The sequence below is a fragment of the Sprattus sprattus genome (assembly GCF_963457725.1).
Source record: "Sprattus sprattus genome assembly, chromosome: 8".
Taxonomy (NCBI): Eukaryota; Metazoa; Chordata; class Actinopteri; order Clupeiformes; family Clupeidae; genus Sprattus; species Sprattus sprattus.
Window position 1 is genome coordinate 9,455,768 of NC_137927.1, and position 71,626 is coordinate 9,527,393.

Genomic DNA, 71,626 nt, shown 5'->3' on the forward strand with positions numbered 1-71,626 from the left:
CCCTCAACATCCTTACATCTGTAACCTGATTATAGATTCCAGGTGAATAAAAAACAGTTGTCTTAAATGTTACATATAAACAATCTATGAGCATGCATGGCTGTAACTATTAACCCATGCCTTGTCATGGGTCTTGACATTAAGTCATCAGAGGTCTGCCTGGTATGACCAGACTGCTCATTCCATATGTGAATTGTACTGAAAGAATATAGTAAGCAATACAGCCAGTAGGGGGCAGAGTGAGTCTAGTGGCTGCCACTACTATGATCGAATAGGAGCTGGCACTTTGTCCTTTAGAATATCTGTAACAAACATGCTTATTACTTGTGATTATTGTGTTACACTGTGTTGTAGCATGTGAATTTGTCTATGACAGAGAAAGTGGACAAACAAATAAGACTCTGTGAACTCACCTGTGTCTCAGTCAAACAAGTACACCTCACTCCAGCTCATGGCCAGGAAGAGACCTCAGGGGAGAGCACAGGAAGGCGGGATGATGGCGAGGAAGCTGATGAAGGAGAAGCGGACAGGATGGAGAGAGGGATATGTCCAGAGAAAAATGAGAGAGGGATCTGCCCAGAGGAAGGGGAGAGAGGGATCTGCCTAGAGGAAGGGGAGAGAGGGATCTGCCCAGAGGAAGGGGAGAGAGGGATCTGCCTAGAGGAAGGGGAGAGAGGGATCTGCCCAGAGGAAGGGGAGAGAGGGATCTGCCTAGAGGAAGGGGAGAGAGGGATCTGCCCAGAGGAAGGGGAGAGAGGGATCTGCCCAGAGGAAGGGGAGAGAGGGATCTGCCTAGAGGAAGGGGAGAGAGGGATCTGCCCAGAGGAAGGGGAGAGAGGGATCTGCCGAGAGGAAGGGGAGAGAGGGATCTGCCCAGAGGAAGGGGAGAGAGGGATCTGCCTAGAGGAAGGGGAGAGAGGGATCTGCCTAGAGGAAGGGGAGAGAGGGATCTGCCCAGAGGAAGGGGAGAGAGGGATCTGCCTAGAGGAAGGGGAGAGAGGGATCTGCCCAGAGGAAGGGGAGAGAGGGATCTGCCCAGAGGAAGGGGAGAGAGGGATCTGCCCAGAGGAAGGGGAGAGAGGGATCTGCCTAGAGGAAGGGGAGAGAGGGATCTGCCCAGAGGAAGGGGAGAGAGGGATCTGCCCAGAGGAAAGGCAGAGGGTTGGGGGGACGACGACATAGAGGAGCCTGGAGAGGGGGGGAATGGAGTTGATAAGGAGGTAGAAAATGGCGCTGAGAAAGCCTGCTCCCTTACTGGAGCTGAGACAGCCGGCTCCCTCACGGGCGCTGAGAAAGTCTGCTCCCTTACTGGCGCTGAGAAAGCCTGGTCCCTTACTGGCATTAAAAAAAGCCTCCTTCCTTACTGTGTCTGAAATACTGCCACTGGGAAAGTATGATGGGCAGTAGCATCATGATTTACAAACCACTTGAGGGTTGGATTCATTGGTAACAGCTTTGTAGTTGTTCAAATTCTTTAGTAAATATTAGTGCTGTCAAACGATTAAAATATTTAATCGCGATTAATCGCAAATTTGTATCTATTCTAAATGTCCCTTCAATTATTTTATTTTAATGCATGGAAAAGTGGATTGGCTTGCTTTATGCAATGTTTTATTTTATTGAAAAACAACATTGCCAAACAGGGCGGTACAAAATAAAATTATAAAGTGCACATTTCAGATAAACAAGGACACAGCTTATAGTGCAGTTAAACCATGGCTTCATATTTTCTTTTTTCAAGTTTGCTGTGAACATAGAAGTTAGGCCTCTTCAAAAACAATGAACCGTAACAGTAAGGTAAGCCTACTACTTTTGTGCTTTCAGCCAGCTGCCTGTTGACATTTTCAGACAACAGTGAAGCTCGCTTCTTTTGCACAAAACAAATTTTATAAGTAAACTTTCTATTCAGAAGCTTTTTATCATCCATTTCGCAGTATCGCGCTCACCATTCACTCAAACCGTAACGTTAGCCTACTACACAGTTTGCGAGGCCAAAAAGAAGTTAATCAAAAAAACAAAAAGGCGCGTTAAAAAAAAATTGACAGCGTTAAAATGGGTTAGCACTAAATATGAATGCTATCTCACTGTGCCTTTGAGATATAATTAATATTATGTGCTTATGCAGCATCCCTGTTAAAGTATTACACATTAAGAACAATGCTGTTTATGTCCATACCTTTTCTTTCTTTTATCTGAACTTGCTTATGAATGTTATTGCTTGCTTATGAATGTTATTGCTTGCTTTATGAATGTTATTGCTTGTTACAGCTATACAGTGGCGTTTGCTATGCCATTGCTTTGCTCAACAAATCATTTAAAGTTCATTTGGACAGTTATTACCATCTAGGTCCTTCTTGTTATGTTTAATTTTGAGTCATCTATCCATTCAGTATCACATAGTTGTATCATATTTACATAACATAAATATATGATATGTATACAAATTCCATAATGATTCATAGCATATGTTTGCATGGAATGAAAATGTGTTGTGAAGGGACATTAAAGCTTTTACCACCAGTTTCTCTCCAGACAGTCCACTGAGTCCACCCATATTAACCTTGTACTGTAAATACTCACTGTTATCGAAATGGAACCCATTTTAGAATTTTGACTAACTGACAAACTGTTTTCGCACACACACACACACAGATCTACATTTAATAACTTAAACAAACATCTTTAAACCCACAGGGATGAAATGCCTTTATTAGCAGCGGCACACTTATCTGGTGCTATAGGGTTAGGGTGATATAGGTGTGCTATAGATGGTCAAAGACAGGGTTTTCATGATATCTCAATGGTCGACAAACATACAGTCATTCTGCATTTCACTATTTATTCCATGTTCCCAATGAATGCTTACCTTGTAGATTTCACGGCTACAGAATTGAGGCTAATCTTTACGTTTTCAATTGCAGATAATCAAAAAAACACAAGAGGCTCTTTCTTTTAAATGCATGGACTAGACAGTTAAACTAGATAGTTGACAGTGGCCTAACTACACATACAGTCAGTACAAATGGGAATAAAAGAGTACTGCTAAAATCCCTTTATGTTGTTTCTCAATTATACTCTGGCTACACACACACAAACACACACACACACACACACACACAGAGAGACACACACACACACACACACACACACACACACACACACACACAGGCCAAACGCTTTGACCAAACAAAGTGCAAACACACTGTGACACGTGCAAATGTCAATTATAACTATATTCTTCCCTTGAAGATGCAGTGTGTGTCTCAAGGCTTGTATTGGTAAGTCCTTTGCTCTGCCGTAGTCCCAGTGTGTGTGCTGTTCTGGACATCCTCTTCATTACGAAGAGAAGACTTATCACACCAGTGGCAGAGGGTATGAGGAGCAGGCTGCAAGACCACACATGTTCCGCCCACGCTCAATAAGGAAGTACCTGTGACATGCACATCCAGGACAGAAGACAGAAGCAGTTAGACTGTGTGAGAATGTGAAACAGGTCCTGTGAAAAGCGCTTTTGGGGTTAGTTGAGGCATTACAACTAGTGCTAACAGATGCAAAGATAAGTGTATCCAGAAAAACAAGTACTCAATTGACTTCTCAATATCACCTAATTCAATTCAATTCAATTCAATTTTATTTGTATAGCGCCATAACAATACAATTGCCTCTCGGCGCTTAACAGAGTCCAGAGCCTGAACCCCCTTAGTGCATGCACAACGGCAACAGGGGCAAGGAAAAACTCCCTGTTAGGCAGGAAGAAACCTTAAGCAGAACCACGGCACATAAGGGGGGACCCATCTGCTTGAGGTCGGCCGGGTGGAGACAGGAAGGTGGGACGGGGGGAAGGGGGGAATGGGAAGGGTAGTGTGGCAGAAGGGGAAAGGAAGCAACAGGGGCAATACACAGCCAGCATTTGGTCACTGGACATATGTGTACATACATCTGGTGGTAAATACATGATACAGACAAGACCAGATTACTGTGGCAATAGGGTTACTGTTACAGGGGTAGGGGATGTAGGGACAGAGAAACATTTCGGTGGAGGCAATAATGTATATTGTACATAAATGCTAGCATAGGGTATTGGGTAGAGTAGGTGTACGGCAATGCAGTGGCAGTGGGTGCGGTTGGCCGAGGGTTTCTCTAGGTAGACCAGGTAGAGAGACTACGTGCAGAGTGGTGGGGGTGGGGAGGGAAAGTTCCACATCCATCAGCGATTGGAACACGCCTGGCTCCGGGGAGGCAGTGGACCTTGCAGGGGCCGCTTGTTGAAGGGGGGTGTGTGGACATCTCGGACCATGGAGCTGCCGATGACCAGAGTGGGGGTCGTCACATCCAGCGGGAGAAGTCGTCAAGGGGATGATGACTGAGTTGAGGGCCCAGGATGGGGAGCAGGGCGGCGTGGGCGATGCTGGTGTTGCTCTGGAGCCGGTCTGCAGGGGCGTTTCGGGGCGGGCTGAGGAGGGGAGTGATCAGGCCCAGGAGGCTCCTCCTGATCCATCTAACAAACAGGAAATGACGAATCAGTCTGCAGGTCTGTCAGTCGGGAATCAGCACAAACAAACACACAGATGAATCATTTCACCAACCAGGGACATGTCACCTGTGTGTCGGTTTGCCTGTTGCATTTTGCAGTACTTAGATATGTTTAGTTTTTCTGGCATTGAACATTTTGTTTTTTTGTTGTGATCTGTTTGCCGGGGCCGTACATGCATCCACTCGGCAAACAGGAAACACATTTGATGTTGCGGTACTAAATTACAAGTAGTAATTTAATTTGTTTTTTGTTGTGATCTGTTTGCCGGGGCCGTACATGCATCCACTCGGCAAACAGGAAACACGTTTGATGTTGCGGTACTAAATTACAAGTAGTAATTTAATTTGTTTTTTGTTGTGATCTGTTTGCCGGGGCCGTACATGCATCCACTCGGCAAACAGGAAACACATTTGATGTTGCGGTACTAAATGCAAGTAATATTTTAATTGCTGAGCTGATAATCAATATCAGCTCAGCAATATCCCCTAATCAATATCACCGTATATGACAATCATGGACAGCTGTGATTCACCTTTTTGTGAAAACATAATTATATCTACTTGAAGATGAGAACGCTTATGCAGTAAGCTTTCAAGTGTTAATCCTCCAGAGATTATTAATCATTATGTAAAATTACTCCTAGCCAAATGGAATATAAATATTTGTGATACAACATAACAAATTCAAATGGATCAGAGCAAAGAAAATGTACTGAAGGCAAAATGGAGTTCAATCCAGCACAGACGTTGTGTATTGTAAGAGGTGAAGTTTGTTCTGCTCCCCATAGCCCACAGCGAGCACCGCGTGGTTCATCTTCACTATGGTGTTCTTACACTTGGTGCTGTGTGATGGAGAACCAGAACCCCACATATTACCCACCTCCAGCGGTTTTAATTCATGACCTACTTGAGTGGTATGTGACATTAACATCTCTATAGACAGCAATGACTTGTCAAATCAAAAAAACTTGAGGATGAGGATGTTCTTTGTGTTTGTGTGCGTCTGTGGGTTTCAGAAAGAGAGCCAGAGAGAGAAAGGAACAGTCTGTGTGGTTTGTGGCTCACACCTGCTGTATATGCCGTCTTTATAGTGCACAAAATCAGCCGTCACTTAAATTGTTAAATCTTTATCCATTAAATCCACAAAGCTTTAACTTAATAGTTTATTTAATTTCAGCAATAACAGAGCAATAAAACATATGAAAATATGAACAAGTATTTGATGTGTAGAACAACTTATTTTATGAAACTAACCATGATGCAAATGGCCTGAAATCAAACAACACCAACGAACCAAAGAACAACAGAGAGCAAGGGGTGGTGTCGGTGGGGGGAATCCCTAGGTGAAGACATGAAGCCTGCCACTGCTATTCCCCCCAAGTAGCGCCGCCCTGCTGGGGTGAAAGGCTGTGATGGAGCACACCGTGGTCATGTGATCTTGACTGTCGAACGCGTGGACCAGCTGGCCGCTCTCGTGGAACACCTTTATCCTGCGCGGCTGCTCCATGCTGCCCACCACGAAGCAGTCCTCCTGCCTGGGGTCCCACACAGCCTGCAGCTTGGACAGCCAGCGGCCCGTCTGCATGTTGTGGCTGTCACCAACACAAACGGGTGGTACATAACAGTATGTTATGTATGTATGTAACATGTATGTGAAGACAGACACATGCAAGAACATTTGTTGCCCAGACATTTTGCTTGCTCACATATACACCATGGTATTATGGTTAAAACTAAGACTAAAACTAACAGTGAAAACATTTCTTTAAGTGAAATAAAAATGACAGTTTTCAAAAACTAAAAAGACACAATTGCACATAAAATCAGCTTTGTTTTTCCCCTCTTGACTGGTTGCTATTCCTTTGTCTTGTTGTTTGACATTTTCGGAGACACTGGCCTCAAAAAGGACCATGAATGAATGAAATAAAATATATTTGATAGTCATGCATTCCTTCATCCTACTTTTTCCAGCTTCTTACATTAATTATTCTCCATTCTAAACCTGAAATACTAAAACAAGACAAGTCCATTCCTCAAAATAAACGTGAATTTGTGAAAATGCACGATCGCTGAATCCTGGAGGGACTTGTCTATAGGCTTAGTAGAGACTGCCTGCTGAGTGTGTCTGCCTGCAAAAGCACTCACTTAATGGAGGTCATCAGCGGAGCAGAGGAGACCATCTGTGACGTGTCAAACACCCTGGGAGACAACAGGAGGAAATCAGTAAGGTACAACCAACAAGAGACTCTCTGAGGGCTGGAAATAATGTAATGCCAAAAATAATAACAAATAATAATATATATACAGTAAATAGCAGCCATCACATGTCTCACTACAGCCTAAGGTTGTTGTCCATGAAAATGGTGAAGGAGAGAAACACACACACACACACACACACATCACCTGAAGTTGTTGCTTCATGTGATAAGAGGCTTATAAACACACACACCTCAGTCTGTCGTCATAGCAGGTGGTGAGTACTCTGTTTCCTGTGTCAGGAGAGAAAAAGGCGTAGGACACGCTGCGCGTGTGACCATTCAGCTCTGACACGGGCTTGGTGGACTGCTTCTTCAGGCTCCGCACGTCATAGATGTGAACTCCACTGTAAACACACAGCAGTAAACTAGAACCCAACCAGTCCAAGAGCACACTGACCAACACACGTTCTAGTCGCTCAACTGGTAGAGCAAGGCACTGACATCACCCAAGTGACACACATGCCTTGATGGAGATTATTTCCAAACACTGTTAATGACTTAAGAATATAATAATCAAGTGCCTTGTATTATTAATGACGTTCTATGAATCATGTGCTTATGAAAGGCTTTTCTGTGTGTGTGTGTGTGTGTGTGTGTAACTAAGATTATTAGCTGCTACTAAGTCTGCATACGGACAAGAGCATGTTTAGACCAAAGGCAATAAGGAGGGTCGAACTGTACTTCTTCCAACCTTGTGCAAAACTGCCATCCTTGCAAGACAGGGAGCCTCGGACGTGAGAAATCCACCACGTGGTTATCCCTGCTGAAAGCTAAACTTCTGACTATATAAACCTTGTGCGATGGGTTTATCATTGCTTCACTTTCAGCCTTGTGCTGGGAGGGGAGCCCGATTGCAATTGTTGTTGTTGTTTGTCTAATAAATGTACTTATATCCAGCTCCCTTTCTTTAGATTACCATTAACCATTACTACTTCAGGCTCCACACGTCATAGATGTAAACTCCACTGTAGTAGACTACACTTCAAGCAAAAAACATTGGTCATTCAGAATGCTAAGAGCTAAAAGCTCTTCTGGGCCCTAATTACAGAATGAACGCAGACTGAGCCACTGCAGAATATGAACAGGTTTTGTGCATATATGACTGAATGTTTTGTCATGGTCATCCAAAAGGCCTTAAAGGCCTCCTTAACAGAGAAAGGGTTTAAGTAAAACAAACACAGAAATAATAACCACAGTTATACATTCAGTTATTCACACCTGTTCAAAGCTACCACAAAATACTGCTTCTGCACAGGGTGGACATGGACACAGCGCAAGGTCTTTGGGTCCAGCGTATGGAGAGATTTGTGTGATGTCCTGTGAAAACACATGTACAAACACACACACACACACACACACACACACACACACACACACACAATTTGTCTTAATTTGCTGATGAGGGTTAGGCAACACATTTGAGGAGTACATTCCGAAGCAACGTACCTTGGAGTCCGTGTGTCAACAATGGCAACATCTCCCTTTGCGTCTCCTATGAGCAGAGTGGTGCAGTCATGTGACAGGAAGTCAAAGCCTTTCAGACCCTTATCGGAGCGGTATACCTAAAAGCAAAGAGGAAATCAGTGATCATGATTATGTTTTGTCGTCTAAACCAGGGGTTTTGAACCGGGGGTCCTCGGCATGAGCCTATGTTGATCAGTTCACCATTTATTTTTTTATTTTTTATAAATTCGCTTTGATATTTCACCACATTTCCAGATGACTCTTGAATATCGTGAAAAATATCTTAAATAAGAAAAATGTGTCTAAGGAGATTCACGCTGACAGAATGTAGGTACACTGCACCTATCTAGTCTATGGTAGTCTGTGCATTGCAAATCTTAATGCATTTGTCCGTAACGTCACGCCGTACGCATTTTATTCGTAACGTAAAGTCTGGCGCGCAAAGTTGAAACGCATCTGCAGTAAAGCATAGCCTACATGTACTTTTGAAGTTGAGTCGAAAAAGTAATACATTTGGTGAACGACTGAAGTTATCTACTGTCCTTAGCAAAAATTTCGTTCTAACTTTGAGTTAGCTGGTCAGAAGCACCAATGGATTGGTTTTTAGTGAGGAGAGTGACAGAGGGACAGACTGCCACGGTAAAGAGACAAGGACAGGCTTCCAACAAAGCTTTACCGTCCCAGGATACAGGGAAACAAAGTCGTAAAGAAAAAGAAAATACAATGAGGAATACATCAAATACCAATTTACAGTGACGACAGACAGAGCAGGAGAGGAGGTACCACTGTGTTTTGTGTGTTCAACATAACTGTCAAATGAAGCCATGAAGCCGTCGAAACTATGGGCTGAAACACACAAAACGCTTCAAACACTTCAAAAACATCTTGGCAAAGTGCGAAGGGGAAAACAGCTGCAGGCAACCTGCCTGGCCGAGTGTGCCATTGATAAGCGGTGCGCTGAAAAGTTGAGAATATTTCAACTTTTAAGCGCACCTTAAAATGCACGAAAGGCGTGCTGCATCATAGGAAACAATGGTTTTGCTACCGTCACGTTTTTAGAAACGCGTTTGGTGTGTTTCAGTCCTATTGCGGCATATGGAGACGCATCACATTTTCTTGAATGCCAAGCCTATTGAGTACATGCAACAGAAATGTGATTTTCATATGTCTTAAGTTCTTTAAAAAGTTGCCAGACAGAATTACCAGAGCTTGCTGCAAAAGCAATTAGGTGTATTTTGCCCTTTCCAACTATATACCTGGGTGAGAGCGTTTTTTCTATACTAGTGTACTTGAAGAATAAGTACAGGGCGAGGCTTGAATCAGATAATGATATTAGACTGTCGCTGTCTACCATTTCACCACGAATAGACCATGCCCAGATTTCACACTGACACGTCTCTCCTCTCTCCACCCACCCACGCACGCACGTGCAAGCATATCAGTGGGCCGCGGATTACTTTCTAGTTAGAATGGTGGTCCCTGGGACAAAACCAGTTTAAACCCCTGGTCTAAACAATAATGTCATTCTATTACCCTTTCACAGTAGTTTCATTTTCATCATACCATAAATACATCCTGATTCAATGATTCATTTTAAACTATTGAAGCAGCTCAAACCTCTTCAAACACGGCTCGTTCTATGTCTCCTGCTCGCGCTGTGCCATCGTAACTGGTGGTGATCAGGGTCGAAGGTCGTGACCTGGAGAAGGCCATGTAGGTGACTGGCCTAGTGTGAGGTTTGAAAACCAGGACTCCATCGTCGCCCCAGTTAGCCTCCTTTAACACAGACAGAAAAAACAAACACAACTCCTGTTAATAAGTCATAATTGGTATCACCAGGGAAGTATGTGAGGTTTGTTCATTGTGTGTGTTAAATCAGGTATATACAGAGGCATGTCTGTCTGTTTGTGTTTGTGTGTGTGTGTGTGTGTGTGTGTGTGTGTGTGTGTATGAGGTACCAAATGCAATTTAGGTGCTAAGGTATGCTGAGTCTGAGGCTCATTTGAGTGTTTGAAGATGAGCTATGACCTAACGTGTGTGTGTGTGTGTCTGTGTGTGTGTTTGTGTGCGTATCTGAGGGTAGCCTGTAAATGTTGGGCATGTTGCACGTGTGTAGTGGCCCTAACCAGGTTGCAGAGGCCAACTTGGCCCCACTTGTCTCCGGCAGCCATGAGTAGACTGCTGGCACAGGGGTGGAAGGCTGCTGAGAAGATCCGCTCCTTAACCACCTTCACCACTCGCTCCTCATTTACGCGCATCTTCTGCAGGCCCTCCTTGTACCTGACACACACAAACACAAACACATGAAATGACTGCCTGATACCATGCAATGATGCAGCACTGTAATTTAATTTTAACACCACGGCTATGTAAATGTTTGTCCACCTACATCTTTAGGTCCACTTTCTCCCCGTTGTACTTCACAGGTTGCTAGGAAAACAGGATTGAATAAGGAATGAAATCTACACTAAAGCAATAACGTACATTTCGTGATGAAACAATAATAAACAGACATATTTGAACAGAAAGCATAAAATAAACACCATATATACGACTAAACAACGGTTAACTGCCACTGTAATGCAGATCATAACACACCTCAGTCCACAGATGGATCAGACTCTCAGGGAGTCGGCCATCCTCCTCCATGTTCAGTGGGCTCATGGGGACCGGCCCCTCCAGACTTTGCATCTTTACCTATAGTTACCATAGCAACACAAAAACACATGAACATACCTACATGTATGTGTTCATTTACATGGGTTTATAATACGCATTAGTGCGTCTGTGTGTGTCCATGTAGATTTATATGTTTGAATGTATATATAGAGAGAGATTTGTGCATATGCACTGCTGTGTTAGTATTATCACTTTCACACAGAGGTACATCAGAAGGAAAAGAACAGCCCCAAAACTTCTCCGGCCATGATACCTGATGCTTCAACATGGTGCCAAATATCTCCTCTCGATATGTTTATAAAATGAATGCCTAGTAACAGTCAGTTGTCAATCAGTCACTCACCTCCTGCTTAAGCACAGCTGGGAGGTTCGGCATGTCCGTGGGTTCTGCATCTTTGTTCTGTAGACGTAGTGACTTCCTTGCAGGAAGGACCTCTTTCACAACCTTCTCCCTACAACAGGTGGACAGAATGATCATGATGATATTCTAGAATTTTCAGTGCTAACTCCATAATAGCTAAGCTATGTCTTCCACTCCATAACAAAAAGTTTTTATGGTATGCTCTAGTACTAAATCTAGTTGGCTTCTCAATCTAGCGCTGAGATTTACAGTCTTGTCTTGTCATGACCAACATACAGATTTCATGCTCTGAAGTCACATGTTTCACCTAGAAAATCTAAATGATCATGGCAATTAGGGTAGGGTTTACAATTATGTAATATTTTCACATCCACTTTTCAGGGTACCCCCAGGATTTTTCATCTCAAATTTAAGACATGTTAAGACCTTTTCAAGACCACTTGAAATTTAAGACCAACATCGCACCTTTCCTGATATGCGTATGAATGGAAAAAAAAATAGTCACTCAATCAATCTAATAACTTTAATGAACAATATGCTCTGAGGTATTCAGCATTTTAATATCTTATCTCAGAACCAACCACCAGAAGACAGAACCATTTAAAACAATAACTGACGGATGTGTGTGTGTGTGTGTGTGTGTTGTTTCTCGATTATCATTTTATCAAAAAAACGGAAGACGACCCATTTTCCGTTTTTTGTTTTGATAATAGAAAACGAAAAAACGTGCTAAAACATGTGATGTGCTAAAACACAACAACAAACCGGGAATTAAAATACTGTATTGAAATCTTCTTTCTCAATTTTGCATAGATTTTTGTGTGAAGATATTGTATGTAGTATGGCTTATGAGTCTCAGGCCATCCAATCAAGTGCTCAGGAGTGATGATGTGCATGATACCCACTTTGGAACGACACAGGGTTTTTCTGAGAGAAATGTGCAGAGGTGGTGTGCTGAGCAGGTGCCTTGTCATGGACTTCTTTGCTGGGAGGCAATGTCTCTATCCATTGAAAAGGGAATGTATTTCACATATGTGTAGAACCTATTTTGAATGTCTGACCTTACATATCAGCAGTGAAAAAGCCCAGAGAGGAGGCAAACAGTACCTCTGCCTCAATGAGGGGGGCGTGTGAGAGCATGGAAACAGGACTTTCAATTAAAAAGTGAAGTGATTAATATTCGGAGACCAATGCCAGAGCTAAACAGTTTGCTTCAAACGATTGGACAGAAGATAACTCACATTGTTTTTAACATTTTTGGAACCTGAAAAATAGATTTGGCTTTTGACCAACAGCGGAGACTAAATATTAGCAATAGCAGTAGTCGCTCCATGTCCGTGAGACTGAGACTTGGTTGGTTTACACGATTAATTAGCTCAGAATATGAATTTTATTAGCATAATAACATCAATCGCGTTCAAATGCATTTCAATGGGTTGTCGCCTGCCAAACCGATAGTTTATGTGACATAGCAACAGTAACCAAGGAAGGCAGGATTACAATAATCCGTTTTATTAGCAGCGAGGTTAGCTAGCTACTATGTGTTCCAATGAATTTTCGGTCTAAGTGTTAGCAGCAACCTAACAATAACGAGAGAGAGAGCTTCAGTTAAGACCTACAAAATACACAGACCATTATGGATGCGACGTTTGGGTGTACTAAGATTCGTTGTAACAACGAACAATAAACAAATGTTGTGGTGCCATATCAAATAAGGAAGAAGGGTAAAAATTAAGACTTGATGAACGGAATTTAAGACCTGTTGACACATTGTAATACCTTTTCAAGGCCTTAAATAATGAATACTAAATTTTAGACTTTTTCAAGTTATTAAAACCTCACGGGTACCCTGTTTTCAGTAGCAACTTCTGTCAAAGTAATACTACACGACAACAAGAATGAACATTACATAGCTCATTTTATGCCCTGAATTTGAACATACAGTTTACCTTAGAGCCACAAAACCCTGAGCATTGGCAGACTTCAGCACGTGTCTAAACTGCTCAGCACTGACTGGACTGAATAACTGGTCACATACACACCTGACACCTGACTCATTTCAAGGAGATATGGGAGAAGCCTACCTCTTAAGGCCTAACTGATGTGGCTTCTTCTTTGTTCTCAGCTCCTCAGCTACCTGTACAGGGGAGAAGTTAATTACAGTGCATGAAATGCCCTGTATTGTTATTCCTAGGCATTTTCTTCTTATTCTTCTTACCTTTTTCTGCGATTAATTCAGCTCGAACCGCTTAACTTACAAACTTCATTCAAACTTTGTCGCGTAGGTCTTGTAAAGGACACTTATGCTATGTATTTTTCACTTTTCTAAACTTTATACTTTTTAAGATATTAAATAAAAACGAATCTAAATATATAATCATAATAGGGTCTTTAAACTGGCTTGCACCTGTGCTTCACTGACACCTGCGCCAAATCCAAGGAACCTCTTCTCTGTCCCTCTCAATTTAACTGTAACTAGGAACATTAAGACACCTTCCATTCTCTACTTTTTTCTCTCTCCATCTTTCTCTCTATCCCTCTCACACTCAATCTCTCTTCTTCACTCCATTTTTATCTCCTTTTTTCAATATTTTCACTCTCTTTTTCTCTTTATCCAGAGCCACTCTTGTTCACTCTTCTTTCCTTCTTCCACTCTTCTTTCCTTTCTTCTTTCCTTCTTTCACGTTTCTTTCCTTTCTTCACTCTCCTTTCTTCTTTCCTTCTTTCACTCTTCTTTCCTTTCTTCTTTCTTTTCTTCTTTCACTCTTCTTTCCTTTCTTCACTCTTCTTTCTTTTCTTCTTTCCTTCTTTCACTCTTCTTTCTTTCTTCCTCTCTTCTCTCCTTTCTTCACTCTTCTTTCCTTTCTTCTTTCCTTCTTCCACTCTTCTTTCCTTTCTTCTTTCCTTCTTTCACTCTTCTTTCTTTTCTTCTTCCTTTCTTAACTTTTGCATTTCATGCACTGGTATTTCCTTCAGGAAATGCATTTTCTAGTTTGCTAATGTCCTCCTGGCCTCTATCACACATAGTTCCTGGTAAATAACTGGAATAACCTTTTAGGCAACGCTAGTGATTATTCACTATTCAGACAAGCAGCTACATTCAGGAACATTTCCCCCTTGAGCCTTTTCACACATGACATGCCAGAATAGACAGGTTTAGGGACAGACCAGCAGAGTGATTTACGTTCTTCCCTGCAATGTTACTGTTTTCGTTCACAACACAGCCATACATGCATTCCCCCTGAAATTGTAATGGTGGTGCAGTTTTTCATGAATATCAATCCCTGCTCCTGTTCACATGAAGGAAATGTTTATGAACATATTGCTGCCACTTATGTTCCAATGAGGTAATTTAGCCAATTTGACATTTGACAGTGTAAGAGTTATGAAAGGCAAATATGTATCTAAGACTAGAGCATTACACTTAAAAAGTGCAATAGTAACTAGAGGGAGTGCAAAATGATAAAGTTGTACCTGGGGTAAATTCAGGGATGAAAGGAAGGCCTGGTTGTGTCGTATGTTCTCAAGCCGTTCTAACTCATACTCAGATAGACCCTGGAAGGAATTCAATCAATACATGGTCAATTAAGCCCGACTCAGCTAGAGACACCACAAGAAATAACTAGCATAGCACAACTGTGTTTGATAATCAATTTGTCATACTGAATATTACACTGCACCACTTACGATTTGTTCGTTTTCTTTAGGATCACGTTTTATCGAATCCTCCACCTTTTTAAGCATATCCTTCTGTAAAACACAATGTGGTGTTATGTTTGCGGATAGCAGTTAAGTGAAAGAAGAAGTATAGTTAACACAGTGAATTATAATTGTGTTTACGATTCTGTCCCACTATTTTACCCATACACCCTTCCTACCGTTCTTTTGGTACCACGCTTTGGGTTTACACTGGTGCAGACGTCATTACTCAGACGTTTTGGAGTTAGTCTGTTTCGAGCTGACTGCCGTACAGGTTTGGAAGTTCCATTAGACTGTGTTAGGTCGGGGTCCTGAGGATGTGTCACTTCCTAAAATGAAAGAAATTTCAGTTTCTTTAAGGCAGTTTTAAAACATCATCAGTACGTTTCGAATGCATACACAAATGGTCAAGAAAATGAGCAGTCTGCTTTCTAGCTAAGTAACTTCATGTATAAACTCTTTGATGGATTTAACCCGAGAACTAACTTATCATACTTGCGTTAACTGCATTTCGACAAGACAGTCAAATTTGACTTTTGTAGAGTGCGTTGAAGTGTTGGTGCTCATCTTTGAGTAGGCTATCCAGGGGTTAAGGGTGGTCAACCTTTCTCCAGTTTGCGGTAGACGAGATACAACAACATTCAGACTGAACTGTTGCATGTCATTTGCCGCCTTGAAGCTTGTTTGGTAACGTGCTCCTCCCACTGAGTTGCGCAACAATTAAGAGACCGCTGATTGGACATTGAATGCTGCTTCCACCGGATTCATGCCCTCCAATGAGACCCGGAAGACCCATGGAAAAGAGCATAGCTGGGAAAACTTCAGACAAAACTTTTCATACAGTTTCTTTCTGGCAGGGCCGGCCCGGAACCATACATTAACAAATACGCTTGAAAATGTTGTTACTTGTCTGTAAACGTAGGCTATGTGAAGAGCAAACTTAATTTGCCTTATTTTTTAAATCTTTGAACACATACAGTATACAATGACTAAATCAAGTCAAGTCAAGTGAAGTTTATTTATATAGCTAATTTCATATGGTATACATAGACACAATGTGCTTGAAGAAATCAAGTGACATGAAATTAGTGGTTAACAGTGTAAATTAAATAATTAAAAAATCAATGGGATATAAGTAATATATAAGGCTATATTCAATTGATTGTATCATATTAATGAATAATATATTGATATTGTTCTTAGATCATTTGGAAACAGTTAGCTTAAGGTAGCCAGAAACTTTAGGGTAGCCTGTGGGTCATCGGTAGCCCTTATCTCAGAGACATGTCTTAGTAGTTCCCATCTCCCTGCGTAATCATTCCCATGTCTGCCTTGCATTTTCTAGGAGGGTACAGGCTACTGTCACTTTGCTCATGCAGCTTTGGAATTCACTCCATCCATGTCTTCTTCAATTTTCATAATTCAATTCAGTTTTATTTATATAGCGCCAAAACAATTACACCTTCTCAGGCACTTTAATAAGCACTCAGGGCCCTACTATTCAACTTAGCCTATGCTAAACCATTAGTACTTGCTGTCCCTCCGCAATAAAACTACCGTTGGTGTAATGAATTTTCCCTATATGTGTAACAAAGCCAGTTCATTGACCTTAAGACAGTCTAGTTCCAAAGAGTGTGCATGTCTGTCTTAGGTTTGTCGGTGGAGATGAAGACACAAACACTGCAGTAAATCTCACAGTGCACATTTGGCATTTGTGCAATTGTTGAGACAGCACAGCCCCTCAATGTTCCTCCTCGATTACCTTCATTAATGTTATCTCAAGGAGTCCACAACACTTTTTAGAATGATCATTATGTGGTTTGCTTTAACTGCAGATTTGTATTACTATACAAGTCCCCAAATAAAAATCTTCAAAGTTTTACACCCTCTATCTGTGATGTGCCCTTCTTTGATCTGTATGTCGGATTCATTAACCAGTGTGTCAATTCCTTCAGGCTAAGGCTGAACAGTGGCCTTTGGAAAATTGATTTGATATCAGTTTTAATATGATGAATTCACAACACTTGATGACTGTCTGTCTTTTCCGGCAAAAACTGAAAAGACCCCAGCCTCAGCACGGCTTGTGGCGAAAAAAGGACAGCCACCCCGGAACTAGCAAGAGCCTCCTCGATGGCAAGATGGTGATCTGCGCTGTGCCAAAGATGATGGTGCTGATAACGGTCTTCAGTCTTTTGTTTTTCGGTAAGAGGTATTGAAAAGATGTAGAATTGGTCTTGTTTGCTAACTGATGTATTAATCAAAAGCCTACAACCTTCAAAATTAAGTAGATGACTATGTTATGTGTTGTAATGAAATGGTGTGGCCTTCCTGACATGATGTACATTTTTCAAGAGCTAAAAAGAAAGAAAACTAGACGTAACGCAAAGCGTTACAAAATATGACCGCCAAACTGTTCAGTAGGTTTTGGCACAGAATGAGTCATGGTTGTCAGTGTGTTTGTGTGTTTTTATGTGTTTTGTGTGTGTACATTGGTTTGTGTTTCATTTTATGTATTAAAGGAATTATTTGTGATAGATTTTGATGATTGGGTTATGTAATGTTTTGTGTACTACTTTTTTGTGGATTGTTTTGGTATATTTTTGTTTTGCAATGTAGTTTGTTAAAACAGGTCACATAAAGTTGTTAAGAAAAGTTGAATTGACCCAAACACATACAGTTAGGTCCATAAATATTTGGACATTGACACAATTTGTATGATTTTGGCTCTGTACACCACCACAATGGATTTGAAATGAAACAATCAAGATGTGCTTTAAGTGCAAACTTTTAGCTTTAATTTGAGGGTATTTACATCCAAATCAGGTGAACTGTGTAGGATTTACAACACGTTTTATATGAAGCCCCCTCTTTTTAAGGGACCCAAATGAATTGGACAAACTAACATAATCATAAATCTAATTGTCATTTTTTAATACTTGGTTGCAAATCCTTTGCAGTCAGTGACAGCCTAAAGTCTGGAACCCATAGACATCACCAGACGCTGGGTTTCGTCCCTGGTGATGCTCTGCCAGGCCTACTGCAACTGTCTTGAGTTCTTGCTTGTTCTTGGGGCATTTTACCTTCCGTATTGTTTTCAGCAAGTGAAATGCATGCTCAATTGGATTTAGGTCAGGTTATTGACTAGGTAGGCCATTGCAGAATATTCCACTTATTTCCCTTAAAAAAACTCCTTTGGTTGCTTTCGCAGTATGCATCAGGTCATTGTCCATCTGCATTGTAAAGCACCGTCCAATGAGTTCTGAAGCATTTGGCTGAATATGAGCAGATACTATTCCCCCAAACACTTCAGAATTCATCCTGCTGCTTTTGTCAGCAGTCACATCATCAATAAATACAAGGGAACCAGTTCCATTGGCAGCCATACATGCCAACGCCATAACACTACCTCCACAATGCTTCACTATTGATGTGGTATGCTTTGGATCATGAGCAGTTCCTTCCCTTCTCCATACTCTTCTCTTCCCATCATTATGGTACGAGTTGATCTTTGTCTCACTCTCATCTGTTCATAAGATGTTGTTCCAGAACTGTACAGGCTCTTTTAGATGTTTTTTGGCCAACTCTAATCTGGTCTTCCTGTTTTTGAGGCTCAACAATGGTTTACATCTTGTGGTGAACCCTCTGTATTTACTCTGGTGAAGTCTCTCTTAATGGTTGACTTTGACACAGATACGCCTACCTCCTGGAGAGGGTTCTTGACTTGGCCAACTGTTGTGAAGGGGTTTTTCTTCACCAGAGAAATAATTCTTCTGTCATCCACAACAGTTGTTTTCCATGGTCCTCCGGGCCTTTTGGTGTTGCTGAGCTCACCAGTGTGTACTTTCTTATTAAGAATGTACAAAACAGTTGATTTGGCCACATAATGTTTTTGCTATCTCTCTGATGGGTTTGTTTCGATTTTTCAGCCTGGTGATGACCTGCTTCACTGATAGTGACAGCGCTTTGGACATCATATTGAGAGTTGACAGCAACAGATTCCAAACACAAATACCACACTTGAAATTAACTCTAGACCTTTTATCTGCTCCTTGTACAGCCCGGTAAATGGAGAATGAGGGAATAACACACACCTGGCCATGGAATAGTGGAGCATCGAATCGTCCAATTACTTTTGGTCCCTCGATGAGAGGGGGCTTCATATAAAATGTGTTGTAATTCCTACACCATTAACCTGATTTGGATGTAAATACCCTCAAATTAAAGCTGAAAGTCTGCACCTAAAGTACATATTGATTGTTTCATTTCAAATCCATTGTGGTGGTGTACAGTTGTCTGGGAATTCCCTGCCCCTTCACTGCATTCCATTTGCTCAGTTAGTCTGGCCAACTACTCATTAGCGATCCACTTCACTCACGTAATTGGACACGCCTTTAACCAATCAGACCAACGATGCTATACAACGATACAACGATCGGTAATAAAGCAAACACATATTTTTTCTGTATGAATTGTTCCAGGGCAAGTTTCTGTTCTGTTTTCAAAGAAAACTTGCCTTATCGAAGTTTTGCGGTGCTTCAGCGGCCACCATGTCCAATGTTTAAAAACTCTCCGTGCAGTAGATTTTGTAACGTAGCCGTGGTAAGTTTAAATCCGCCAATGGCGCGCCAGGTAGCCAAAAGCCAGTTTGTGATTGGCTCCAAGGATTCTGGAAATCTTGAAATGAACGGCTATCCGAAGTTGGCCAGACCCACTGCAGAGGCAAAATCAATTTGGCCGGAAGAAGTGGGGCGGGACTTCCCAGACTAGGTGTACAGAGCCACAATTATGAAAATTGTGTCAATGTCCAAATATTTATGGACCTAACCAGGGTGCGATTTGCCGGGGGGGATGGGGGGGGATTTACCCCCCCTCTGGTTTTTACATCCCCACCTCAGCTGGATGAATTTCATACATGGGGGGGATAACCCTCAAAAAACAGACAGGTTGTGACAGCGTTTTCTTACACTTGCTTACATCGCTGGCACTAACGTTCACCTTACCCGAACTGTCAGCATTCTCAGAATTCGCTGGCTTTGCTCATTTCCGTGTATAGGCTACTGCACAATGAATATGAAAATATTTGTTCACTGAATTAGCGAGTCCTGTCCAAAACAGTTGAGTTTCAGTTTCAATTTCGGTTTCAGTATTTCAACGTGAATGAGAGGGAGCACAAGAACTGAGCGTCTAGCAGCGATTATCATATCATGATCGACATAAGCATGTATATGAAGAGAATTAGGCCTATGTAGCCTATTGCTTGTTTTTTTTCATGATAAAAAAAACATCCCACCCTCTGGTTTTTGGACAAATCGCACCCTGGACCTAACTGTATGTCTACTGTGTATGTGTGTGTATCTGTTGCAGTTTTGACCATGCAATATGGTGAAGTTTTGACCATGCCAGCCAGAGATACCTGCAATTACATCACCTCATGTTTGCTTTTTCATTTTTAACTAGGTGGCGCTATACATAAAATGAGTGGTTATGGGATGGGTTGACATGGCCCCTTAAGACAAACATACAAAAAACATGTGGCCCTCCTAAGCCCTACAGTTCTCGAGATATTCTAAGAAAACTGTGTCAGGCCACCTACAGGCCAGTTGGTGTACAGTCACATAAAAAAAAAAATATTGTATGGCCCCCCATGGACGGAATTGCACGAAACTTGGCATGCATTCAGAGGGTCTCATAATGATCCACCACTTTCAATTTCGTGCACTTTCGATATATCGATATATATGCATAAGTTATAAGTGACTGGAGTTGTGAAGAGTGCATAGTTTGAGGGTCTGCCACACCCACACCCTTCAAACTTTTAATTCCCCATTGCTGAAGAGTAACCTGACCACATTTGAAGGCATTAGCATTAAATCTGTAGGAGGAGTTCAATCACATGCGAGGTGTGGAAACAAAGGGAAGATTCCAACCACCAACAGGTGGCGCTATAGGTGATATCAGTTAAGCATATATACGCGTTCGGGCCGGATCCAGCGTCCACCCTAAGATATTTTCTCAAACAATGTACGCAAGAGTTATAAGAGACTTTGTGTTTTGTGGCAAGCACTGGCAAGTTGGCAAAGTTTGAGGGTCTGCCACGCCCACACCTTCAGACTAATGAGAAAATCTTCTATAACTTTTAGTGGCCCATGGCTGAAGAGTAACCAGACCACATTTCAAGGCGTTCCGATTAAATCTGTCGGAGGATTTCGATCAGCACAAACTGTTTGTCAGCAAACGCTGTCAAAACGCATCTTCTACTCAAAATGGCCGACTGCCTGTGGACCTGCCACCATGGCGTCAAGAGACTTTTTGGTGTGTCCAAGCATGATGAAGATGTATACCAAATTCCGTCAAGCTACGCCAAAATAACCCCAATGCGCAGGGTTTTTTGCAATGTTCTAGGGGGCGCTACAGAGCCATTTTGCTTCATTCATGGACAAAAACTCTACCGAAGATGGACGGTTACAGGCTTGATGTCCCTGTCAAATTTGGTAATTTTTCGAGCACTTTGACATACATGCGATTAAAACACCTCATTTTTGCTTTTTAATTTTTAACTAGGTGGCGTTATACATGTAATGACTGGTTATGGTATGGGTTGACATGGCCCCTTAACACAAACATACAAGAACAATTTGGCCCTCCAAGGCCCTACGGTTCTCGGGATATTCGAAGAAAACTGTGTCGCGCCACCTACAGGCCAGTTGGTGTATAACCATATAAATCAATTTATTGCATGCCCCCCCGTGAACGGAATTCCACGAAACTTAACGTGCAATCAGAAGGTGTCATAATGATCCCACACCTCCGATTTCGTGCAGTTCTGACCTTGTCAACTTACAATTACATTTTTTTACAACACTCCATTTTTGCTTTTTCATTTGTAACTAGGTGGCGCTATACATGAAATAAGTGGTAGTGGAATGGTTGACGTGGCCTCTTAAGACCAACATACATAAAAAATGTGGTCCTCCCAGGCCCTACGGTTTTCGGTTTTCTTATTCACAGAAAACTGAAGCGGCCCACCCTCTTTATGTCGCGCGGCGGTCATAATAACATGGCGTTTTTTATCAATTGTTTGGTTGTTTTGATGAACAAACTTCTTTTTCTCTTAGCTGCTCTTTTAATGGCATTGGTATACGTTTATGACACCTGTGAAATGTGGCATATGTATTAGTGCAACTTCTGAAGAAGAATTTGGTCTAATTTATGTATCTGTGGATTTGATTAAAAGTACATTTGATAGTGCTTAAAATATGAAATACGCATCAATCTTATTTTATCCCGTTGATGTGTTGAAATCATTGTTATAATTGCTTAATGATAAGATGAGTTAAGAAAGGCTTTGTCTGCCTAATTGAAATCATATTATGTTGCAGTGGAATAGCTGATAAATGCTAAGGCCCCAAATATGTTAGAGCATCTTGTTTCCTTTCATGTTCTAAGTTTATTCTTCACAGCCTGATCTGATTTTCTTATCTGTGTTTTCTGCCTTGGTTTTAATTCCTTTCCTTTCTTTAGGTCTTTGATTTTCCAAGAAAGGGTTGTAACAATGTTATTTTCATTGTATTATTAGTTTACTCTGAGGTGTTTTAATTGATGATTAAATTAAAAACTTGTGGAGCTTTAGAGGCATGTTGACAACCATTCACCACAAGACCACAATATTCCCCATGGTACTACAGTCCACTGAGTCCACCCATATTAACCTTGTACTGTAAATACTCACTGAATTCTAACTGACAAACTGTTTTCAAAGCTTCATCTACATTTAATAACTTCAACAAACTTCTTTAAGCCCACAGGGATGAAATGCCTTTTATTAGCAGCAGCACACTTATCTGGTTCTATAGGGTTAGGGTGATATAGGTGTGCTAAAGATGGTAAGGGAAGACAGGGTTTTCATGATATCTCAATGGTCTACAAACATACCGTCATTCTGCATTCCACTATTTATTCCATGTTCCCAATGAATGCCGTCAGTCCAAATGGAGAGTAATATGGGAATATAAGAGTACCGCTAAAATTCCTTTATGGTGCTTCTCAATTATGTAAGGGATAATGTATAGAACGCAGGTCATTGTCGGGAAAATAAGCCCCGACAGGGCGAACAGCACCCCGACGCGAAAGCGGAGGGGTGTTGCTTCACCCTGAAGGGGCTTATTTTCCCGACAATGACCGGCGTTCTATACATTATCCCGCTTATTATACGGTTACAACTAAAACAAACAAATTACTTAACACCGTGTGTCTTTTTACAATGCATTTGTTAGCCTACTATACGTAGTGTTTAAAAGGAGAGAAATAGTTCGCCAAAGACGTTGAACTTCAAAGACAGTTGAACATTCTTTAGAACACAGCTGCTCAACCGTCCGCTGAAACTCCATTGATAAGTTACCGTACTACTTGCGGAGTGCTACGAAAGACGTGAATTAGAGGCAAAAAGGCCACTTTCCTTGACAGCGGTCATTAAGTCCATAGCAACGGTCAGTTATCGGAAAATAGTTGACCGCAGAACGTTGGGAAGCCCCATTCAAGTGAATGGAGCATTCTACAGCATTAAGAAGAGCCGTGTAATAAACTCAATTATACTGGCTACACACACATATATATATTCAAACATACTAACACACACTCACATCTTTTCACACATATATACATACCCTCACATTCTAACACACACACACACACACACACACACACACACACACACACACACACACACACACACACACACACACACACACACACACACACACACACACACACACACACACACACACACACACACACACACACACACACACATACACACACACTAAGGCAAAACTCTTTGACCAAACAAAGTATTCACAAAGTGTCAATTATAACTATATTCTTCCCTCGAAGATGGGAAGATGGGCAAAGTGTGTCTGAAGGCTTGTATTGGTGAGTCTCCTTTGCTCTGCTGTAGTCCCGTGTGTGTGCTGTTCTGGACATCCTCTTCATTACGAAAAGAAGACTCATCACACCAGTGGCAGAGGGTATGAGGAGCAGGCTGCAAGACCACACATGTTCCGCCCACGCTCAATAAGGAAGTACCTGTGACATGAACATCCAGGACAGAAGACAGAAGCACAGTTAGACTGTGTGAGAGTGGTAAACAGGTTCCCTGAAAAGTGCTTTTGGGGTAAGTTTAGGCATTACCACTAGTGCTAACAGATGCAAAGATGAGTGTATCCAGTAAAACAAGTACTCAATTGACTTCTCAATATCACCTCATCAATATCCCCTAATCAATATCACCTAATATGACAAACATTGACAGCCGTGACTTTCTCACCTTTTTTGAAAACATAATTATATCGGCTTGAAGATAAGAAAGCTTATGCATTAAGTGCTAATTCTCCAGAAATGATTAATCATTATGTAAAATTATTACTAGCCAAATGGAATATAAATATTTGTATTATTACAGAACAAATTCAAGTGGATCAGAGCAAATTTTTTTTTTACTAAAAGCAAAATGGAGTTCTGTAATCCAGCCTAAGGCACACAGACATTTGGGTACATTAATTATACTTCTTATGTAATATAAGAGGTGAAGTTGGGTCTTTATTACAATGATTAGTGATGACAAAGCACAAGTGATCCTTACCCATCTTTACCCCAGGAAGTTCCCCAGGAGTTCTTGACGATCCAGTACAGCGTTCCGTTCTGCTCCCCGTAGCCCACAGCGAGCACCGCGTGGTTCACCGTCTCTGTGGTGTTCTTACACTTGGTGCTGTGTGATGGAGAACCAGAACCCCACATATTACCCACCTACAGTGGTTTTTAAACTCATGATATTAGAAATGTTAGAGTCAGCAATAACATAAAACAAACTTGAGGATGGGAATGTTCTTTGTGTGTGCGTGTCTGTGTGACAGAAAGAGAGACAGAGAGAGAAAGGAACAGTCTGTTTGGGGTTTGTGGCTCACACCTGCTGTATATGCCGTCTTTATAGTGCACAAAATCAGCTGTCACTTCATAGGCCAAGCTCACTGGATTCAGCCTGGCCACAGCATCTAACATTCCCATTTCATCATACTACTCAAACATGAACATAAACAAACAAACAAACACATAAATATACCCATATATATATATAGTGGGTCAAAATAATTCCAAATCTGACATCCTATGATGTGTGTATGTGTGCGTCTGCTTGCATGTATGTGTGTGTGTGTGTGCGGTTGTGGAGTTTTGCCATGCTGTGATGTGTACAAGCATACCAGCAATTGAAAAAGTTGAAGTTCAATGAATACATCTATACAGTGACGTATCAAAGCTAATTCAACATTCCAATTTAAGCCATTCACCTATTTATGTACTATGTTCATTGTCTTAAACTGACATTCCCACCACTCTATGCAGTTTGACTTGTGTTTATTGACAAGATGTGCATTTTTACTCTACACCAGGAGAGGGCAGCAGAGACCTTGAATGCACTTACTCTGGTTATGTTGACAACATCCTTCACAAATGCTGCAGCCAGTCCTGGCTGGAACTTACAGGTGCCATCCTTCAAATGAAAGAAATAGAGCCACAAAGATAACAGAAGAGAAGAGAAGAGAAGAGGGGAAGGGAGGAGAAAAGACAGTATTAGCTTGTAGGCTTTTCACCTCTTGCTTTGGGCTAAAAAGTCACAACATAAAACAAATAAAGAAATAATTTTCTTCTACATCATGAATAATTGCCATGACCAACAGGCAAACTCACGTGTCCTTTGTATGGGTATCCGTTTTCTGTCATGAGGCCACCCCTGTATTTGATATACTCAAAGGCCTGGCTGGGTAGTCCTCTGCAAGAGAAATTACATTTGTACTTCACACACAGCAGATCAACATGAACATGAGGTCCACACATACACACAACATGCCCCTCCTGCAGCACTTGTACACACACTATATGAGCATGCAAAACTTTGAGTGTGTATAACTTGTGTTGTGTCATTGCATCAGTGGAGTGGAACTTGCAGCCTCTGACGTGTTAACTGAGAGCACTACCAATGGAAGCTAATTATGTGGCTTCTATCTTTGGTCTGAGGAGTTTAGACTATGAAGTTCACTGTAGAGAGCTACCCAACACCCTGGATTGTGTCATACATGCCCATGCTCACTTCTTTTCCGTATGTGTTAAGTATGTAAACACTTAAATCAAGAAGTGTGAACTTGCTAGCACTGAACACTCTGGTTGAGGAGGAGATGCCTACCCAAAGCAGCCATGATTGTTGAAGTCCTGGGCACAATCTATCAGCTGCTGTTCTGACTGCACAACAAACCATTCGACACAAACATATGTAAATGCAAACATACAGTATGTATGTCAACTTGCCTATGTGTTAATTGTATATGTGAATGTATGGATGTGAGTCTGTGTATGCTTTACCAGCTCCAAGAGTTTCCCCGTGGCAATGGCTGTGACTGACTCTAGGCAGCCAGTGGTGGAGAAGGTCCAACAGCTCCCACAGTGACCCTGTATGTGTTGGACACACACACACTCTTAACACAGTGTTATACACAACACTACCCTACATATATACACATTCATACTTCTAGTAAATGTATCATGTCCCCACAAGATCACCCCAGCCACACACACACACACACACACACACACACACACACACACACACACACACACACACACACACACACACACACACACACACACACACACACACACACACACACACACTATTGCATCTTACACCATCTCCTGGGTATATGTGTCTGTAGTACTGTGTCTGTGGGTTTTCTATGCTTCACAGTGCCATCACACACCTGGGATTTCACAGGGGTCACATAATTTCCTCTGGCCCTCCAGTCCACAAAGTCTGGGTAGGGCCCTGCCTGGCGACGGCGGCTGCCTGTGGTGGCTGAGCAGTTCTGAGGAGACACAAGGCAGGGGTAAACCAGGGGAGGTGCAGAGACACACAGCAGGGGTAAACCAGGGGAGGATCCCAATTACCTAGGCTGCAGCTCACACAGCAGTCAATATAGGAAAGACAAGCCACTCAGAGACATGGATAAGCCACTGCCCTTAAACTTCAAAAGGCATGTATGCAGTGAAGCTGGTGGAACAGGCTATTCTGTCCTACATGTCTGGTAAATCTGAAATCTTGGGCTAAAGTTGAACGATCCAGAGAAACATAACTCCAACAACACATCCACACAACAGGGACACGCATCCTAGGTGCTAATAAACCATTTTCTTTATCATAAATAAGTATATGCCTTTTAACATGGCCATTTATAGTGCAGACAGTACATAACAGCAAATACCTTACAGCAATATAGGCAAACTGTATATGATATTACAAATACCTCAGCCAAAAGTAACCACAGGTGAGAATGAATACACTCATATCTTTATGGTATTCCTCTGTTAAATACATCTGTGTACAACTTGAAGGGGGAATACACACCTGAGGTTCATGAAGAAGGAATGCCTTTTTGAACTCAGCAAAAGTCAAGTCTGAGAACTGATTCAGCCCCACTGTGCAAATGCAGCAGACGCAACACACACACACACACACACACACACACACACACACACAGACAAGCACACATACACACAGAGTGAGAGAGATAGAGAGAGAAAAAACAATGTCAGTTTTGATCAATATTAAACACCACCCTACAACCTTGCATAATTCAACTTCCATCTTACAAACATTTATATGACAAAGGTTAAAAAATATTACAATTGTTTACAAAAGACGTTTTGTGTCTCTAAGTAACCCATCCCAAGTGTATTAATAGCAGAGTTATGCAGTGCTTATGACAGGCCTTATCAAGGACCAAACGTATATAGTCATACTAGTGAATGAGTGTCTGTCTGCATTGTGTTCCAAGATCCTCCTGCTGTTTTGGGTGAAGATGTTCAGTCGGTGGTAGTATTCACGTAGTTCATAAGTCTTCCCATTCTAAAAAAAAAAAAAACATAGCTGAAATCAATTCAGTCGACAAAAATAACCACTGTCTTGTCTGTCTTCAATGACAAAGGGCTCTTACCTCGGTCATCCACGTTTTAAAATGAAACTCATCTGAAAGGTAGAAAGGCAGACTTCAAAAAAAGTTACTCGTGTTTAGTAAGTCGCCTACCAATCCAAATCTATCCTATTACCTATCCTAACTTTTGTCAGTTTTCATACCGCTACGCCGAGGTTGAACACTTTGAAAGGCTACAAAGCTTAAATGGCCAAGAAAACGTCACTCGTTGCCACGAATTGCACAGGCTTTGCTACCTGTTTCATAACCAGCAGCTAGCTGCCAAAACAGTTTATTTGCGTAAACCCCCCCCCCCAAAAGTTTACAAATAGTATGTTTGCATATGGGGAAAGGCGCAATTAAAACGCAATAGACCATGCGGACAAATTGAGCTTCAAACTAAATAATCGCGGTCAAGAGTTGCCATATTGCTTACCTTTGGGTGAAAATACAGGGTTCAGACGGGCTATGTGTAAACTTGAAAAAATTATAAATGTGAAAATTCGACCCTCCATTCTTCCGCACTCACCCAGGTGTTTGTTTAGTTATTAAATCAGACTTGGAATTCTCCGGTTACATTTCGTAACGAGTGATTGTTACCAAACTCCAGAATGAGTAGGCAACCTATCGCCGAGATTTACCATAGTGCGTGAACCAATGGGATGCGACGTAAACATGGGAACATAGAGGATTGTTGGTGTGATGTGTTAAGGTGATATGGTCAATCGCATAAGTCAAAACTGTTGCAAATGTTCCAAATTGTCCTTCAAATGCATCTACCAGCATGCATTGTGACATTGACAAACCTGTTGTAAATAACCTCATGGAAGGATTATTGTTTTGGGTTGATTGCCTGCTTTGTATTTGCCTTGTTGTCTGGTTTTTGATGTGTGCGTAGATGATAATGCATAGTTTGAAGAATTTAAAGAGGCCTTATGCCACCTTCTTTCCTATAGATACACAGGACTTTTATTTTGATATCGCAAATGTGTTTATATGTCAATGTGTGAATATGAACTTGTCAGTACGGCTACGGATTAAGTTATGGACGAACGCACTTGCATTCATTTGAAAAGTGTAATGGATCCGTATGAGGCTAAAGCTCTTACGGTGGTGATCGTTTACCAGTTTATTGAATGTACTTTTTTACGCAAAAGCACAAAATAAAGGAGTAATTTCACCAGCAGTAAGTTTCATGCCACTTCATACGGGGATCCGTTACACCTGTTATGCTTTCAGCCTTTTCATTTCTGTCAGTTTGTGGGGCCCAAACTCGTTGATAGGGGCGGCCTAGCCTACTGGAGATGAACAACATTGGTTATATTCTATAAAGCAAATACATGGCTGAAGGTCCACCCCCAGGAAATGTTGGTTTAAGTAAATGGATTTTTGGGTGGTATGCCAAAGATGTGCAATACCTGAACTTATTTCTGATTTATGTTCATCTGATCAAGACTTGACACATAGGCCTTGAGCTGAACAATGAACAATCAACCAGAAAACTATTGTTGTGCCTCAATGACTGTCTTGATACCACAATAGCCTAATTAACAGACCTGTGTTTAAGATTTGAGCAAGGTAGGTTGATTGACATTTAGATTAAAATGGTATTCAACTAATTTGTAATTGAAACCTAAGCCAGATTGTTAATAATTGTATTCTTAAGAGCACTTAATGATTTATGTTCAGCAAAAAATTACACAAGATGAGTTAAGGAGAAATATGTTTCATTATTCAAAGCCTCCAACCACACGTTCCATCAAACCAATAAGTGCAACAAATAAAGTGCTTAAACAGTAGCAGTAACAGTAACAGGAATACAATGAATCAACACATGACAAAAATAACTAAAAATGAGGTATCAGATGCAGATCAGAAGTTGGTTAGTCATTTTCTAAGATCTGGAAAGGTTGTACTGGCCTGTGGCCTTCTTGGAGGCCTTGATGACCTCTGAGGGGGACTCCCATCTGAAACAGGGATCCAGGTCAGCCATCTTTATGGCCACTATTGAGGACAAGGTGCCATCCAATGCCAGGCTATTTATGGTCTTAGTTTTGTTCAGTCCCACAACCGAAAACACCCTCTCAGCTTCTGCATTTGAATGGGGCAACACCAGGACCAGCTTGGCGACGGCAGCAAGCCTCTCAAATTCTTTGGCTCCTGTCACCTATGGAAAATGAACCAAGAACCAAATGGAAAAACATACCATATTTAGTTTTGATTAATACTGTAAGTATACTGTTACAAAGTTCAGATGCAACATGCATAGTTTGCATCATGTATGACACAATATATGCATGCATCAATAAAAGCAACATATGTAGCCAAGCCACACCTGCCAAAAAGAGACAAAGAAAATGTATACCTTATGTTTTCGTGTTGCCATTCCAGCCCAGACGCTTTCCATCTCAGTTTCGTCCTGTAGGGAGGTTGTTGGCATGGTCTGATAATTCAGAAACTCCTCACACCCAGGTGGTCATGCTCCTCTGGCCCAGGGTATGGGAGGAGATGGGGAAACCTATTTATGCAAGTATAGTTACAGGTTGGTAAGTTATAGGTTTATTGTCATCAACCAGCAGCTGTTCATACACATCTTTGAGAAAAAGCCATATAAGAATAACTCATGTGCAGTTTAGGAGTGAACTAACCTCATCATAAGCATTTAAGCTAAGATGATAGTAATTAAAGAAAAAAACTAACCTTTCAACAAAGTACAGGACATCTTGCCAATGCCACTTTCAGCCCTCTGCCGCACATCTACAAATTCTGCCTGCACACACACACACACACACACACACACACGCACACACACACACACGCACATACACAAACACATATATACATGCAAGTCATGAGAGACAGCACATTTATAATCAAGGGCAACAATACCTTCTGTTGTCAAATGACACTGAGGAGGTGATGACATAAAGACTGAAGTTGACTTTCCTCAAATGATTATTCAGAGCACCCATGGTGAGAAACACTTCCAGGGTTCACATGTGCAGACGCACACACACACACGCACACACACTCTCAGAGGTTAGACCATGGGCAACTTCCACAAATGGACCTTTGATCAGATCAGTTACTTTTCCTCCTGATGACCCAGAAGTATACACAATAAGACAGATCAGAACCCAGAGCGTGTGAGTGAGTGAGTTAGAGAGAGAGAGAGTGGAGTGTGTGTGTGAGAGAGAGAGAGAGAGAGACCTGAAACTCTCTATGTCCAGACACACTGCAAACAATGATTGGGCTGAATATGAAAAATATCCTGGTGTTGTCCGGTGGGTTCGTATGTCTTTTCACAGCATATGGAGGCCTACAGAGCTTACAGGTAAATTTGACTACCTCTGAATTCCAACAAAATAACCTTGTGAATGACTGATCTTGAAATTATATTAAATGGTACATTATGTCATGTGTAGTCATTTATTTTAAGAATAAAAGGAATCATTGAATTTAAACAGGATAAACTTAATGATAAAAGCTTATTTGTAGTTGTGTTCCATTACATTTCCCCTTCATTCAACTGACTGCATGTATAAATAATCTCTGAAACGATAAGAAAATGATGCAATATGATTTGTGGTACTTACCAAACTGTTAAAAAATATATATTCATTCTATTTTTTAATTGCTAAATCAACGCACCAGTTATAGGGATAACACAATGTTTTTAGATTCAAACTGTAGAAATACCCATTAACACTTGTAACGTGCGGGCTTCTAACGCAACCTTAACACAATACATTTATCTTCTCTAAAAGAAGAGAACATTTTAAGTTTCTACGTGTGTGTGAGTCTGTGTGCGTGGGTCTGTTGACAGAGTAGTCTGAACGCTGAGCAGGGGATGGGTGTCACCTCCCTGAGTGTGATCTATGGCGCCCTCGTCCTATCCGCCATGTTTGTGCCGTCCATCCTCATCAAGAACCTGGGCTGCAAGTGGACCATCGTGGCTTCCATGGGCTGCTATGTAACCTACTCCTGTGGAAACCTCTATCCAGGCTGGTACACAAGCTGTCATACTCTACATTCACAATATAGCACAATACATTAACAAATACAGATGCGCGCGCACACACACACACTGATAAAGGCAGTTAGTGAGAATCAAACTCACACTCACACACAGACATCTGGCCAGGACGACCTTTTCTCTCATTCTTTCCCACTGTGCTTGGTCAGTGAGACTCACCCTTCCACACATAGACAGTTTGAGTAACCCACAAAGAAACTTAATGTGGATGATTGACAGACTGAGTCCTTTGTTGGTTAATAAGAAAAAGACAGAATGTTATAATCCCTAGAAGATACACTGTCAGTGAGTGTACAGTTTAGCAGACACACACTCACACAAAATTGTACATAAAATGTTTGTTTTTCAGAAGAACGTACATAAAATGTTTGTTTTTCAGAAGAACGACCTCACAAATGTAATAATTAGCATTGCAAGGTCCTCTAGTCTGTGATCAATTAGGATATCAGGAGGGGAAGCTGTAGTCATCGATTTATGATGCACAGGCTCTTAAATAGTTGATTATGATAAGCATTAACATTCAATTTATTTTATATTTTTGTGTGGTTTTGGTTGACATTTGAGGGCACCTGTAGGTATGAATGGAAATGTATCCTTGTAAACATGTATACTGCAGTGCCATTCAGTGTAATAAACTGTATTTGTATGCACCTTTCATACAAGACAATGCAGCTCAAAGTGCTTAACAGCAAAGAAATTACGTGCACATAGAATTTACATGCACGGTGGTCCACATAAAAATAGACATCAAATAAACAAAAAGCATAAAACATAAAAATAAGACTAGAGTTCATAAAATAAAATGAACATAAAAACAGGGATAGAGTGCATCAAGATTAAAGTGTAGCTGTAGTGGAATACATGAGAAATGTTCCATGGGGATGATTCCAGAAAGCCTCTGAAGCCCATTACAGATATGCTCTGTTAGACCCCATGCTCAGCGTTAGTCTGTCTCTTGTCTGTTCCTGCAGGGCGACTCTGATCCCCACTTCTGCTGTGCTGGGTGCGGCTGGCGGCCCCTTGTGGTCGGCCAAGTGCACCTACCTGGCCATGACTGCCCACCTGCAGGCTGAGAGAGAGGGGAGGGACAGCAGCAGAGCCCAGGACCTTCTCAACCAGTACTTTGGCATTTTCTTTGCCATGTTCCAGTCATCTGCTGTGTGGGGAAACCTCCTGTCCTCCATCATCTTCAGTCAAGACACACACATTGGTGAATAAGAAACACCACACTCATTACATCCATCTCATCTGGACTTCCAGGCCAGGAGGAGTAGACAGTTTTCACTTAGCTGACCACTACTACTGGCTATCAAGTTTGTGAATTCCAGGCTACGGCTAGAGGAAATAATTAGAATAGATATGGGAAAACACATCTGTCACAATTTTGGGGAAGCATTATCATTTATATTTATTGATTTGGCAGATACGACTTTAAGCTTCAGTAAGTTAGGAGAGCTGTTGATTGTAAGCGCACTGACTTAATATACTCAATCTGACACAGTGCAAAGACAGCGGATAGAAAAGTGAAGAATCAGAAGAAAAGACATTGTAATGAAAAATCAATCACTGCCCATATAAACCTAGATTGCAGTGTTGGTGAAAACACCAACACCAACACCAACACCAACACCAACACCAACACCAACACCAACACCAACACCAACACCAACACCAACACCAACACCAACACCAACACCAACACCACATACACCAATATCAACACTATACACATCAACACCATACACACAAACTCCTCACACACCAACATCAACACCATACACACCAACACAATACACACCAACTCCATACACACCAACATCAACACCATACACACCAACACCATAGACACCAAGGGTGTTGTGGCTGAAGGTGTGACGGCATGTCTGTCTTCTCGAAGCTGAAATTCCAGAGGAAGCGCTGCAGTACTGTGGAGTGGGCTTGTGTGCTGATGACTTCATCCAGTCGGGGAACTTTACCCGGCCTGATCAGAAACTAGTGTACACGCTCCTGGGCTGCTACATCGGTAAGAGCACAAACATCCCCAGATGCAAGCCTCGCAAATACAGTACATGCTCACACCGATACAATGACTAATGTTTGTGTGTTGGTGTTCACATGGCTGTTTCTAAAGTTAATGTTATACAGCTTTTTGAGAAATGATCAGAGTTCAGATCTTGAAGTTAACTATTTCTCCACAGGAGTGGGACTGGTGGCCGTGGCTCTGGTGGCCCTGTTCGTGGACAACATTGATAGAGACGTGGCCAAGGAGTTCAGGGGGAACAGAGAACCGTTCTGCAGTACGTTTCTGGCCACGGTTAGACTCCTGAGGGACAAGAAACTCCTTCTGCTCATCCCAATGACGATCTACAGTGGGCTGGAACAGAGCTTCCTCTGGGGAGAGTACACTAAGGTGAAGAGCTATGGGAGAGTACACTAAGGGGAGGAGCTATGGGGAGAGTACACTAAGGTGAAGAGCTATGGGGAGAGTACACTAAGGGGAGGAGCTATGGGGAGAGTACACTAAGGGGAGGAGCTATGGGGAGAGTACACTAAAGGGAGGAGCTATGAGGAGAGTACACAAAGGGGAGGAGCTATGGGGAGAGTACACTTAGGGGAGGGGCTATGGGGGGAGTGCAATGGGGAGGGTCTATGGGGAGAGTATAGGGGAGGAGCTTTGGGGAGAGTACACTAAGGGGAGGGGCTATGGGGAGTACACTAAGGTGAGGAGCTATGGGCATGTGTGATCTCACAGATGTCATTTACTGTAACTATGAGGAAAGGTGATTTCCATGTCATACTGAATTACTGTGATTTGCATGTACTACTGTATTGCAATACAAACATCAATCAGAGGAGATTGGCAGAGTAAAGTATGTTTAAGTAATATGGCATTTCAGGTCAGTTAACCCTCCAAACGTGAGGCTACATAGCTAATTTAGCAATGAGCTTTCTCAACTAGATGATGGATGCTTACATGGCGCCCGTGACAGAGTAAGAACCACAACAGTGATAAAGACGGTGGTGACTTTTTATGTGGAGAAATCTGAAGTATCTAGGGGTTATGTGTTCTTTCTGCAGAACTACGTCACCTGTGCTCTGGGGATACACTTCATTGGCTTCACCATGATGTGCTTCGGTGCTTGTGATTCACTCTGCTCGTTCGTGTTTGGGAAAATAGCACGCTATACTGGGAGAATCGCCCTGTTCTGCTTGGGTATGGTGACTTATTATTATCATCATTATTTCATTATTATCACTTCAGGTTTGACTTGGCTGGGTTTGACCGTAAACTGTGTGGACTCCACACCTACTATCTCCTAGCTTTATGGGACTGTGCATTACACTTGAGTTCACTGGTTTTATTTTTTGCATATGTAAGACATATGTATGGCATATGTATGCTTTTTATTTTGGCACATATAATCTATATATCTAAAAGTCTTAATTTTGGCCCATAAAGTGTACAGGGCAGATGAAGTCTATTTTTTTTTTTACTCTGTATACTGTATATACTTATATAAAAACAGGGTCAAGGTGATTTGTTGTGTTTGTCTCGCAGCTGCCCTGTCCAACTTCGCCTGTATCATGGGTCTCCTGTTCTGGAGGCCTCACCCGGACCACTCCGCTGTCTTCTTCCTGATCCCGGGCCTCTGGGGCATGGCTGACGCTGTGTGGCAGACTCAGATTAATGGTGCATCAGAAACACTCCCATTAGTTATTATTAACACACCAGGGTTCCCCAAACAAGGGATTACACAGTGTTCAGCATTTCAGTCGAAAGTGATAGTCAACACAATCAGAATTAACAAGAGATTATCTAACCCTAAAAAGGTTTCCCAACCACGCCTAATGAGAGATATTTGGGAATAATTGAAATCAGACAATAGCATTCTTTATGTAGAATAAGATACGCAATTAGAAATGACCCAAGACTGACTAGAAGAGCCCACATTGATATGAGAGCATGCCCAGAGGGTTTAACCACACACTCGTTGCTGCTCTTTCAGCTCTGTATGGAGTTCTCTTTCCTGACCACACGGAGGCAGCCTTCGCCAACTACCGCCTGTGGGAGTCGGTGGGTTTCCTGATGGCGTTTGGCTACAGCTCCTACTTCTGTCTCTCCACCAAGGTCTACCTGCTCCTCTCCGCCCTGGCCGTCTCCCTGATCACCTACCCTCTGCTGGAGTACCTAGTCAGGGTGGGTCCACCTGGACTGGTCAAGTATAACAAAGGCAGCACTCAAGAGACTTAAGATGGGAGAATCAGAGAGCACGTCTCTGCCAGAGGAGGCGCCAGAGTCATTGCAGGGTTAAACAGGATAAGGGGCACTTGGGGGACAGCCAGTCACGCCTTGTTGGGCAATCATAACACGAAATACTTTCCCCACCGTTTGAGAATATCTTTTGAATCTGTCCTTTTCTCAGAATTGGTTGTGTTTTATGGACACATACTTTTTTTTGTAGAAAATGATATGCTAAAGAGATGTGCCCACTCCCAAGTCTGTTCAATTTGGTTTACTATTATATGTATTTATACGTTGATTAATCAATGTCTTGTAGTAAAGTTTAGTTAGTGTGCTATATCTGGCCTTAATATGTGTCAAAGCATTATCTGAACTGAAGAACTGACTGTACCATCCCTGAATACACCAAGCAAACAATGGCTGTGTGACTTAATAAACTGGAATGACTAAACGGAAAGACCAAGGAGAAAACCAGACTGATATTTCCTCTTCTGTTTTCTCCTGTTTCATAAGTTTTCTCTCACTTCCTTTGCTCTACTCTACTCATCAGGTCTTTCCTCACTTTTTCATCAACATCTCTTCCCTTCCCTTTAGCATATCCTCTTCAATTCTTCTTCATCTTCTTCTGCTTCATCATCATCATCATCATCATATTCTTCTTCTGCTTCATCATCATCATCTTCTTCCTCTCCTTCTTCTATTCTTCTTCTGATTCATCATCATCTTCTTCTTCTTCTTCTTCGTCTGTCCTTCTTTGCACTCATCCCTGTTTCTGTCTTCTCTTTCTCATCTCTCTTCCCTCACCCTCTCTCCAGTTGTCTCTGTCATTAATGTCCTTTTCTCTATTTCATAATTTATTCCTCAACTCATGCTCCACTTCTCTGTCTCCTCTTGTCCTCCTCATCACACTCATCACCTGCTTTCCCCTCTTCCTTCCCTTTTCTTTTCCCGTGTCCGCTGAATTCTCATCATCTCTCTTTTCTCCTCTTTTCTTTCTTTCCTCACCTCGCCTCTCTACGCTTCTTTCTGCTTCTCTCCACCTCACTCATTCTCTCCCCGTTTCCTCTTGACCTCTGCGAGCCACCCCGGTCCCTCACTCTCCCCCCCCCCCCCCACACACACATACACACACACACACACCACTTCATTTCCCTCCACCCATGGGAACACATCCTCTGTGCTAATCCTGCTGCAGGCTTGCAGATGTTTTAAGTGGATGTGTGTGTTGTCAGCGAGGTGGCTGAGGCGTGAGATGCAGCCGGAGAGGCAGAAGGGGGATAAAGAGCAGCGAGACGTGTTTGCTTAGTGCGGCGCGTTCACACCGCTGCCACTAATTCAACCGCGTAATCGCCCACAAAAGCCGGCGGGGACACGCCCCTTCCTCTGCGTAGGCTTCACTGCCCATCACACACATAAACACACACATACACACACACTCACACACACACACACACACATACACAAATACTCACACACAGACCCCAGCCAGACGGAAATGCTTTGGCACCACTCAAACATACAGAGTTGAGACCCACAGGCTTTCAGGAACACCAAAAGATTTTATCAAGTTAATGACCAGTTCTTCTCATATCCCATGCATTCATAGATAGACCCTCAAAATGGTTAATGTTGGATAGACATTAGCGATATCTAATTTTCTATATTTTATTATATTATACTGCTATTTGCTGAATTGTTTCTGCTCTCAGAGGAGAATGACATACAGTGTGTTTTGGCTGGGTGAAGGTGAAGAGTGAAAGAGTGGTGTAGATAAACTTGTTCTGACATATGAGATTCCTCAGAACAGAGATCTAACTCGTAAGGCCAGAGACAAATGCCTAGATTTTCATATTCAAACCACACACACACACTCACACTGAGGAATTTAGGGTGCAGTAGACTGCGGACCTAGCTGGGGTTATGGACTGGATCTGGTAGCTGAGCTGGTGTGTGGGTGCTCAGTGCAGTGAGTAAGCTGGTGTGTGAGTGTGTTGGTGTCCGGTGCAGTGAAGCTGAGCTGGTGTGTGAGTGTGTTGGTGTCCGCTGCAGTGAGTAAGCTGGTGTGTGATTGTGTTGGTGTCCGGTGCAGTGGAGCTGAGCTGGTGTGCTGGTGTGTTGGTGTCCGCTGCAGTGAGTGTGTTGGTGTGTTGGTGTCCAGTGCAGTGAGTGTGCTGGTGTGTTGATATTCGGTGCAGTGAAACTGAGCTGGTGTGTTGGTGTCCGGTGCAGTGAAGCTGAGCTGGTGTGTTGGTGTCCAGTGCAGTGAGTGTGCTGGTGTGTTGGTGTACAGTGCCGTGAGTGTGCTGGTGCGTTGATATTCGGTGCAGTGAAACTGAGCTGGTGTGTTGGTGTCCGGTGCAGTGAAGCTGAGCTGGTGTGTTGGTGTGTTGGTGTCCAGTGCAGTGAGTGTGCTGGTGTGTTGGTGTCCGGTGCAGTGGAGCTGAGCTAGTGTGTGGGTGTCCAGTGCACTGGTGTGTTGGTGTGTGGGTGACCGGTGCAGTGAAGCTGAGCTGTTGTGTGGGTGTCCAGTGCACTGCTGTGTTGGTGTGTTGGTGTCCGGTGCAGTGGAGCTGAGCTGGTGTGTTGGTGTCCGGTGCAGTGAGTGTGCTGGTGTGTTGGTGTACAGTGCAGTGAAGCTGAGCTGGTGTGTGGGTGTGTTGGTGACCAGTGCAGTGAAAATGAGCTGTTGTGTGGGTGACCGGTGCAGTAAAGCTGAGCTGGTGTGTTGGTGTCCGGTGCAGTGAAGCTGAGCTGGTGTGTTGGTGTGTTGATGTCCAGTGCAGTGAGTGTGCTGGTGTGTTGGTGTACAGTGCAGTGAAGCTGAGCTGGTGTGTGGGTGTCCAGTGCACTGGTGTGTTGGTGTGTGGGTGACCGGTGCAGTGAAGCTGAGCTGGTGTGTTGGTGTCCAGTAAAGTGAGTGTGCTGGTGTGTTGGTGTCCGATGCAGTGGAGCTGAGCTGGTGTGTTGGTGTCCAGTAAAGTGAGTGTGCTGGTGTGTTGGTGTCCGATGCAGTGGAGCTGAGCTGGTGAGTTGGTGTCCGGTGCAGTGAGTGTGCTGGTGTGTTGGTGTCCGGTGCAGTGGAGCTGAGCTGGTGTGTTGGTGTCCGGTGCAGTGAGTGTGTTGGTGTGTTGGTGTCCGGTGCAGTGGAGCTGAGCTGGTGTGTTGGTGTCCAGTAAAGTGAGTGTGCTGGTGTGTTGGTGTCCGATGCAGTGGAGCTGAGCTGGTGTGTTGGTGTCCAGTAAAGTGAGTGTGCTGGTGTGTTGGTGTCCGGTGCAGTGAGTGTGTTGGTGTGTTGGTGTCCGGTGCAGTGGAGCTGAGCTGGTGTGCTGGTGTGTTGGTGTCCGGTGCAGTGAGTGTGCTGGTGTGTTGGTGTCCGGTGCAGTGAGTGTGCTGGTGTGTTGGTGTCCGGTGCAGTGAGTGTGCTGGTGTGTTGGTGTCCGGTGCAGTGAGTGTGTTGGTGTGTTGGTGTCCGGTGCAGTGGAGCTGAGCTGGTGTGTTGGTGTCCGGTGCAGTGAGTGTGCTGAGACTGGGAGTGACAGTGGGGCAACCCCTCCCATGTGTGAGTGTTCACATAACTCTCTCACTCTTAATTCTCAACAACATCTTCACCCCCTAGGCCAATCTACCTTTCCTTCCCTGCCTCCCTCCCTCCATCCATCCATCTATCTACCACCCACTCTTTCTCTGTAAGATCATAGGTGACATAGGTTACTTGCTGGTACACTAACACTTGTTTTGCATGATACCACACTAATTAAGAAATTCCCACACTAAAGAAGAAATCCAAGCAGGCTACATGTTTCTTTCTGTGTATCTGGAGAGGGCAGCAGTAAGCTTAGTCACGATGTGTGTGTGTGTGTGTGTGTGTATTTGTACAGGGGTGTTTGTGATTCAGCGCTTTGCATGCCCAGACCTGCCCTATTCAGCACGGTGGCTCCTGGTGCCTGGAATGCTGCAAACCTACATTCTAACAAGACACACACACACACACACACACACACACTCTTATATACACATGGGCAGGAACTCCACATTGTAATTCCTCAGCATACACACATTAAACAAATCTCTCCCTCCCTCCCTCCCTCCCTCTCTCTCTCTCTCTCTCTCTCTCTCTCTCTCTCTCTCTCTCTTACACACACACACACACACAGTTTTTCTGATCTTTTACTCTGTTGATTGCTTGGAGGAAAATGCATGTCAGAGCTAGATTTTTTTTTTTTTTTTTTTTGAGGCAGAAGAAAAACACACACACACACACACACACACACACACACACACACACACACACACACACACACACACACACACACACACACACACACACACACACACACACACACACACACCTATGAAGCATCTTAGTCTTAACCAACAGTGGAAATGCAAGCCCAAATATGATGCTATGATAGTAAAGTAGTGGAAATTGTGTATATCAGTAGTATAACAATAATATTGGATCAATACATACCATCAGTAGTGAATATTCATGCAGTTCACAGGTCATAGTAGCGGGGGAAATGGTATGTACCACAGTTGTGTTGTAACATTATGTTATATCTACACTAACTGTAGTCCTGATCTGGCCAGCATAATCACACTGTAGTATTAAGGCATACCTCTATAACTGTAGGTGTAAGCTGTCCAGCACAACCATGTTGTATTAATAACTTCCATCTGCTATTGCTGTAATGACAACCTGGACAGTATCAGTTTGTTGTAATATTAAGTTTAATTTGTTATCAGTGTAGTCATGAGCTGGCCCGGGTGATGCTGTTGTGGTATTAAGTAATATTTTCTATTAATGCTGTTGCGAGGGACTGAGAAAGGCCTGTGAAGCCTGAAGCTGCAGCTGGCCTTCCCACCCCGAGCAGACATGGCGGGTTGGGGCTGTGGCTGGGGCAGAGCCCAACGGCTCACTCTAATGATGCAGAAGTAATGGGTAGAGATGTGAGCCTAAGCAGCCACGACAGGTGACAGATGACACGCACACTCTGTCAACAGACACAGCGGAGGAGACAGAACCAACAGGAAGTATTCTGACAGCCTTCCCCTAGTCTCTCTCCCTCTCTCTCTTTCTCTCTCAGGCATGGGAGAGAGCTTAGACCTGCCTCTGTCTCTGTCCCATCTGCTGACTTTCTGACATTCTGTATGGGATTCTATTTATTTTTTCTCTCTCACTGTTCATCTCTTTCTAAACAGTCCTAAACACACGTCCTCCCCCCTCTCTTTCTTTCAGCTCCAGGTAAGGAGACGCAGATGAAAGCTGACAGGTATGCTCGGATCGGAATGTACTCTTCAGGCACACCTGTGTGGAACATGCCCACCTGGCCTGGCCTCTCTCATCCAATTGGCCCATTCCTGACAGATTGACAAACAAGACAACAAATCAAGCCTCTCCATCGTGCCTTTGGTGCTGCTGGCATGACAAGAGGTCAGACTTTGCACCAATGGCATGAAAGATGTGGCTGGGAGGGGGCGGGGCAGATGGCTGATAAAACTCCTGATTGGGCCGTGTCGGCAGAGATGAGACCCTGTGTGTTGAGGAGCACTGAGCTCCCACCTTGCTCTGTACTACATTTGGAAGTCTCTTTCTCTCCCGCTCTCTCTCACACACACACACACTTCTACGCACAGCCGGTGTGGGAAGAGGAGACCCTTGGTTCCATTCCAACCTGTGACAAGTACAGCAAGCCCTGACACTGTGGCTGGTGCTGGGGGTCACTGTAGCTGGTGCTGGGGTCAGTGTGTCTGATGGTTCTGGACTGGTGGCTGATCAGCGCAGGAGCACATCTACACCAGATCACTGCGTCCCGTGAGACCTCTCACCCTGCGGGTCCCATGTGTCCCTCAAGATGGCAACTTTGTTTATGTGGACAACATCAACGGGCGTTTGGATCTCTGCGTGAGACTTTTCGGGGGACACATAGATTGCCCTACTCGGCCGAGTCGAAAGCGGACTTAAGGTGGGGTGCTCCTGGATTCTCGGAGGGTTGCAACCGAGCCTCTTCTGATGGTCGCTCACATCTCCTTATCACTTTTCCAGCCCAGCTAGCGATTCTGGATCCGTTGGACGGAGAACTGATAAGGGCATGTGCCCGACACTTACAGCTGATCTCTCCTGAGAAGTGCAGTGAACTACTGCACTCTCGCATGCATTTCTGAAAACCACTATGACCTAGTGTATTTTAAACTACACCTAAAATGGTAGGAAAAGTTATTAGTTAACAGTTAGAATTAGCAGCAATGTGTAGGCCTACCATGCTACCAAACATTTAGAAGCCAATTACATTTTTTATGCTAACAAATAACATTACATATTCATTCAGTTTAAAATGCTGTGTATGGTTTCAGATCTATTTTTGAAGTAGTGTAAATGTTGTGATCTTTACATCGGTGTACTAAGAGAGCTACAAGCGGTTATGGACTAATCTACTGTACAGTATGTACTATTAACGAAGACTAAGATAAAGACGAAGATTAAGATGACGACATAATTAACATTTGAACATTTGAAGGTAATAGATGCATAAGTTGAAATGCATCTATTACCTTCAAATGTTCAAATGTTAATTATGTCATCATCTTTATTGTGTATTGGGAGTTTTTCCTCGCCCCTGTCTCCAATGTGCTTGCTCCAGGGGTGGTTCAGGCCCTGCATGGGCTTAACACAATTTGATTGTTATGCCGCTATAAAAATAAAATTGAAGTGAAACTGAACTTCTGCAGTGTTTTTACAACATGTTAATCTAGGTCTGTATGGCATCCTCTCTCGAAATTCTGTGGCAGTATATGTGTGGTATGCTGATAACAACACCACACAGTTAATGGAATGGCATCATTGCTCTGATATTTTGGGACTAGCAACAACTATGCCTGAAAATATCTATCGAAGTTTTGGGGGACATGATTGACATGATGTACAAAGCTGCCTAATATCACTTGTCTTTGGTGCCTGTTCTGGTTTGAAAGCGGTGGTTGTGGGAAGTAACCTGTTGTAGAGGGACTGCTTTAATTTCTAGTCTTAGAATTTCAATGTAGAGAGTAAATTTTACTTTTTAATTTTACAAATTACTACATATGTAGTGTTTAATGTTTCAGGTATGCCCAGTACATTTTGATACCTCTCACGGAGCTTTATGTATCGCAGAGCTGAAAGACTGTGGCATTCTGAAGAAACATTCTCTCCTAATTATCATTGATCAGCTATTTCATCTGGCTAACTGTCTTAAGTTATTTCTTTTCATTTTGCAAATAATTCTTCATAAAGTTACATAAACTGTCAAATAATCCAGACGGACATTTTTGGCTTGATTTCTCTTATTACACCAACAATCAGACAATAAGAGACCTTTATACATCTTCAGTTTATTGCATTACACAAACACATTTCTTCACATATGCAATGCTATTACAGCACCAGAACTGTGTGTAATGATGGGCACCACTTTTTGAGATATCAGGAAGTCAACACATAAACCATGAAATTATCAAATTTGTAACACTCTAGTAAAAAAGTACATTTGAATAGAGGCATCTGCTGAAATAAGTGTGTGGAGTGTGCAAGGAATGTAGATGTTGTGAATATCAGTGTGTGTGTGTGTGTCTGTGATAGCATGTGTGTGTGTGTGTGTGAGTTAGAGAGAGAGTAAGAGTGTGTGTGTGAGAGAGAGAGATAGAGAGACAGAGTATGTGTGTGTGTGTCTTCTCTTAAGCCAGTCCAACCATGGAGGTGCTGATGTCCCAAAGTTTCTTAGCTGCAGCATCATCACAAGCCTGGAGTTCTGGCTGCTTTGGGGCACAGTCACTTTGGGCCACACACACACACACACACACACACACACACACACACACACACACGCACGCACGCACACACACGCGCACGCACGCACGCACGCACGCACGCACGCACGCACACACACACACACACACACACACACACACACACACAAGCGCACGCACACACACACACACACAGAAATGTAAGGTATGTTCCTCTGTAGTAAATACGGTGTGTTGTATTAAAGATGTAAATCAGGTGTGGTGTTCTCTATCCTGCCACCAGGAGGCACCAGGCCTGTGTGTTCCGCATTGCTCACTTCACTTGACACACCAGATTACACTCATCACATTACTGCCACCCTTGATTAGCAGTGGTGGGTAGAGTACTGAAAATTGGTACTCAAGTAAAAGTACAATTACCGCCTTCAAAATCGACTTGAGTAAAAGTAAATATTCCAATTGGAAAAGTTACTCGAGTAAGAGTAAAAAAGTACTCTGTTTAAAAGTTACTCAAATTACAAGTTACTTTTTTTGTGTTGGAGTGTTTGGATCAATGCAAAACATAACATGAGTATTCAGGAAGAAATGCACTCTTGAAACATTTCTTCACAAGTTGCTTCATTGTATCATGTATTTTTTTTTTTTCATTACACGTCTCATAGATCACACATACATTACTTTTATTTTCATTAAACCTTATTACACGCACACTTAAAGCTGAGCCAACCAGACAAGACTAGACTACACACTGTAGATCTGATATCAGATCAACTCCAGAGATGTATACACACACACGCAGACCGTTTTTTATTAACCATACCAGCGCTATTGATGTGATAAATAATTTTAACATACTGTAGCCTAGGTATAGCCTACTTGTTTGTGCCCTTGCATATAGCAAACGTGCATTCGGACGTTAGCTTGCAACTATGTCAGTCAGTCAAACAAACTGCTAACTTTAACGGTGGCCATCTAGTCGTTGCGCTAGCTGCTAACATTCTAACGTGACTACTGCAGCCAATGTAGCCTAACGTTAAATGGAAACGTCTTAGCAGTATAGAGTTTTATCAGAGAGTATAGAAGTACCTATACTCTTTGGTTTTATGTGCAAGAGTTTACACTGTGCCTTGTGCATAGGATGTGAGTTTGTAAAATGGTAAAGGATGTAACATTTATCTCCAGGACTAGTTGCAGTACAGATAAAACGAATGCAACTTACCTGAACATGTTTGCAAAGGTTCGATGTGGAGTTTTTGAACGCTATGAAATGACAACAATGCTGCGACCTGTGGAGGGCGCGTCGATAACGCATAGCTAACTGACCTCTCCGTTTTTACCCTCTGGTTGCCGTGCCCTTGTATTCCAGTAAACAAAGATATGTGTACTTTTATCACAATACTCATTTTAATGAAAGTACAATGGAAATGTAACGGAGTAAAGAGTAGAATTCTAGTTCAAATATTTACTCGAGTAAGAGTAAAAGTGCAGACTTTATAAAGGAACGCAAAAAGTACTCGTTACCCGAAAAATTTACTTTTTTACTCATTTGCGTTCCTTGTAACACGTTACTACCCACCACTGTTGATTAGTATAGGTTTAGGTATGATCAGCTGATCAAAAGTGGCACTGATAAGTTCAGTCAGTGTGCGAGTGAATGTGCGTGTGTGTGTGTGTGTGTGTCTGTGTGTATGTGTGTGTGTGTCTGTGTGTGTGTGTGTCTGTCTGTGTGTGTGTCTGTGTGCATACATGTGTGTTTAGTTGTCAGAGTTCATGTGTGACTAACAGTGTGTGTATCATAGCTCACCTGTAGTAGAGGCCGCTGGTGTTCTGTAAACTCTCATCCACGGCGCAGTAGATGGTGGTCTGTGCTCCCTCCACACAAGACTTGATGAAGGGCCAGAGCAGCATCAGGGGGGTGTACATCATCAACTTCCACAGAGGCAGGGTCTCGCTCATGTGCCGGGTCAGCTCCGTACGGATCACACCTGGGTGGAGGCTGTACACAGTCACACCTGTGCCTGTAGGGGACAGAGACGGAGATACTGAAGAACGCTCAGGAATGACTGAGTGAGTGAGTTTATGTGTGTTTTGCTGACAATGTTCTGTAGGAGGAGTGTGAAAGAAAGAAGGATTGAATGAAAAAGACAATAAATAAATGAATGAATTAATTAATGAAATAGTATAGGTATGTCAAAGACAATGATTGTTTGTGACCCACTCACCTGACAGTCTCCTGGCCAGCTCTCTGCTAAAGAGAATGTTGGCCAGCTTGCTCTGACAGTAGCTCTTTAAGGGCTCGTAGTTTTTATCCAGGTGAATGTCATCAAAGTGAATTTTACCTGGAAAGGTGGATGAACATCCATAAACTACTGAAGAGTTGAGTGATATTCTATTGAGCATTTTGACTTCAACATGACTAGGTTAGTACACACATATACAATAGTGAGGTTTAAGGTTAAATATGTGTGTACCATCCCTATGGGCCAGGCTGGACACATTGACCACACGGCTGGGGCTGGACTTCTTCAGCAGGTCCAGCAGACTGTTGGTCAGAAGGAAGTGGCCCAGGTGGTTCACCCCAAACTGCATCTCAAAGCCGTCCACGGTCTGCCATTTTGGACACATCATGATCCCTGCAGCAAACAGGTGACTGAGGCCATTTGGAGCTAACATGTAGCCACAAGGGTGATGGCAGCCCAAGCCAGACATTTTTAAGATATTCTGTCCTTATGTAGGCACTTAAATGGCACTAAATCCAACTTCAAATGGTTTAAACTTTGGCATAAACATCATGTCTCCTTTTCTTGTTGATGTGGTATTAACAATGGAAGACTTGAACTACTTTGTTTGCATAGTTCAATTACAAATGCCCTGGAATGTCAGGGAAGCTGACCACTGATTGGTGCTTGTGCTTTTGGTATGGGAGCAAGGAGCATACCTGCATTGTTGATGAGGATGTCCAGACGTTCCTCATTGGCTTCAACATCCACAGCTAGTGCACGCACAGACTGCAACGAGGCCAAGTCCAACTGCTTAACCACCACGTTCCCATTCCCGCTCCGTTTCCGGATCTCGTCCGCAGCTTGGTTGGCCCGGCCCATATCTCTACATGCTAGGATCACCCTCGCACCTGGTTTTGGAAAAATAGAGAGAGGGAGGAATTGTGTTAATTTGAAAGGATACAATCACTAAGAGATCACAAAGCTTAGTCATCATAAGACAACATAACACATTAAACTGCTTAGTCATCATACTCCTGCGAAAATCTGAAAGGGAGACATTTTGTATAATACTGATAAAAAATATTCTAAATCAATTATTTATCTACAAGCTGAGCCATTGTATGTGTGGGAGTTCTCATTGATTCAAGAGGACAATGGTGAAAGTGAACTGACCTCTCCTCGCTAAGTCCACAGCGGTCTCCTTCCCTATCCCAGTATTCGCTCCAGTGATCAGCACCGTCTTGCCATCAAGTCGGGCTTTACTGCGGCACACGCCACCAGCCATCCATCTGCGCAGCGCAAAAAGTCCAGCACCTACTTTACAAAGAAAATCATAAGTGCTCAGACAAGCAGTTTCTGTCCGATTGGGGACAACTCACTAAAACAACCAATTATGCAAGTAGGGTCAGAATGCATTGTGCGAGTCAGAATGCATTGTGTGAGTTTGACATTGATCGGGGGGGGGGGCTTTGGTATAATGACTCTTATCTAAGGAGCTTCAGCAGAGCAGAGGGCATGTTGATATTTACATATCTCTCCTCAAGAATGCACATGACTGATATGTGGGTATATTGGCAACCACACCCCAACAGTACATAATAACAACAATGAGATCGACACTGATAGTGAGGCCAAAACGTGCACAGTGTAATTTTGTCCAGTGCAAAAAGTAGCAACTAGTAGAACTCCTCCATGATTTCACTTCAACTGACAGAACATTGTAAATGTCTCTGAAACGCAATAAACGTACACTCTGAAAAAAGTCTAAATATTCATAATCACACCTTGGGAAAATAATCCTTATTTTGGTCATATATCTTAGCCATCAATGAGGGATAGCTCATGGTAGATCAAAGCAGCATTAAGCTTAAGATCTTATAAATTCGGAGTTAGAGTTTAAATTTGCTGAGTCATTGCCTGGTAGCTCTCACAGTGGTTACAGTAACAGAATGTAGAGGCTGCAAAACAGTTGAGTTAGAATTTACCTATGATGAAAACAGTCAGTCCCGTTTGATGTTCACTCACAAGATGTTTCACCTGGAAAACGTAGTCTTCCATTGTGCCTGATAGTGTAATCCAAACAAATGACAGGGAAACTGGATAAATATGTGGCTGACTGCTATTCTGCTTCTGGCTTACTTACACTCTCACTTTTACTTTCAGACTCTTACCCTGAATTTGTGCTTTCGTCTAACTCAGAATGTACTCTCTTTCCTCACTACTTTTGAACTCTGACTTTTTTTCCCCACTGCAGGTTAACAGATACAGATGATATATGAGGTATGCTCTGACTGGAATATGTTCTTCAAGCACACCTGTGTGAAACATGCTCACCTGACCTGACAAATCACAGCCCTCCAATGGGCGATGGGCGGAGCTAACATGTTGAGTAATAAGACTTTGCACCAAAGCTGTACCAACTCACAAGTCAAAAATAATGTCCAAAAAGTTCCGAGACGAGATCATTGCCTTGCACAAACAAGGGAAAGGGTACAAAAGCACTGAAAGTCCCTAGATACAGTTGGAAGTATAGTTTGCAAGTTCAAAGTTAAAGGACCAGTGGCTACACTACCCGGAAGTGGCAGAAAGAGGAAGCTATCAGCGGCTGCAACCAGATTCCTGAGGAGGCAAGTGGTCAAAAAGTGACTGCAAAACACATGCAGCAAGACTTGGTGGCAGCAGGCACTGAGGTTTCAGTTTGCACACTAAGGAGCATACTAAACACTGAAGGTTTCCTTGCCCGGACTCCATGATGCACACCACTACTGACACAAATGCATAAGAAAAGTTGGCTCCAATATGCTGAAAACCATAAAAATAAGCCACCAAGTTTTGGAATTCTATTCTGTGGAGCGATGAAACAAAACTGGGACTTCTCGGGCCTATGGATCAGCGGTATGTCTGGAGGAAGAAGAATGAAGCATATGCTGAAAAGAAAACCCTGCCTACAGTGAAGCACGGCGGTGGCTCAGTGATGCTCTGGGGCTGCTTTGCTGCCTCTGGCACTGGAAACCTGCAGCGTGTGGAGGGTACGATGGATTCAGTCAAGTATCAGGAAATCTTAGGAAAAAACGGCATGCCGTCTGTGATGAAGCTGAAGCTCGTTGGCGTCATTGGACCTTCTAGCAGGACAATGATCCCAAGCATACCTCAAAGTCCACCAAAGCTTGGTTTCAGAAGAAGGAATGGAAGATTCTAGAGTGGCCGTCACAGTCGCCTGACTTGAACCCCATCAAAAATCTCTGGTTGGATTTGAAGAAGGCAGTTGCAAAACGCACACCCACGAATATTACTGAACTGAAGGCGGGCTGAGTAATTTTGATTGCAACTGTTTATCAAGCATTCTGAATTTCAGCTCTCAGGACTGCTTCTCCTGAAGCTTTTAGCTCTGTGTTGACAATAAGAAGACTGTGAATCTGTGCCTTCTTTGTTTGTCAAGGTGTGCATAGACAGACTTTATTGACCCTTAAGGGGAAATTGTAGTGTGAACTGGATTTTTACCGTTCACAGGTTGGCTTGCATTGGTCACATTGAAGTGCTGGATCGTTTTTGCTGTGTCATGATGATTTCCTCAAATGGAGAGTTTGAGCCAGCTTTTAAAGTTAAAGCTTGACACAGCGAGACCATTGAACAGTCAATGCAGATTTCAATGTAGGATCTAGTGTTTTTTTCTCTTTTGTTTCTGTCAAAGTTCAATTAAGTTCAAATAGACTTGCCAAAAGACTGAAACGGTATTGGCCAAGCAAAGACAAATAAAGGGAAACTTGATTTAGCCCCTGGTCTGATCAATAGCTAGAAATGCCCCTGGTCTGATCATTATAGACATATAATAATTATCTGTCTCTGTGTCTGTATTCGGAAAGAAGACTAGTGGGTGTGGGTTATACCGGAAATCATGTGTGTACAAGTTATTATCTTGTGGGGAAAAGTTACTATCTTGTGTGCACAAGTTATTATAACTTGTAATAAGAAAATATCTCCATACAGGACTTCAGGGGCCCCATACATAGGCCTACTATTGTTGATATTGACACTATTATTGATTGCCTGCATAAGCTGTTTTTTTTTTTTTAAATGAATGGCATTGTGTGAAATGTAAGCTAGACTTATAATATGAAAAAAATAGCCAAGCCTTTATCATGGCCAGAGCAAGCATACTTGCCATGATAAATACAATTGCCTTTACTCAGACGCATAACGAGGTTACTGTTTTGAAGGTTTCTTACATATAATGGCATAATGATCATTGCTTTGTCTTTCCGTAGTGTATGTTGCCAGTCACACACAAACCACCTCCTGCTGCCAGTGTGGGTCTGATAATGCAACTCCACAGCCGAAACTATAAACGTATAAACTGAATTAAGCATGCACATTCACTTGGCGGCCTCTAGATCTGCTTGCTGTCTGTTTAAATAACCAGTTTGACTGAAATACAAGGTAAAACGTAGAAGAATTTTTTTATGGAGGAAATTAACACATAGGCTACAGCTAAAACGACAGGTGATGTGTATGTTTAGGGGTTTGGGTTTGAAACGAATCTGCACATGACATTGACGTCTCTTTCAGTTAAATGCTTACTCGGTGGGCAGACAACAGAATATGCCGATCTCTTTTCAATAATTTGTAGTAAATTAAATATAAGTCAGTTCATTCAAAGTCATATGCTGCAAACACAATAAGCATGTTTATCTTGTGGCCATCAACAATGATCGAATCATGGTGGCTGATGCAAAGGTCATTGAGCTGACTTTCTTCGGGTAGAAGAAATGTGTTGGGTGTCCTATTGAGTTTTGAGGGGGGCTAGTCACGTGGTGGTGGCACCCTTTCGCTGCATGTTTGGTTTGCTGTTCTGGTCCTGGTGTGCTTATAAGTACTCAAAGGTCCCTCAGTAGTGTTAATAAAACAGCAATAACTAGTAAAATATGAGACAAGAGACAGAATGTGCCTTTTATTTATTTATTACTGACATTAACTTATAAAGATAGTCGTTCCATCTACAGAAGATAGAAACATTTCGACAACTGTTGTTGTAACAATGCTTCTTGGCAATAAGTATTATACCATTGGAAAGCCTGTTTATTTCCCTTTTAAATGAACATGCATTTGGGGGATGAGCAGCAGAGCTGAGTATGTGGGTTGCGCCCATGAAAAATTTGCCAAATCTTCTCTGCCAATGCCAAACAGCTTATTCTGCCATTGATTCTTGTTATGTGTTTAGTGGATTGGATGAATGAAGTTTGAAGAAACAAGACATATTGGCAATTTAACGATTAATTAATTTAACAAACAGGAGCCTCAGTAGCGTGTGGAAGAACCATACACAGCAACAACAGCCAGGCACCTCCTCCTCATGTTAGTCACCAGCATGGTCACACATTGCTGTGGGATGGCATCCCATTCTTCAACCAGCATTTGTCGCAAGTCAGCCAACGTGGTTCAATGGGGCAGTGTTCAATGGGGCAGAGGTCAGGACTGCTAGCAGGCCATTCCATCCCCTCCACTCCCAAATTCTGGAGGTAGTCTCTGAAAAACCCCACTCTGTGGGGGCGAGCGTTGTCATCTTGGAGGATAGACTTCGGTCCCAGACTGTGGAGATATGGGATTGCCACTTGTTGCAGAATCTCATCTCTATATCTCTCTGCATTGAGATTGCCTCCAATGATGACAAGCCTTGTTTGGCATTGGCAGAGAATATTTGGCAAATTTGTCATGGGCAACCCACATACTCAGCTCTGCTGCTCATCCCACAAATGCATGTTCCTTACAAATGTGGCACCATTTAAAAAGGGAAATAAGCAGGCTTTCCAACGGTTTAAGATTTATTACCAAGAAGCATTATTACAACAAAGAAATAATCTACCAAACACAAATGTCCTTACTTTTTGTGCTATGTTTATATGTGCTGCCCTCTACTGGAGTTCTGGGACAATCCAGATACATTCAGCATACTTCACTAAACAGAAACAAATCAGCAATCTTCTCATTTGTTGTGTACAATTTTGTACTATTTGTCTCAGCACCAATATACTTGCTTCTTAAGACAAGAATACATACATCACTCTTCACAACAATACGTATAATTACTAAAAGTACTAAAATTATAAAATACATAAATAAGGTGTATAGGCATATCAATATTAAAGAGGCATTAAAGGGGCATTTTTCAAAGTGCAAGCATTAAGGCTAACAAAGATATTGTGATAACATCAAGTGATGTAGATGTATTAGTATTTTCACTTTAGTATACTGTATTCTGGTCTGCGAAAACACTCACATTCACAAAGCATGTCGGGGGAGAAAAAGGTCAAAAGTGAAATTCTTCTTTGACAATATCAACTCTACTAACAAAAACATTTGGACAAGGCTAGTTGTGACCATGAGACCAGGTTTAGAGGTATTTACAGAACACTCTTATCTGACCTGGCTGAAGAAGCTTGTAGTAAAGAGACATTATTTTGTCCTTTTGAGAAAGGTAATGGTAGCGAGAATACCAGCACACCTTATCTGAGTAGATGCAAGTGTAACAGACAAATTAAATGTTAAGTAAACTAATTCAGTTGAAAGTAAATTATTGACAGTGTATTCCAGGATACACTGAGTGTCAGTTGAGGATGCGTTCTGACTGCCAACAAGCCTGGCTCTTTGGCGTTGCAGTCAGAGTGCAGGTTTGGTACCACGGGTTCGAGGCTCTGTGAGGCCACTACGACTTGCAACTAAAATGTTTAAATGCAAGATAGTACTTCAGAGAGATTCCACACACACACACTAATAACATGCATGCCTTCATAGCATGGAAAGTCACTTTGGATGTCAGCGAATAAAAAAAAAAGATTATGTTTATGTTTGTGTGTGTTTATATACGAATTTGGTAGAGTGTGTGTGTGTGTGTGTGTGACTGTGAACGTGTGTGTGCAAGTGTGTGTATGTGTTTGTGTGCGTGTGTGTGTGTGTGTGTGTGTGCGCGTGCGTGTGTGTGTTTGTGTATGTGTGTGATATAGAGGAAATGAGTGAGTGAGTGAGTTTCTTCTTAGGCCAGTCCCACCATTGAGGCACTGATGTCCCAGAGTTTCTTAGCTGCAACATCATCACATGCCTGGGGTGCTGCCTGCTTAGGGCCACAGTCACTGCAAACACACACACACAAATTAGGACATCTTCACCTGGACCAAAAAATACTAATCTGTGATAAATAAGATATTACATGAATGTCCCCACATATGTCTGTGTATGTCTGCTTATGTCCAGGAAGTCTATAATAATCAGCGCATCTCAGTTTACCTGTAGTAAAGCCCGCTGGTGTTCTGCAGGGTCTCATCCACAGCGCAGTAGATGGTGGTCTGCGCTCCCTCCCAGGGCGACTTGATGAGCAGCATGAGGGGATTAAAGAGCAGCCGCTTCCAGAGGGCGATGGTGGGCCAGATGTGCCGACCCAGCTCCGTGCGGATCACACCTGGGTGGAGGCTGTACACAGTCACACCTGTGCCTGTAGGGGACAGAGACGGAGTTACTGAGTCGGTAAGTTTATGTGTGTGTATGTGTCTTTGAGAGTGTGTCTGTGTGTGTGAGAGGTTATAGTGTGTCCTGAGGAATCTGAAAGCTGGAAGGATTCTCTGGTGTGCACAAGAGTTAAGTAGACTTGTTTGTTTGATAGGCAGCTGAGTAAAGTGAGTCATATCCTCACACATAAAACACACATCAATGGCTTGTCAACAACTGGCCCACATTTATGTGTGTGAGAGAGGGACCACAAACCGTGTGTGTGTGTGTGTGTGTGTGTGTGTGTGTGTGTGTGTGTGTGTGTGTGTTCGATAGGTCAAGGCACATGTCTGTATGAAAGAGTTACCCTCCAGGCTCTTTGACAGCTCTCGGCTGAAGAGCACATTTGCCAGCTTGCTCTGCCTGTAGCTCTTCATGGGATCATAATCTCTATCCAAATTTATGTCATCAAAGTGAATTTCTCCTGGCAGACAAAAGAACATCCTATGTATACCACAATTTACAGTGAACGCTGAGCAACAGCTACAATCTCTGAATAGTGTATCTGACACACACAAAAAAGAGTTAAAGTTCTCTACCAATTGAAACAGAGGTTAATAAAACTAGAAGGGCAATAAGAGAGTGCAGACCTCTGCCAAGGCCAAATGCTGTATCTCACAACCTTAGTGAAAGTTAAACTAAAATCGTTGAGGCATCCCATGAGTCTCATTCTCTCCAAAATGTAATGGGTTCTTCCTGAATCAAGTTTCATGAAAATTGGGCTTATAGTTTTTGCATAATCCTGCCTACAGTCAAACAGACAGACGAACTGGTGGTAAAACATAAGCTCCTTGGTGGAGGTAATAATAAGCAAGTAAATGAGAATAAGCAAAACAAGTAATTTGAATGAATAACAAATTTACATTCAGGAAACAATGATGGAAATTGAATAACTGTACAACTAAGTTGAAATGTACATACAGTATATGTAGGACAAAATAAGTTGTTGTAACATCAAACCCCTATCGAGCACCTTTCTCGTGGGCCAGGCTGGACACATTGACCACACGGCTGGGGCTGGACTTCTTCAGCAGGTCCAGCAGACTGTTGGTCAGAAGGAAGTGGCCCAGGTGGTTCACCCCAAACTGCATCTCAAAGCCGTCCACTGTCTGCCATTTTGGACACATCATGATCCCTGGGAGCAAACAGGTGACTGAGGCCATTTGGAGCTAACATGTAGCCACAAGGGTGATGGCAGCCCAAGCCAGATATTTTTAAGATATTCTGTCTTTATGTTGCTATTTAATTGGCATTTTGGCACAAACATAATGTCTCCTTTAGCTCTTGCTGTGGTATTTAGCCTACAAAGGCAGTCTTGAGTCCCCAAAATTCTTGCTTGTACAACCACTATCTTCTGACCTTTCTGTTGCCAATGCCAAAGTCATAATCGAGACCACGTCTACTAATGGTTTACCTCATGGAAGACGCAATGTTTCATAGATTTTTAAGCCCAGTATTTGCAAATTATTAAAGGCACCCAGTGCAACTTTATAGGCTTGAGACTCGAAAAATAAACATTCAATTTCTAGTCTTTTTTACACATAGTAAGTTTCAGAACTGATAGAAAATCGTACACAACAACAATCGCCGGTGGGGAGAGGCAATTTTTCCATTGACTGGAATCCTGCTTTATTTATTGGTGGAACCAATAAATAAAGATTTGGGGGGGAAATGGCGGCGATTGTTTTTGTTGACGATTTTCTATCAGTTCTCACCACACAACGACGTCTCATCTTTGCTCCTTCAATGTCGATATGAAATGGTATGGAGTTATTGAAACTTACTAAGTGTAAAAAAGACTAGAAATTGAATGTTTATTTTTAAGCTTCGAAAGTTGCACTTGGTGCCTTTAAAGGTGCATTAAGGATTAATAGCTATTCGCTAAAGGTATGCTAGCAGCTAAAACTAACGAAATCTCTTGAAATGTGCTGACTTTGACATTATGACAAACTAATTACTCAACGATTGTCCTTACACAGTCAAACATCAATCATGTGCAACACAAGACTAAGCAAGACGGCAAATAAGCTACTTACTAGATCGGCAGAAGGTAATCAAAGTCAGGTCGGCGGGCATCGGCAGGCAAAACTACAGAAGGCAGTTATATGCCTATCGACCCTGCTATGCCATTGGCACGGACGCAATTCTCCATATTAAAAGTCATTGTAGCGCCCCAATTTTTTTTAAGCTGTTATTTTAAGGTTAAACTGCTTATCCTAACCCTAATCCTGAAGCATAATAGTTGCATATTGTGCCTTTAAGTAAACTGTCACTAAATCAAATGTTAAGGTGCCAAGGACATCTGATCCTCCATGAGTAATTGTGCTTTTGTTATCGGAGCAAGGAGCAAACCTGCATTGTTGATGAGAATGTCTAGACGGTCCTCACTGGCCTTAACATCAACAACTAGTGCACGCACAGACTGCAATGATGCCAGGTCCAACTGCTTCACCACCACGTTCCCATTCCCGCTCCGCTTCCGGATCTCGTCCGCAGCTCGGTTCGCTCGGCCCATATCTCTACACGCCAGGATAACCCTCGCACCTGGTTTTAGAGAGGTACAGGGAGCACAATATTTTGCACTTAGACTAGTCGTTGTATCAACTGTTCGCCTATACCTTTGTTATAGGAGCAGAATAATTCAGAGTTATTAAGCACAAAGATGAAACCGAACCCACCTCTGCCAGCTAAGTCCACAGCTGTCTCCTTCCCTATCCCTGTATTCGCTCCGGTGATCAGCACCGTCTTGCCATCAAGTCGGGCTTTACTGCGGCACACGCCACCAGCCATCCATCTGCGGGTCGCGATAAGGCCAGTACCTACCACATTACAAGAGTTTGGTAGTTTCGCACAACAGATAGTAGTAGGTCGTTCAATACTCTAAATCTACAAGTTAAGGTTTTTAAATCTGGAAATCTAGTTAGTAAGACATGTAGGGAAAGTAAATGCAGTTAGTAGCCTAGTTAAGACAGGCTCACTGTGGAATTATAAGCAGAGAATCAGTCAAAGCAGAGGACGTTTCGAGTTTACCAGCTATGAAGACAAATGCGAGTCCCGTTGCATGCTCCTTTACAAACTCTTTCGCCTGAGAGTAGACTTCCATGGAATTTGACATTGCAACCAAAACAAATGAGAAAAGTGGGGGAAATGGATGTATGCAATGTAAGAAGTTTTATTCTATTATGTGTCCAACTAGTATGTATTATAAGTATTATTTGCAGTCCCTCGAAAAGTCCTTCAAATTCGGTTTGACTGTAGATTCACACGAAACGCTGACCTGCGATACGACTCAGGTTTAGTTAAATAATAAATACATAAAGCGCATCCGGGTTAGAATGCATTCGTTTAACGGTGAATACCCGGAAGTGGCTTTGCGTGATCGCGTTGCAAGGCAACTCGGTGAAAACAAACGCTTCAAGAGGTAACGTCACATGTCAAAAACAAAGTTTTTCTAATATATATAATTCAAACAACTATCAAATTCAGCGTTTGGCATTTATTTGTATCAGTTCTAAGCTTAACATGCCGAAAAGTTGTTGTGCGAGTGCCTACATAATCGGTAGTCAGTGTCTGTATATATGGACATCATGGCAGGGGTGACCCTATACATGTCTATGGGGGTGACGACACATGTAAATAATAATTCATGTAATACTTTACCTTGACTGTCAACATGCTTCTTTGGCTTTTGATGTTGTTCAGTTTCTTCATTCTTCAGCTTGTCAACGAATAAAATACACGTGTGCCACTTTCCATAAAGTGGTCTCAAAAGCGCGATAGTATTCACGACAGTGGTGTAAAAGTGAACTAGGCCTACACTCCACAACTTTAGGGGAGAAAATACAAATTCTCGCAAAATGTTTCGCTTTAATGTAATTATTCATGTTTAGTTATTCAAATATAAATGATTCAAACCAGATTTCTAGGGACACATATTTCTGCCCATAATATATGGGCATATCCATCCACTGTGTTAAACAAATTGTAAATGGACCCTCCTCTAATCAAGTGAAGATTAATCAGATGTGGGTTCAAAACTTGAGGTTGTCGGGGCAACTTTAACAGAAACACATAATACAATCTCAATCTTTTGATGCTGTCACACCCTGCTCCCTGTGCTTTGGTCATCTGCCTGTTTTTTTTTGTATATACTCCGACTGTCAATGCCATTCCTATGCACTAAATAGTCATGGGGTCTTGGGTTAAGATGACAACAAAGAATCAATATGAGCCACCCTCCTTATTCGTGTTTTTGACAGGCTTTTGTGATCACATAATTTGCTCCTTACCTGTTGATATTCTACGTAATCATACATTTGACATCATACATACTAAATATCAAAACACCAGATCAGGCAAATGCATGTGCACTCTTCAGTTTCTTTAATCCATTTGTCAGGCTGGTCACCTCAATACAAGTAGCGATTTCTGAGTGATCGGAATGAATTATGGTGTCAAAAGGCAAATGTGGTTTTAATTTTTTTTAAACATTATTTCAGGATAACTTACTTGTTAATTCGTAGACAAGGCAAAGCAAAACAAAAATGTTTCTTTGTTTCTGTCATGTTCTGCCGATGTGTTTTGAGGGCTCCTTTATTACTGAAGCTCTTTTCACAGTGGTAAGGCCTTTCACCTGTGTGGGTCCTGTGGTGAATTTGGAGGCCACATAATTTACGAAAACATTTCCCACATTGGGAGCAGACGTATTGTTTCTGTTCATTGTGGATACACTGGTGTGTTTTAAGGTACAATGGTAAAGCAAAGGTCTTGCTGCACTGGGTGCAAGGGTAAGGCTTGACTATTGCATGCGAGGCTGAATGGGATGTTAATTCTCCTAACTTAAACGGAGGTTATCTTTCCCTTGCTGTTTAACTCTGCGTTGTGTATTTTAAGGAGGACACAGCCACCGACCTGGTATTCACACGTTTATGTTCTGTCTCCTGATATATGAAAATTAAGATGTGGGTTCAAAACTTGAGGTTGTCGGGGCAACTTTAACAGAAACACATAATACAATCTCAATCTTTTGATGCTGTCACACCCTGCTCCCTGTGCTTTGGTCATCTGCCTGTTTTTTTTGTATATACTCCGACTGTCAATGCCATTCCTATGCACTAAATAGTCATGGGGTCTTGGGTTAAGATGACAACAAAGAATCAATATGAGCCACCCTCCTTATTCGTGTTTTTGACAGGCTTTTGTGATCACATAATTTGCTCCTTACCTGTTGATATTCTACGTAATCATACATTTGACATCATACATACTAAATATCAAAACACCAGATCAGGCAAATGCATGTGCTTCTCTTCAGTTTCTTTAATCCATTTGTCAGTATGGTCACCTCAATACAAATAGCGATTTCTGAGTGATCGGAATGAATTATGGTGTCAAAAGGCAAATGTGGTTTTAATTTTTTTTAAACATTATTTCAGGATAACTTACTTGTTAATTCGTAGACAAGGCAAAGCAAAACAAAAATGTTTCTTTGTTTCTGTCATGTTCTGCCGATGTGTTTTGAGGGCTCCTTTATTACTGAAGCTCTTTTCACAGTGGTAAGGCCTTTCACCTGTGTGGGTCCTGTGGGGAATTTGGAGGCCACATAATTTACGAAAACATTTCCCACATTGGGAGCAGACGTATTGTTTCTGTTCATTGTGGATACACTGGTGTGTTTTAAGGTACAATGGTAAAGCAAAGGTCTTGATGCACTGGGTACAAGGGTAAGGCTTGACTATTGCATGCGAGGCTGAATGGGATGTTAATTCTCCTAACTTAAACCGAACGGAGGTTATCTTTCCCTTGCTGTTTAACTCTGCGTTGTGTATTTTAAGGAGGACACAGCCACCGACCTGGTATTCACACGTTTATGTTCTGTCTCCTGATATATGAAAATTAAGATGTGGGTTCAAAACTTGAGGTTGTCGGGCAACTTTAACAGAAACACATAATACAATCTCAATCTTTTGATGCTGTCACACCCTGCTCCCTGTGCTTTGGTCATCTGCCTGTTTTTTTTGTATATACTCCGACTGTCAATGCCATTCCTATGCACTAAATAGTCATGGGGTCTTGGGTTAAGATGACAACAAAGAATCAATATGAGCCACCCTCCTTATTCGTGTTTTTGACAGGCTTTTGTGATCACATAATTTGCTCCTTACCTGTTGATATTCTACGTAATCATACATTTGACATCATACATACTAAATATCAAAACACCAGATCAGGCAAATGCATGTGCTTCTCTTCAGTTTCTTTAATCCATTTGTCAGTATGGTCACCTCAATACAAATAGCGATTTCTGAGTGATCGGAATGAATTATGGTGTCAAAAGGCAAATGTGGTTTTAATTTTTTTTAAACATTATTTCAGGATAACTTACTTGTTAATTCGTAGACAAGGCAAAGCAAAACAAAAATGTTTCTTTGTTTCTGTCATGTTCTGCCGATGTGTTTTGAGGGCTCCTTTATTACTGAAGCTCTTTTCACAGTGGTAAGGCCTTTCACCTGTGTGGGTCCTGTGGGGAATTTTGAGGCCACATAATTTACGAAAACATTTCCCACATTGGGAGCAGACGTATTGTTTCTGTTCATTGTGGATACACTGGTGTGTTTTAAGGTACAATGGTAAAGCAAAGGTCTTGATGCACTGGGTGCAAGGGTAAGGCTTGACTATTGCATGCGAGGCTGAATGGGATGTTAATTCTCCTAACTTAAACCGAACGGAGGTTATCTTTCCCTTGCTGTTTAACTCTGCGTTGTGTATTTTAAGGAGGACACAGCCACCGACCTGGTATTCACACGTTTATGTTCTGTCTCCTGATATATGAAAATTAAGATGTGGGTTCAAAACTTGAGGTTGTCGGGGCAACTTTAACAGAAACACATAATACAATCTCAATCTTTTGATGCTGTCACACCCTGCTCCCTGTGCTTTGGTCATCTGCCTGTTTTTTTTGTATATACTCCGACTGTCAATGCCATTCCTATGCACTAAATAGTCATGGGGTCTTGGGTTAAGATGACAACAAAGAATCAATATGAGCCACCCTCCTTATTCGTGTTTTTGACAGGCTTTTGTGATCACATAATTTGCTCCTTACCTGTTGATATTCTACGTAATCATACATTTGACATCATACATACTAAATATCAAAACACCAGATCAGGCAAATGCATGTGCACTCTTCAGTTTCTTTAATCCATTTGTCAGGCTGGTCACCTCAATACAAGTAGCGATTTCTGAGTGATCGGAATGAATTATGGTGTCAAAAGGCAAATGTGGTTTTAATTTTTTTTAAACATTATTTCAGGATAACTTACTTGTTAATTCGTAGACAAGGCAAAGCAAAACAAAAATGTTTCTTTGTTTCTGTCATGTTCTGCCGATGTGTTTTGAGGGCTCCTTTATTACTGAAGCTCTTTTCACAGTGGTAAGGCCTTTCACCTGTGTGGGTCCTGTGGGGAATTTTGAGGCCACATAATTTACGAAAACATTTCCCACATTGGGAGCAGACATATTGTTTCTGTTCATTGTGGATACACTGGTGTGTTTTAAGGTACAATGGTAAAGCAAAGGTCTTGCTGCACTGGGTGCAAGGGTAAGGCTTGACTATTGCATGCGAGGCTGAATGGGATGTTAATTCTCCTAACTTAAACTGAACGGAGGTTATCTTTCCCTTGCTGTTTAACTCTGCGTTGTGTATTTTAAGGAGGACACAGCCACCGACCTGGTATTCACACGTTTATGTTCTGTCTCCTGATATATGAAAATTAAGCAAATAAAATCAATCAGACAGAAGCTAGCCAGTCGCTCAGCTCCTGTCAACCCAAATCAGGCAAGCCACTTAAAATACTATTTACAAAACAAGCTCTATCATTTCGCCCCATGTAGGCTAATTAACTTGTTAGCCTGTGTTTGTAGGACGTATACATACCTCTGTCAAATACATTCACGGAAAGAGACAGAGGAAAGGAAGAACACAGAGATAACTTCTTTATCACGCCCACTTCAAAACTCTGGATAATACAGCAAGCTGCTAGGGTAATGGAAATCTCTGAGGTGAGAGTAAGTCCGACAGTGGCATATTCTAGGGTTCCTCCATGGATGCTTGAGGAGGTGGTAGTAGAGTTCTCTCTATTAGACCGTAGGGAGAATGGGGAGTGTGTGGATGAATCCATGGTTCAAATGCACTGTAATTTGCAGTATCCCAACAGCATTCAGATGTATACTGATGCATCTATAATAGGAAGCAAAGTTGGAGTGGCTTTTGTGGTCCCAAAATTAGATGTTAAAGTGACAAAAAGAATGACTGATGACTTGGCTGTATTTACAGCAAGATTAGCGTTAATGTGGGTGGAAGAGAGTAGGCTCAAATGTGTAGCAATATGGTCTGACTCCAGTTCAGCTCTAGTATCACTAAAAAACATGCACTCTGAATCAAGACCAGACATTGTATATGAGGTGTTGGAGTTAGCGAATCGGGTGCAGAAGGCAGGAATTAGTATTTTCTTTGGGTGGGTTCCAGCACACATGGGAGTTGAAGGAAATTAAATGGCTGATAGATTTGCAAAACAGGCAGCACTGAAACATGATGTAGACATCAATGAAAGTCATAGTAAAACCGAGGTCAAAAGCATTATTAAGGACAAGGTTGGGGATATATGGCAGTACATGTGGGACCATGAAATTACAGGAAGGAATTTCTATGGAATACAAAGAAAGGTTGGGGGTAGCAGGAGTACTGTTAGGAGCAATCAGGAGGAAAACATCCTGTCAAAAATGAGGTTTGGACATATGGGACTAAATAACACTCTAGTCATAATTAAAAAACATGTTGATGGACTCTGTGTTTGCGGAGATATTCAAGAGACCATAGAACATGTAATAGAGATGTGTCCAAGATATCAGAGGCAGAGAAAGATACTTAATAGTCTCCTGAAAGAAGAGAAAGTGGTATTGAAGATTCCAGACATTTTACAGAGAAACTCAGGAGATATTTGTTTGTTGTTTTATTTTTCATTTTCTGAAAAAAACAGGTTTATTTTATAGGATTTAGTAAGGGTGTTCAGATCCACACTCCAGTACAGAAGGTGGCGGTAATGCACACTAAAAGTTGCTTGCCAACCGCCATAAAACAAAGAAGAAGAAGAAGAAGAAGAAGTCAGTCAGAGAATTTCCAAGATGTCGTCGCTGAATGACAGATCAGTTTGGGATGAGGTGGAGGTTTGTTTTTATTTATCAAATTTCATAAGATACAAAATTTTAGTTGGTTTTGTGTCTTATGAAATCCAAAGGTATCATACTCAATTAGCTGTCATTTGGAGTCATTCAGTCTGGTATTACAAAAATACTGAAAGTAAACACAATCTAACCCTGTGGAGCTAGCTAGCTTATTAGCTACCCGGTTTTCAGCATGACACAGGAAATTAGGTAGCATAGAGGCTAACATTGTTATAGCAAGCTAATATCTAGCCACTGAGCTTTGTGACTAAAAACAACGACTTGGCTTCTTAAATTGTCAGACAGCGATTATGTACTCGTTTTTGTCTCCGCGTCCTCTATAACTATTTGACATGTCAAGTCCTCTGTATTGATTTAAGTAATATAGGTTGCTAAGCGTGCTAGGTAACGTCAACAGTTTAAAATACAATTATCTGGTTTAAGGTTAGCTTCAGTCAAACACCGACTAGCTGCCTCTAAGGTAGCAAGGCTCGGGGTCTCGCTAGCTAGTTAGCTAATGTTAGCGTGACCCTTTATTACATGACTTGGTATAAAGTGAAGACAAAAAGGCGGACGTGTGTAATATCCTTACCTTTCTCATCTTCTATTATGATGGTTTCAGCAACTTCGTAATTGAATTAGCCAAACAGCGTGTTCAGGTAGATCTGTTCTAGCGTTAGCTACGTTACCTAGCTTTCGTTGTTTTTTCAGCAGGGTTCGTTAAACTCAATCTTACCAAGTGCCATTATCACATACCAACAGACATTTGTATTCTTATTGAATATTTTGTGATTTAACGTTATGGACGTTTTGGTTACTATTTGTTTCATCTGGAGTTTTTTTTAGGTTTTACTTATGTGTGACTGACTTTTTTAGGATGGGATTGGGGAGGAAGTCCTCAAAATGTCCACTGAAGAAATTGTTCAGCGGACGCGTCTTTTGGACAGTGAGATCAAGGTAGGATAGCTGAACTGCTCCTAATGTTCCACGAGTGATTGTCTGCGTGTGTGTCCATTTAAAAACTCCAATACTAAATCTTCACACCTTTTCAGATCATGAAGAGTGAGGTCCTAAGGGTGACCCATGAGCTCCAAGCTATGAAGGATAAAATTAAAGAGAATACAGAGAAGATTAAAGTCAACAAGACCCTGCCTTACTTGGTCTCCAATGTTATTGAGGTAAATGTTAGTTCATACCTGTCACTGACCTCTCAATAAAGATGCATCCAAAAATGTTATGAATCTAGTTTGCAAAAAGGTTTTTATAATACAATTAATACTATGAATGAAGGACACATAGTAAGATTCATACTGTATCCAGATTGTATTATTTGCACCTACACACTCGACACACTCTTTTAACTTCACATAACACCTGTTGTGATTGGCAGCTGTTGGACGTAGATCCCAACGACCAGGAGGAAGATGGAGCCAATATTGATCTGGACTCCCAGAGAAAGGGGAAATGTGCTGTCATCAAGACCTCTACGAGACAGGTGCGTCTTCATGACACTAGCGCAACGTCATGTGTAATCAGTCCGTCATCAACGCAGCATGAACACATCACACTGGACATGCTGCTGTCAGTAGTAAATACACATCTGAGAACCAAACTAGTGGCATTTGCAGTGCGAGGATGGTGCTCCATCAATTTTATGAAAGAAGTGCCGTTTTTTTTACGTAGTATTAATAGGAGTTTGAATGTCTGTTTAACTGAATATATGACTTCCACATTAGGTATTAACTTGTGTATGTCATTGTGTGTCTGTATTACATTTCCCCTTATAGACATATTTTCTGCCAGTCATTGGTTTGGTGGATGCTGAGAAGTTGAAGCCAGGGGACCTTGTGGTATGTATTTCATTCCAGGCAGAGAGCTTTTGTTGGTTCCCACTAATACTTTTTGTTTTTCGTTGCTTGCTCTTGTCCTTTCCAAAATTAAAGCTTTTCCAGTCAGACCCCAACGGAATTCTACCAGAGAGATTTAAGCCTCTTGTATTCTAATACCAGCGCTAATGACTTGGTTACCAGTGACATTGTCAAAAGCACCTTGTTTAAAATAAATAAATAAGGAGCACTGAATTGAGATTTTAGGGCCAGATTCAGGGAACAGTGCTTTATCCAGGATGTGTTAAATTGTGGCTTGATGGTGATGGAGAGTTGTTCATTGGCACACAGGGAGTGAACAAGGACTCCTACCTGATCCTGGAGACCCTCCCAACTGAGTATGACTCTCGGGTCAAGGCCATGGAGGTGGATGAGCGCCCCACTGAGCAGTACAGCGACATTGGAGGCCTTGATAAGCAGATCCAAGAGGTACACTAACAATACTTAATTACCCATTCCTGAACTGACTAGATAACACAAAAACTTAACAATACATATCAGTAGTGGTTAACTGGTAATGAATTTGGTGTTGTTTGTGGCGCTGTTAACCATCCTCTTTGATCGGAAGTTTGTGTTTTACAACTGAACCTTAAGTCATGAAGGTAAACCATTATCAGCCAGTAGTTCCTGAAAACATGCCTGAGTTAACAGTGAATAATGTTTGTAGTTGAGACTGTTGCGGTGACTGTGGGATTGTTCCCTATAGTTGGTGGAGGCCATTGTGTTGCCTATGAACCACAAAGAGAAGTTTGAGAACCTGGGCATCCAGCCACCTAAGGGGGTGCTGATGTACGGTCCCCCAGGAACAGGAAAGACTCTGCTGGCCAGGGCCTGTGCTGCCCAGACTAAGGTAAGACGTGTGGATGTGTTTGTATGTGTGAGCGGTGGATGTGTGCGTGAGTGGTGGGTGAACAAAGAAACACTTATGCTTTTCAGGATGTCTCTTTTTGAGATGCCAGGTGTAGGGACGACAGTGAAAATTAACTCATAAAATATATGTAGTGATATTTTTACTGGAAAGAGAACTAACAAAGCAAAAACAATAATAAATTACCGTTTTGATTACTGTAGAGGCTTGCAAATATTGTGACAAAAATAATAGGTTCTTAAAGTTGTGGTTAGAAAAATTCAAAAAATGTTTTTCGGGTATTTCCAGAGGTTTTCCCACAGGTGTGTCTGACGTTCTGAAATTCTCAATCTTGAACTGGAAAACGAGGCGATGTATTCTAATAACTCCAAGATGAGGCTGTAGACCTAACGTCCAACTATCCATACAGCCCAAAACATAATGCCAACAGCACGCAGTGGGAGAAATACAAACTTAACGCAGCTGGCCACTGTTTTTCTAGAGGTCACAGGTCATGCCCGTTCAATATGGCTGTAGCTGAGCGTCTTCACTGGTGTACCTACCAAGTGATGGAATGCTTGTTGGTTTAAAGCAGGCTTATAGAGAGTGTGTGTGTGTGTGTGTGTGTGTTTGTGTGTGTGTGTGTGTGTGTGTGTGTGTTAATGCTTGTTCATATGCTCTTATCCTGAACCTCTGTGTCTTTTTTTTCCCTTTAAGGCCACCTTTTTGAAGTTGGCGGGTCCACAGCTGGTCCAGATGTTCATTGGTGATGGTGCCAAGCTGGTCCGTGATGCTTTTGCTCTGGCCAAAGAGAAGGCCCCATCCATCATTTTCATTGATGAGTTGGATGCTATTGGGACCAAAAGGTACATTTCTGTATGCTTGCATGCACGCTTGCTCTTGTCGAGCAGCTGTTCTGCTGCAGGTATTAATGTATAGGCTATTTATACTTATTACATACATTTATATACATTTGGCCATTCAGTCCTCTTATATTGGTAATGAAGGTTTAGGATGGAGTTGGCTTGCTAGGACCTTGAAGGGGAAGTGTTTTAATGAAACCCCGGTATAATAACGTGGATTAATAAACTCATAGTATTATTACCAAGTCACCTAGGGATTCATGTTGTGCATGTTTCTGTGCTAAACATGTGGTACAGTGAGTGAGATGCATTAGTTTGTCCTTCCTGCCTAGACGTCAATAACATCTTTTTGGAGCTGAGCTCGAGAACCATTACAGTGCACAACTGCACCTAAATCTCTAAGCTTTCTGCTCAGTCTTTGTATGACTTCAGTCTCAGTACATTTTGACAAACTTAGTTGGTTTATTAGAGTCGCAGCACTCCATTCTTAAAAGCCCCTTGTCAGGCACCTGTGAGGACATATCCCAAATAGGCCACCTTTCCTCTTCTCCTGTAGGTTTGACAGTGAGAAGGCTGGTGACCGTGAAGTGCAGAGGACTATGCTGGAGCTTCTCAACCAGCTGGACGGGTTCCAGCCCAACATGCAAGTCAAGGTAGGTACCTGCATTCAAGCCTAATACATACCCAATTCCCACTCGCATTGAATGCCGTTTATTTGTTGCGGTAATGCGGTATTGGCATTGTGTGGGAATGGGAGTCAAATGATGGCTATATTTAGCTGATATAACAGCATCCTCAATTGGAGTTTAACTTGCTTAGTTCATGTTAACGCGCATAAGTAACTGCCAACTGTTGAGATGGTTTCCTAAGCTGAGTTAGATCACTCATAGTTCGGTTAACGGAGGTCCGTGGTTCGTAGTACCCTGTAATATACAGTCAGGTGGAATACAGGACACTTTGCCGTCATGGAGGACTGAGTGGGAATGAACAATAGTTGTCCTTTCCGTGTCTCTTATCTGACTCATTAATGTATTTCATATGTGAAAGGGGCTATAGATAGCCTCGGAGTTTAACTTACTTAGTTCATGTTAACGCGCATAAGTAACTGCCAACTGTTAAGATGGTTTCCTAAGCTGAGTTAGATCACTCATAGTTCGGTTAACGGAGGTCCGTGGTTCGTAGTACCCTGTAATATACAGTCAGGTGGAATACAGGACACTTTACCGTCATGGAGGACTGAGTGGGAATGAACAATAGTTGTCCTTTCCGTGTCTCTTATCTGACTCATTAATGTATTTCATATGTGAAAGGGGCTATAGATAGCCTCGATCATTTATCGTAGTGTTCCCTAGTTCCGCCACGCGATTAAAGAAACCATTATAAACATTGAAAGATCGTAAAATCTTTACTCAATCAACTAACCTTACATGTTTCAGTAGTGGTGGGTGTCTAGATTACGACTGGTATCTGGATTGGATAGCAACTGAAACATGTTCCCTGTTTCTTCCCTGTTATGCCTAACCGACACACAAATATGGCCGTTTGATGTCCTCAAATACATTTACAGTGAAGGTATACCATTCAGCTCAGTTTTATAGTAGCACTGTGTTGTAACAGTTGAACTACTGCTAAATGCTAAGAGCACAAAAACAAAAGAGGAAAACATTTTTGTAACTACAGGATAAGGTCTATGCGGGCCATCCAGTCAGGGCAGGTGCATGTGAGGTTTGCTTGTAATGTACTACACCGTATGAAACCCATCATTACAGATTTCACATCCTGGATTTGAATGTGCTTGCGTGAAATACAACAAAGCCAGTCTGGCTGTATGAATGTTCATCACCCTGGTCCTCTGCCTCCAGGTCATTGCTGCCACAAACAGAGTGGACATCCTGGACCCTGCGTTGCTTCGCTCTGGACGTCTTGACCGTAAGATCGAGTTCCCCATGCCCAACGAAGAGGCGCGTGCGCGCATCATGCAGATCCACTCACGCAAGATGAACGTCAGGTAGGCTCCAGCTGCCCTATGGTCACGTGAAGAAATGGGGGGGGGGAGTTTTGTTTGCACAGGCGTCATCACCCTTTTGGGGGCAAAGGTCACACCCTTACGTGATTCATGTACCAGCACAGGAGTTCTTGGAGATTCCTGAATTGTATGTATTTTAGCTCACCAGATCCCAACTCTATCATGACATATTTTATCAATCTGAAGATGTTTCATGTTTTAACACGTGTGGTACATATATATGGTACTTATATATGTTTATGGAAGACTTTATTCCGTAGACTGTATTGACATAGTTAATGTTTCAAGTCCATGTTATATACAGTATCGCGTGCAAAATGGGTTTTCATCCAAAGACTACAAGTGTGTATCTGGTGTGTGAGGTTCATTACACTTACAACACCATTTCCTCTCTCCTCATCCAGTCCTGACGTGAATTATGAAGAGCTGGCCAGATGCACAGATGACTTCAACGGTGCCCAGTGCAAGGCTGTGTGCGTGGAGGCCGTAAGTATACTTTTACTCCTGTCACTATATCATATGGTGCACATTAACGATTATGTCACCAAATGTACGGTATGCCTGTCACACAAGACTGTCTGCCGCACATGTAAGTGAGGCACTCCTCAAGACTTGTTTTATAGGCTACGATGTTTTTGACAAGTTCATTAAAATATTATTAGAGGAAATTATGGGGGCATTTTTTGCCCTTCTCCTTGTGATATCAGGGGCAAAATTATATTTTTTGGGGGCAGTTTTGCCCTTTGCCCTCGTGTATTTCTGCCTCAAGTGCTTGTCTGTGCTTTCTGTCTTCGCGTTGCAGCGTTAACCAGGATACATGCCCAGATAAAAACATGATGTCCTTCTGTCTGTCTAGGGTATGATAGCGCTTCGCAGGGGAGCCTCTGAGCTGAACCATGAGGACTACATGGAGGGCATCCTGGAGGTGCAGGCCAAGAAGAAAGCCAACCTGCAGTACTACGCTTGAGTCAAGGGATGGCGTTTGGTGTCTGTATGTATGTGTGTGTGTTTGCATTTGTACGAATGTGTGTGCGAGTGTGTGGTGATGGGGGAGGTTGTCAAGCAGCCAAGTGTCACTGACATTAGGTGATCACTGGTCCTTGGATTGACAGAATGACCTTTTATAACCTTGTGGGGTAGTTCCCACTCTTGTGCATGACACAGAAGTGTTTCAGTGTATCAGTCTTTACTTTATTTGGACTGGACTGATTACAAAGTGACTGGTGTGCCATCACATTAGTCCTTCCATTGATATAAAATAAATAAATAAAAAATTCATTGGTATGGCAGCCTGTTGTTTCCTTGCTTTGCCCGTTCTTCTTGATCTGGGCAGAGTTGTACTCAGTGACCCATTTGTCTCAGAAAATGACATTAGAGTCTCATTCCATAGTGACTGGGCAGCAGTAGCGGTGGTGAAATGAAGCTTCATGAAACCTTGAAGCTTTCTAGACAGATCTGTTGAAAAGTCGTTTGTTTATTGAGGCTTCAAAGGCACTCTAGTCTAGGGACACATGCTGGCCAGTGAAAATACGGTGTAGAAAATATCGGGACATGAAATTCCATAATGAAATTGAAACAGTCCATTTGATCCAGCAAATTGCTGTATGACATTGTTGAACAGAGGGCAGTTAAAGTGCTTTTGGATAACTGGTCAGCAGGGCAGTGATGGGGTTTTTCAGACTGGAGAAAAGGGTGCAACCTTAATTTGTTAAACTGAACAGGGGGCAGTGGATGTGCTTGTGTGACATGAGGGGGGAACCCTAATTGTTTTCATTTAAAGTTTTGGTTCAAAAAGATTGTTATTATTTGTGTTGATTGTTCAAGATGGGAATTGTGACATAGTTGAAGCGCCCCGCCAAAAGTGAACCCCTTCTCGAAGCAGTGGAATCAAACAAGGCTTTGACCGTCAACACTGACGTTATTTCGCCAAAACCACACAAGTCTCCATACGGATATCTGGCTGGAAGTGCTTGACGTTCTCGAAATAGCTTCAAAGCCTTGCTGTTAAGGGCACCAACACTACTGGTCAGCCATCCGCTGTGCAATGAGATGGCTATCCGGAACATCCTTTCAGATTGTGTAAGAAAAAGACGGACAAGCTATGCGTTTCAGTCTATCAGTGGCCAGACTTGAATTTCCAGAGCTGGTTTGGTCAACTGGTCCACTTCATAATTGTTAAATCTATTTGATTTTCACAGCGACTGCAATTTGCAACTGAAGTATTGGGGCACGGAATTGTTGACCAGTGCTCACCTGGTCACCTCAGTACAGGAAACCATTTTCATAATCTACATATTAAAATAGCTTTCACTGCATGTCTGCATGAGAAAAGGTCTATTGAATGACAGCTATCCCACAAAATACATCCAGTGCAAACAAAACCACACAGGACATGAAAATCCCCCAAAAAGCAGTTTATTTGGACCAATCAGAATTAACTCAGTGTTATGACATCTGCTTTGAAGACTTCATCCAGGCATGGACTTGCACCTCTTAATAATTACTTGCACAACATATCAGCTTCCACTAGACTGAAAGCTAGTGAGTGACTGAGTCGCCACATGGGCCCTTGTCTGGGATTTCAGCATGAAAACAACGTACACCACAATACTCACAATCAGGGCGGACTAGACAGCCCCCCACCCTCTTAACGTTAGACCAATAACAAGGCTACATGCATTTATTTCCTTGGGTGGGTGGGGGGAAACATCTCGACTATCCAGGTAAAAAAAAAAAAAAAGGTTGGTCATCTGGGGGAGCCAGGCGTGCATATCTTTGACAATCTCAGGAACTTCTTACCAAGCGCCAGATCCTGGGATTGGGGGCAGGACTGTTCCAGTCCTCGAGTGCTAGCCCCGACCCTCGGTGAAGCTGATTGGACACTTCTGCAGACACCTTTGTCATCCTGTAGCCCCTCCGATTTCCCCACAAGTGAGATATCCCCGTTTCATTT

At 42.3% G+C, this 71,626-nt stretch overlaps 6 protein-coding genes across 8 annotated transcripts in view; 2 read left to right on the top strand and 4 right to left on the bottom strand.

The window, feature by feature from the left end:
• Nucleotides 1-5,872: 5,872 nt before the first annotated feature.
• LOC308368904 (WD repeat-containing protein 76-like) lies at nt 5,873-28,577 on the bottom strand (the record flags this gene model as incomplete). Its single annotated transcript, XM_080843200.1, has 23 exons — nt 28,444-28,577; nt 28,032-28,063; nt 27,838-27,943; nt 27,443-27,513; nt 26,799-26,903; nt 26,404-26,490; nt 26,228-26,283; nt 25,735-25,816; nt 25,469-25,537; nt 15,174-15,323; nt 14,983-15,045; nt 14,770-14,850; nt 13,380-13,432; nt 11,278-11,386; nt 10,854-10,952; nt 10,645-10,685; nt 10,382-10,535; nt 9,873-10,031; nt 8,238-8,353; nt 8,010-8,108; nt 6,983-7,135; nt 6,679-6,732; nt 5,873-6,125 (listed from the first exon to the last, which is right to left on the bottom strand). Exons 1-23 carry the CDS (start codon nt 28,520-28,522, stop codon nt 5,873-5,875), a joined length of 2,271 nt encoding a protein of 756 aa, XP_080699326.1. The 5' UTR covers nt 28,523-28,577.
• Nucleotides 28,578-31,251: 2,674 nt separating this feature from the next.
• LOC308368867 (protein unc-93 homolog A-like) lies at nt 31,252-36,295 on the top strand (the record flags this gene model as incomplete). The annotated part of the gene is made up of 8 exons (XM_080843149.1): nt 31,252-31,341; nt 31,834-32,015; nt 33,015-33,253; nt 33,941-34,066; nt 34,242-34,453; nt 35,122-35,257; nt 35,603-35,734; nt 36,051-36,295. The coding sequence occupies 8 exons, from the start codon at nt 31,252-31,254 to the stop codon at nt 36,293-36,295; spliced, it is 1,362 nt and encodes a 453-aa protein (XP_080699275.1).
• A 7,701-nt stretch (nt 36,296-43,996) lies between these two features.
• LOC308368868 (retinol dehydrogenase 12-like) lies at nt 43,997-48,348 on the bottom strand (the record flags this gene model as incomplete). The annotated part of the gene is made up of 7 exons (XM_080843150.1): nt 43,997-44,093; nt 45,873-46,086; nt 46,291-46,407; nt 46,540-46,701; nt 47,007-47,198; nt 47,464-47,604; nt 48,276-48,348. 7 exons carry the CDS (start codon nt 48,346-48,348, stop codon nt 43,997-43,999), a joined length of 996 nt encoding a protein of 331 aa, XP_080699276.1.
• A 3,079-nt stretch (nt 48,349-51,427) lies between these two features.
• On the bottom strand, nt 51,428-57,584 carry LOC308368938 (retinol dehydrogenase 13-like). Of its 2 annotated transcripts, none has more exons than XM_080843237.1 (7): nt 57,487-57,584; nt 56,505-56,645; nt 56,179-56,370; nt 54,800-54,961; nt 54,134-54,250; nt 53,569-53,773; nt 51,428-53,414 (listed from the first exon to the last, which is right to left on the bottom strand). In XM_080843237.1, exons 2-7 carry the CDS (start codon nt 56,614-56,616, stop codon nt 53,318-53,320), a joined length of 885 nt encoding a protein of 294 aa, XP_080699363.1. In that variant the 5' UTR covers nt 56,617-56,645; nt 57,487-57,584; the 3' UTR covers nt 51,428-53,317. The 2 variants fall into 2 exon arrangements, with proteins under 2 accessions (XP_080699363.1, XP_080699362.1); XM_080843236.1 differs by lacking the exon at nt 57,487-57,584 and adding an exon at nt 56,857-57,104.
• Nucleotides 57,585-62,982: 5,398 nt separating this feature from the next.
• psmc3 (proteasome 26S subunit, ATPase 3) lies at nt 62,983-69,962 on the top strand. 2 transcript variants are annotated; one of them, XM_080843601.1, is made up of 12 exons: nt 62,983-63,054; nt 63,928-64,008; nt 64,104-64,229; nt 64,442-64,546; nt 64,839-64,901; nt 65,229-65,366; nt 65,644-65,787; nt 66,502-66,650; nt 67,204-67,300; nt 68,510-68,655; nt 69,078-69,159; nt 69,530-69,962. In XM_080843601.1, exons 1-12 carry the CDS (start codon nt 63,013-63,015, stop codon nt 69,638-69,640), a joined length of 1,284 nt encoding a protein of 427 aa, XP_080699727.1. In that variant the 5' UTR covers nt 62,983-63,012; the 3' UTR covers nt 69,641-69,962. The 2 variants fall into 2 exon arrangements, with proteins under 2 accessions (XP_080699727.1, XP_080699728.1); XM_080843602.1 differs by having other exon boundaries at nt 62,992-63,048.
• A 1,110-nt stretch (nt 69,963-71,072) lies between these two features.
• mtch2 (mitochondrial carrier homolog 2) overlaps nt 71,073-71,626 on the bottom strand; it is a 10,490-nt gene continuing 9,936 nt past the window's right edge. Inside the window, exon 13 of the mRNA XM_080843604.1 lies at nt 71,073-71,626. This exon is cut by the window's right edge and continues 342 nt beyond it. The gene's annotated coding sequence lies outside the window, so the exon portion shown is untranslated.

Bases quoted from the DNA above. Each gene is read 5' to 3' on its own strand.
- LOC308368938 (XM_080843236.1), bottom strand. From the start codon at position 56,941: ATGTCAAATTCCATGGAAGTCTACTCTCAGGCGAAAGAGTTTGTAAAG. The intron at 54,962-56,178 runs GTTTGCTCCTTG...GTTTGCTCCCAG, and splicing joins CATTCTCATCAACAATGCAG to GGATCATGATGTGTCCAAAA. The intron at 53,774-54,133 runs GTAACTCTTTCA...TGTCCCCTACAG, and splicing joins GCTGTCAAAGAGCCTGGAGG to GCACAGGTGTGACTGTGTAC.
- psmc3 (XM_080843601.1), top strand. From the start codon at position 63,013: ATGTCGTCGCTGAATGACAGATCAGTTTGGGATGAGGTGGAG. The intron at 64,547-64,838 runs GTGCGTCTTCAT...TTCCCCTTATAG, and splicing joins TCAAGACCTCTACGAGACAG to ACATATTTTCTGCCAGTCAT. The intron at 69,160-69,529 runs GTAAGTATACTT...CTGTCTGTCTAG, and splicing joins AGGCTGTGTGCGTGGAGGCC to GGTATGATAGCGCTTCGCAG.